The sequence below is a fragment of the Paroedura picta genome, chromosome 2 (genome assembly GCF_049243985.1).
Source record: "Paroedura picta isolate Pp20150507F chromosome 2, Ppicta_v3.0, whole genome shotgun sequence".
NCBI classification, from domain to species: domain Eukaryota; kingdom Metazoa; phylum Chordata; class Lepidosauria; order Squamata; family Gekkonidae; genus Paroedura; species Paroedura picta.
This window is the reverse complement of record NC_135370.1, coordinates 186,238,380-186,309,279: the sequence shown is the minus strand read 5'-3', so window position 1 is coordinate 186,309,279 and position 70,900 is coordinate 186,238,380. Positions and strand designations below refer to the sequence as shown.

Below are 70,900 nucleotides of genomic sequence, written 5' to 3'. Positions count from 1 at the left end.
CGGCCAGTGAGGGGGAGCTCCCCACCACCTTAGGCAGCCCCTTCCCCTGCTGAACTAGACTCCTAGAATCCTAGAGTGGGAAGGGGCCATGCAGGCCATCTAGTCCCACCCCCTGCTCAGGGCAGGATCAGCCTCAGGCATCCAGGAGAAGGATCTGTCCAGCTGCTGACAGAGGCATGCAAGTGAGGGGCAGCTCACCATCTCCTTAGAAATTAAATTATTCGTCTTTCCCTCCTACTGGCCTCTCCCCTTGTCCCTGCTTTCGTCTTTTCTTCCCATTCCCCAAAGAACATTTCTTTTATATGCTGTATATAAATCTAGTCTTCCGCTGTATTTATTACTTATTTACACCTCTTTTCTCCCTAATGAGGATACAAAGCAGCTGATATCCTTCTCCTCTCCTCTATTTATTGTTACAACAGCCCTCGGAGGTAGATTGGATTGCCAGAGCAGCCAGCTCAAGGTCACCTGGCATGACTTGGTGGCAGAAAGAATTTTTGAACCTGTCCCAGCCTGAGTCTGCAACTAGAAGACCACACTGGCTATCGGGGTGCCCTCCGTCCCACCCATCATAGCCTCTCCCTGAGGCCATCGGTCCAAACTGTGATCATATCTCTCCGTGTGGCCGTGGCCCCTGTCAGGTCTTGCACATTTGCACAGCTGGCTTGTCTGCTGCTGCTGCTGCTGGGCCCAGGCAAGTTGTGTGGTGTTCATTCGTAGGCATCAACACCAGCAGAGGAGTTGTACAAATGGCCAGGGGAACATTGTCTGGTGGTGGCTGCTGGCCCTGATGAGCCCTGTCTAAAGAGCAGGAGGGAACAGAATCATAGAATCACAGAATCATGGAGTTGGAAGGGGCCATACAGGCCATCTAGTCCAACCCCCTGCTCTATGCAGGCTCAGCCCTAAGCATCCTAAAACATCCAAGAAAAGTGTACATCCAGCCTTTGCTTGAAGACTGCCAGTGAGGGGGAGCTCACCACCTCATGAGGCAGCCTATTCCACTGCTGAACTACTCTGACTGTGAAACATTTTTTCCTGATATCTAGCCTATGTCGTTGTACTTGAAGTTTAAACCCATTACTGCGTGTCCTCTCCTCTGCAGCCAGCAGAAACAGCATCCTGCCCTCCTCCAAGTGACAACCTTTCAAATGCTTAAAGAGGGCTATCATGTCCCCTCTCAACCTCCTTTTCTCCAGGCTGAACATTCCCAAGTCCCTCAACCTATCTTCATAGGGCTTGGTCCCTTGGCCCCAGATCATCCTCGTCGCTCTCCTCTGTACCCTTTCAATTTTATCTACGTCCTTCTTGAAGTGAGGCCTCCAGAACTCCACACAGTACTCCAGGTGTGGTCTGACCAGTGCCGTATACAATGGGACTTACTTCTTTATGAACACTGAATATATTGATGATTTCATCTTTCTTGGGTCTATGATCACTCCAAGTGGTGGATACAGCCGTGAAATCAAATGGCAAATAACACTGTGCCGGAACACAATGTTAAGCATGAACTGAATATGGAAAAATAAAGATATCAGCCTTAACACAAAATGCCGGCTAGTCAACACCATTGTCTTCCCCGTAACAAGCTATGGATGTGAAAGCTGGACCCTGAAGAAAGAACGCAGGAGGAAAATAGATGCTTTCGAATACCATGGACAGCCAAAGTTACCAACAAGACAGTTTTAGAGAGGAGCAAACCAACTATGTCATTAGAAGGCAAGATATTATGGCTAAAGCTCAGTTGCTTTGACACATCATGCAATCAAACTTACTAGAAAAATCCTTAATGCTTGGCATGGACAGCGTCAAAAGGAAACGTGGTCGCCAAAGGATGCACTGGCTCGACACGATCAAAGCCGACACAGAAATGACCATGAACCAACTAAAAGAAGCGGTCATTGACAAAGACGCGTTGTGGAGACTTTCCTATAGAATCACTGAGGGTTAGACACCACTGTCTAGATGACATCATCATCAGAATGTGTCAGCTTCCCAGGGACAAGGAGATTCAAGGCCATGGGTATGTAGGTAGCTTTGGCTGGAGGAACCCAAAAGGTTCCTCACAGAGACCTCCACCAGAGAGTTGCACCTTCGAGAGAGGGGTCTGGGAATGCATAGCTAGATTGTATCTCTTCCCTTTGTAGAGAAAGGGACAGAGCAACCCACAAAGGGAAGGTCAGACAAGAGATCACAAAAACCCTTGGGCGTGGAGGTGAAGCCCTCTTCTCTTGAGACCTGTCGTACTCTTGTGCTCTGATGATTTCTCATGAAGGATTAGGGCCCGTGTGCCACTTGATGCTCCTGTGGCTGAGCAGAGGGGAGGGACCGAGGTAAAGAAGGGCTTTCAGAACAGTGCAGCTTCAAGAAGAAGCAGCCAATTCTTAGTGGACCCATCTCATTAGGGGTGGGAGCACAAAAGCTGGGGAAAGGGATTCGCATGTATGTTGCTTTTCATCTTGATCCGTGCTCAGTTTGCTTAGTGAATATGGCATGTGTCTGCCATATTTATTACTGTATTATTTACTTTATAGTCCACCTTTCTCTCCAGGGCTCAAGGCAGATTACACATATTGAGTCATTACAATCAACACAATAGGACATTTAATACGAGTTTGAGTAGTCGGAAACTAGAAAGAACTGAAGCAGAGCACAAGTATTCACATGATACATTAAGCAGTATGGGATCCTCCTTGCAACAAGCTATACACAACACTATAGGTCACAATCTCAATCATATATGATTCTATGATATATCTAAGTAAATTTGAGAACCCTTTTGTGCAGTGAAACCCTATTACCTGTGCAGAAAAGTGCCACTGAATGTCATTAGCATGATCTCTGGGCCCATAACCACACCTGATTCAGTCATCATCTAGGAGAAGAATGGGGACAGCTCGCCATAGAACTCTTTGGCCTTGGGCTGTACCAGTGGGTATATGGGTCCTCCCAATAGCTGGTGAGAAATGCTAAGAGAACAGATGAAGAAGAGAGAGAAGAGCTCGTTTTTATATCTCAATTTTTACTATCCAAAGGAGTCTCAAAACAGCTTACAATTGCCTTCCCTTCCTCTCCCCACAGCAAATATCCTGTGGGTAGGTGAGGCTGACAACTTTGAGAGAACTGGGATTGGACCAAGGTCAACCAGCTGGCTGCACATGGAGGAGGAGTGAGGAATGAAACCAGGTCCTCCAGATTAGAGTCCACTCTCTGTTGGTTGTCCTGTGGCAAAGAGGTGGAGCCTTTAAGCTACAATCATAGAATCATAGAATAATGGAGCTGGAAGGGACCTCCTGAGTCATCTAGTCCAACCCCCTGCACTGTGCAGGACACTCACATCCCTCTCACTCATCCACTGTCACCTGCCACCCCTTGAACCTTCACAGAATCAGCCTCTCCGTCAAATGGCTCTCCAGCCTCTGCTTAAAAATCTCCAAAGATGGAGAACCCACCTCCTCCCGAGAAAGCCTGATCCACTGAGAAACTGCTCTAGCTGTCAGGAACTTCTTCCGGATGTTTAGATTGAATTTCTTTTCAATTAATTCCATCCCATTGGTTCTGATCCATCATTCTAGGGTAAGAGAGAACAACTTTGCTCCATCCTCAATATGGCAGCCTTTTAAATGTGGTCAAAAGAAATGAAAGTGCTATTATTTCAGCAGGAAATACTTTTAAAGAATAAATGACGGAGACAGTAATACCTGGAGAAAAGTGGTAACGCAGGAGTAAGGGAAACAGATCTTCCCAAACTCCCACAGGGACAGAAGTACAACTTGTAAGCTACAGATTCCCTAACAAGCCAACTGTCCTGATCCGTATTTTTTTTAAAAAAATCTTCTGCTCTCAGCTTTCAAAAATAAATTGCTATAGAAACTGACTTTTTTGAAGGAGACTCTGCACTCTGAGACTATTTTCATTCAAGAGTGACTTTCAGATCTTAGCAAAATGAAGCCATATTCCAAGAAAAGCCACCAAAGATGTCTTGAGCCCAGGGTCTTTGAGGGAGTAGAGATGGCCGTAACTTTGCCACCTCTTCCCACCGCATCTGCCCTTGGGGGTGTGGAGAAAGGTCCCCCCTCTCCTTGGAGGATTTTAAAATGACCACTTATCCCCTCTTCCCTCCCAATGTGGAACTGAACCCACAAGCCCTTCATTCAAATAAGAGGGAGGTGAGGCTGAGAGGGCCCTGATATCACTGCTCGGTCAGAACAGCTTTATCACTGTTGTGGCGAGCCCAAGGCCACCCAGCTGGCTGCATGTGGAGGAGGAGCAGGGAATCAAACCCAGCTCACCAGATTAGCAGTCCGTGCTCCTGACCTCTACACCAAACTGGCTCTCTTCAAGCGTAAGAAGCTCCCTTTCACGTGGCTCATCCTAGCAGCAGGACCTTGGACTTGGACTCTGGGGTTTGGCAGCCAACTTCAGGCATGCAGCTGCCCAGGAGAGCTGCCAGAGCCCTGAAGGTGAAAGACATGCAAGAGAACCTTGTAAGGGGCTGCAGGCTTGTTTCGTCATATTTGGTGTCAGAGGAGGGATGACAGAAGAAAGAGGCAAGAAGTGCAGAGAAAATTCATCAAGCTGGGCTTGATGGCCTAAAAGCCTAGAGTTGGCAGGGACCTTCAGGGTCATCTAGTCCAACCCCCTGCACAACGCAGGACATTCACAACTCCCTGCCCACCCACAGAGACCACAATTCCATGCCCGAGGAATCCCCCACCCTCCTCAAAAATCTCCAGAATCCAGCCTGGCCTGGAGGAAATTCACCTACCATCCCACAGTGGTGACCAGCAATTCCCTGGGTCTGCAAGGAAGGGCCACAAGAGGCCAACACTGGCACAGCCCTTCCTGCCCACCCTCCCAGCTCTGTGACTCTAAGTCAGCTTCATGTGTGACCATCCTGGTGGTCACTATGTAGAACAGGATGCTGGACTAGATGGACCTTTGGCAGGATCCAGCAGGGCTCTTGTGTACATCTATTTAACACGTGGATTGGACCTTCCTCTTTTTTGCCCAACAACCGGCATCAACAAAACATCATCCTCATTGCCACATGTCCCAGGGACAGACTCCGGCTAAAAGCAAAACACAAAGAAACCCAAATGAATTCACAGAGCTAAACAAACTGGCACAGGTAAGGAGGGCTGGCACCTTTCCAGTGTTGTCTTTTGAATTGATGCAAGTTCACTTGTCATTCCTCTCCCACAGGTAAAAAGGTAAAGGTATCCCCTGTGCAAGCACCGAGTCATGTCTGACCCTTGGGGAGATGCCCTCCAGCGTTTTCATGGCAGATTCAATACGGGGTGGTTTGCCTTCCCCAGGCATTACCGTTTGCCCCCAGCAAGCAAGCTGGGTCCTCATTTTACCGACCTCAGAAGGATGGAAGGCTGAGTCAACCTTGAGCCGGCTGCTGGGATTGAACTCCCAGCCTCATGGGCAAAGCTTTCAGATGGCTGCCTTACCAGTCTGCGCCACAAGAGGCTTCTTGACTCCCACAGGTAGAAGCTCACAAATCAGGTGTTATTACAAGACTAGTGGTTAGGAACGCGGACTTCTAATTGGGCAAGCAGGGTTTGATTCCGTGCTCCCCCCCCCCCCCCCGTGCAGCCAGCTGGGTGACCTTGGGCTGCAGTCCCTGGACAAGTAGAGAGCTGACGTTTGCCCACCCCCTGGAGAAAGGAAGGCTTTTTGCCCCACTCAAGGTCTGCGCTTGAGTTGTTTCCCTTAGCTAATTTTTACGCCTCTAGATCAGAGGCAGCATGCATTACCAGTGCTTTAATCTTCTTCTCTACTTAAAAAAAAACACACATTTATTTTGAATACATTAATCAACTGTAAACTCGCCTGGGATAAGGAAGGTTAAATGACTTACCAAGTATGGGATGAAAGGGAAATTGTGAAGGCCAGGCGATCGGGTGGCATTCGGCTACGATCGATCTTTATTATGGGCCATGTGCAGACACCAATAAGAATTTATATATATATATATTTTCACTCCTGCAGAAACATACCGGCTTGAGCTGGCATCTCTCTCCCATTTTTTCCTGATAAAAGGAGTCTTTTGTGGTTCATTTGACTGCAAATAAAAAGTATTGATCGGCCCCTTCTGCTTTGGAGGAAAGACGGGAAGTTCCGCTTTTCAAAAGGAGATTGATCCGAAATCACATCAAGGCTTGTTAAATTTGGGAGGAGAATCTTTGGCAGTTTCGCTGGTCCTTAACCATCTTTTTTTCCACACGTCTCTGAAGCGTATTGGCGAAATGATCTTCTTCTTAATGATTAGCTGGAGGGAGCCCAGAAGCTGTCATCTTTCTTGCAAGTAATGAGGGGAAGTTGCCAGCTGCACAGAAGGACGTCCCGGCCGCTGTTTCTAGGCCTTCAAGGCTACAGGGTCCCTTCCCCTTCAGTCTGATGCCTTCCCTTCTTGGCAGAAACCTGAGTTGGGTGAATCTCCCACACCAGCATTCTCTCGCTGGACTCCGAAAGCTGCCTCCCCCTGAATTCAGCCCTTCCGAATCATTATTGCCCACTCAGAGGCAGAGGTCTTTCACATCCCCATCTGCCTGCTCCTTTCTACTGGGACATGCTGGAGGATTAGAACTGTATGCCCAGCAGAGGCTCTGCCACTGATCCCTGCTGGAAGAGAAGGACAGTGGCGGGAAGATGGCGCAGAATTATGAATATGCTCCCATTCAAATGCTGGCCAGAGATATCACAAGATCAGTTGTGTCCCGCAGCCTGCCGTGCAACGGACGTCCTTTGTAATGCCATGCAGAGGAGCCAGGACATTCCCTCGACAGCCCTCACAAAGAGCTGGGCATGCCGAAGATGTCTTGTGGGAGTCCCAGATGCAGGTGAACTGCTCACCCAGCCTGTTGGGCCCCTAGTCAACGACTGCAACCGAAAGGGACTCTGCTGGTCCCCACCTGGCAGGGAGAACTCGGGAGGGAGGGACAGAACAGAACGAATGGGATGAAATTAATTCAAAAGAAATTCCATCTAAACATCCAGAAATAGTTCCTGACAGTCAGAGCGCTTTCTCAGTGGAACAGGCTTCCTCGGGAGGTGGTGAGTTCTCCATCTTTGGAGGTTTTTAAACAGAGGCTGGAGAACCATCTGACAGAGAGGCCGATTATGTGAAGGCTCAAGGGGGTGGCAGGTGACAGTGGATGAGCGAGAGGGTTGGGTGTGTCCTGTATAGTGCAGCGGGTTGGACTAGATGACCCAGGAGGTCCCTTCCAAATCTGTGATTCTATGATTCTATTCTTTGGCCCTTGTTGGCAGAGTGCTCTATTGGTGGCTCATCTCCAGCTAGGGCCAATCATGTAGTGGGGAAGTAGTCCGTGTCAATGTTATGAGGTTTGCTGATAAGCTTTCCTGAGCATGTGCATGCAATCAACAGACAATGTGACAGGCATTTGGCTTTCAGGTACTGGAAAAACCATCCAGTGGTAAAGCACAGGACAGGCATTAACAGAAAACTTTACAGCAAAGCAAAATTCTGCTTACAGCAACAAAGACCACTAACCCACTCCCCCACCTCAAGTTTCTTTCTGGACCACATTATTAGAGTGGCCAAAGTCCACTTGGATCCTTCTGCTTTGTGCAGTTTGCAGAAGCCAGCAGGGGGGAGCCTTCCTGACCTCCACAAGGCGAGAGAGAAGGCCCAGGGCAGTCCGCTGTTGAGGCCCCCCTAGCAGGCCCTGGACAGTTCTGTTGACCTCTCCTGCCTACGAATACTCTCATTTATAGCCACTGGTTTTCTGTATTGTTCCTGTTCTGCCAAGTTCTATGTAAGCTGCCCTTAACCACAGGGGAGGGTGGTATATAAATGCAAAACAATTTTTAAAATAAAATAAAAAGTCTCCCCCACACCCCATCCAGTGTAGGGGAGAGCCAGGAGTCTCATGGGAATGACGGAGTTCGGATTTGCCTGGTTGTCGGCTGATCATTTTGGGTATTGTCATCTCCCTGTGGCCTGGGAAAGCAGATGAGGATGTCGGCCGTTCAGTTGAGTCCGCGTCCTGCTGATCCTCCGGCTCCCCGGCCACCACGCTCTCCGATCTGCCACCGCTTCTTTGAGTTGGGCAGTGTCCTGGCCGTGTCCATTTTGATTGTGTCTAACCACCGCATTCTTTGCCTGCCTGGTTTCCTTTGACCACTGACCAGCCTCAGCCTAATTGTTCTCTCCACTGAGTTGGATTCCTTGATGTGGCCAAAGTAATTGAGGTGGAGTTTCATGATTTTGCCTGCCTAAGATATATCGGGCGTTATGCGCTCTACTGTTTCCTTGTTCCTGGGAAAGTTAACTGATTCTGTTTTTAATTGCTTTGTATCACTCATTCCTTTGTGTAGTAGTCCAGTTGCTAATTTCTTCTTGGGGGGGTGGGACTGTGGGAGAGGGGAGCCTGAATGGTATTGGTGAGGCTGGTCTTTAGTCCACCTTACAAGAAAAATATAATGTGCACCAGGATACAGGAGTGGTTTACGGATCTGCAGGGCCCCAGCAGAGCACAATTGCGGCAGAAGCAGCCAGACTGGAGGTGGGGGGTCCGCACACAGTGGAAGGGGGTATCACTCCAAGGGTCCTTAAAGAGGGGAAAGGGGGAGGACACAGGTGATGGCCCTGATCCACAGGGGGAAGGTAGCATGTGCTCCATGGCTAAACCACCCTGCCTTCGTAGAGGACTAGTTTTTGTGCTTGTTTTTTTTCCAGAACCTGGAGGTTTGGGGGGCTGTCTTTGCTTGAGAACAGAGGGACCCCTCCTTTGGGATGAAGTTTCGGGGATTCTGTTGATCAGTGTATTGCCTATCAAATCAGTTTCAGCCAGAATAATCATGGCCATCACACTGGTACCTCAATAAGCTGCTTCTGCTGCTAATGCCCAGGGTGTTCATTGAGAAAGCCAACGGGGACCTGATGAGGGCAGGATGGCACCCTGGGCGATGTAATTAGGAGTGGGGAAATCTTTGGGGTCTGGGGAAGACCCGTGGGGCTAGAGGAGGCCCCCACCATTCAGGCAGCAGGGCGCCTGGGTCCCTCCTCTCTCCTCGTCCTCCCGGCTGTCTCGTTCGTCCACCTTCCCCAGGAGTGATGTCCTGGCCGCTGTCAGGAAGATTAAGGGGTGACTTTTTATTGGGTCAGGGCAGAAAACGGCCTTTAATCTAAATTGAAATCTGCTGTGTGAAGAAATGGGGACCAAAGAGGGAAGAGATTGGGGGGGGGGGGGAGACAAGTGTGCAAAACCCTCGACTTCGGGTTGTCACAGAAAAGGAAACAATTTGTCCACACCTGAAATAAAAATGACTCCCTCCCCTAATAATTGCTAAGCCCTTTTTGGATGCACTGATAGATCCTTCCGCCTGTTCTGGGGTGTCAAAGGGAGCTGGAGGGAGCCGGGGGGGGATGGGGGGGCGTAAGAAGGAAGGAACCAAATGTCCCCCAGAGCACTGGGACTCATCGTGGGACCTGTGGGTGGATTTAGAAGAGGAGTTGTTTTTTCCCCCCTGTCCTCGGCCCCTCCCTGACTGCTGGGGTTGCAGGACAAGAGGAGAAAGGGGGATTATGCAGCCCCTCTGAAGAGAGAACTGGCATGAGAGGGGACAGGGGGCTTCTGCCACCCACCCCCTGCCCCAAATTAAGACTTGCAGCTGCAGAGGAGCCATTGTGTCTGTTCCGGGGAGAGATCAACAGCCCAAAGGAACCGCTTCCCTGGCCTCCATCAGAAACTGTCCGGACTGCAGAGAACACAAGAGGTCTGCTTCCTTTCTCTGCAACCCAAGTGGGCAAATTGGGGCAGAGGAGAGAAGAAGAGCGAGGAGGATGATCTGGGGCCAAGGGACCAAGCCCTATGAAGATAGGTTGAGGGACTTGGGAATGTTCAGCCTGGAGAAGAGGAGGTTGAGAGGGGACATGATAGCCCTCTTTAAGCATTTGAATCAATCATCAGAAAGGCCAAAGCTGAGAGTGAGCTCAGCTCATTCCCTCCTCACTCAACCAGCCTCTTGCACACTTTTCTCAGTTGCCTCCGAGGAGGAGAAATCCGGCCTCCCTCTCCTTGTCAGCAGCAGTTCAGCTTCCGTAAGAACCTGCAGCGGCTGGGAGGTCATTCTGCTGGGCTGGTGATTTTAAATGGGGGCTCCAGTTCATCACGCAAGGAGGATGAGGAGATTCCCCTTCCACTGCGCAGGCATATCCAGGCACCCCTGTCCAGAAAGCAGAGCAGTGGAAACCAAACAAACAGCGAAAAATCAGCTGAATCATAGATACTATCATTAAGTTAGAAGGGATTTCCAGGGTCATCTAGTCCAACCGCCTGCACAATGCGGGCACTCACAACTACCTGCCCACCCACAGTGAGGCCAACTCCATGCCCCAGTGACCCCTCCAACGAAAATCTCCAGAATCCAGCCTGGCCTGGAGGAAATGCACCTCCCACCGTGGTGACCAGCAATGCCCTGGGAAAGCAAGGAAGGGCCACAAGAGACAAACCCTGGCACATCCCTTCCTGCCCACCCACTCACCGTCTGCCTAAAATCATAAAATCAGCATTTCTGCCAGATGACTGTCTAGCCACTGGTTAAAAGTTTTCCAAAGAAGGAGAACCCACCGCTGTGTCAGGAATTATTTCCAGATGCTTAGCCGAAAATTCTTTTGGATTAATTTAATCCCATTGGTTCTGGTCTGACCCTCTGGGGCAACAGAAAACAATTCTGCTCCATCAACTTTATGACAGCCATTCAAGTATTTGAAAATGGTTATCATATCACCTCTTAGTCGTCTTCTCTCCAGGGTAAGCAGACCAAGCCCCCCAACCTTTCTTCATACGTCTTGGTCTCCAAGGCCCCCAGCATCTTCGTAGCCCTCCTCTGGACATGCTCCAGTTTCTCTACATCCTTCTTCAAAACTGAACCCAGTCCCCCAGGTGAGATCTAACCAGAGTGGAGTAAAGTGGTAAGGTCGCCTTGCATGATCTGGGCACTATAATTCCTGCACTGATCCGTGGGCTGGACGAGAAGACCCTGGAAGTCCCTTCCGGCACTATGATTTTATGATTCTTATAATACAGTTCAAAATCCCACCTGCCTTTTAAGCTACCAAATCATACTGCTAACCTCTGTTGCATGTCTGGATTACTAAGACCTCCAGATCCTTTTTATACATACTACTGCCAAGACAAGTATCTTCAAGTATTTAAAAGGGTGCCATATGGAGGATGGAGCAGAATTGCTCTCGCTTGCCCCAGAGGGATGGACCAGATTCAATGGGATGAAATTAATTCAAAAGAAATTCTGTCTAAACATCTGGAAGAAGTTCCTGACAGTCAGAGCGGTTTCTCAGGGGAACAGGCTTCCTCGGGAGGGGGTGGGTTAGAATCATAGAATCCTAGAGTTGGACGGCCATGGGTGGGAGTCCTGCCAGTAGCCCCAGGCCCTGTATGAGAACGCCACTTCCCTGAGCACACCCCTGGCCTGCCCGAAGGTGAACTCTCTACTTACAGCTGGGAGGGAGCATCTTTCATGGGGACAGTGACTTGCAAATGTGGGAAGGTCAGCCCCCCCCCTCCTGAGCAGTTAACAAAGGGAAGCTAGAGGCCCGGGAGCGAAGGGCAGGGAGGGGATGGTGGCCAATGGTGTGTGTGTGGGGGGGGGGAGGCATTCAGTTTCTGGCTCCTTCCCTCTAGGGCTCATCAAGCTGCCCCCTTTTGGGGAGGGGGCTCCAGTTGCAGCTGGTTAAGGGCCACCTGGGTGGGTTTTTCAAGCCAAGAGGGGCTGAGAGATGGTTTGCCCTTTCCTGCCTCTGCATCATGACCCTGGTGTTCCACGGAGATCTCCCATCCAAATGTTCAGCCTGGAGAAAAGGAGGTTGAGAGGGGACATGATAGCCCTCTTTAAGTATTTGAAAGGTTGTCACTTGGAGGAGGGCAGGATGCTGTTTCTGCTGGCTGCAGAGGAGAGGACACGCAGTAATGGGTTTAAACTTCAAGTACAACGATATAGGCTAGAGATCAGGAAAAAGTTTTTCACAGTCAGAGTAGTTCAGCAGTGGAATAGGCTGCCTAAGGAGGTGGTGAGCTCCCCCTCACTGGCAGTCTTCAAGCAAAGGTTGGATACACACTTTTCTTGGATGCTTTAGTATGCTTAGGGCTGATCCTGCATTGAGTAGGGGGTTGGACTAGATGGCCTGTATGGCCCCTTCCAACTCTATGATTCTGTGATTCTATGATTCTAAATCTGAGCCAGGACCGACCCTGCTTAGCTTCTGAGATCTGACAAGGTCCGGCTAGGCTGGCCCATCCAGAACACGGTGAGCGTGCCTCTAAGTCAAGCTGATCTACTTGATGATATCGCTGCTTAAAACCTCAGAGCTCCTCAGCCACTAGAGCTGCCGCGTTCCTCTCCTAATAGGTGGCTTCATTTCATAGAATCATAGAATAATAGAGTTGGAAGGGACCTCAGGGGTCATCTAGTCCAACCCCCTGCACTATTGGAGGCTCCTTTGGGTAGGGAAAAGCGGCATATAAGAACCAACTCTTCTTCTTCTGCTTCTTCTTTTGAACCCCATTGCAGAGATCTGTAATAGTAATAAATTGAGTTGGGGGTGGTACAGTTGGGGGGGGACTGCGATGTACATCAGTGCTTTTACCACGGAGTCAGGTGACCAGAAGGCAGGCCTGCCCAGGGCTGAGTGAGGTGAGGAGAAACACCAGCAGCCTTCAGAATCGCCAGGCCCCTTGCTCTTGAGGAGCAGGTAAAGTGGTGGAGAGAGTGTTCTTCTTTATTATGATGCTGTAAAAATGCAGAGCTGTTCAGGGAGGCGAGAAGCAGACTCTTGAAGCTCCCCAGCAGAACTCCAGCTGCAGCCGTCTTTGAGCTGGGATAATCAATTATTTCTTCTTTCATTTCTGGGAGATGATGGCAAAATGAACCAATTAAAGAGCCTGCTCTCAAGGCCCTTTCCCCACACAGCAGCCAGGAAAGCTCCACTGAATTATCCCAAATGAATGATGGGGAGGGGAGCTATTAAATGGGGCGTGTCAGAGAACGCGGATCCTGGAGATCAAGTGGAGTCACTTGATGAGGAAAGCAGAAGAAAGAAAATACTCCCAGACGTGGCCAGGCAGCCCGGGGACATGTCTGCTGGATTGATTGGTGGGGCTCAGGCGGGGAACAAGCAGGAAACTTTTAATGGACTGATTTAGCAACAGTACTCAGAGGCTGTTTAAAGGGAAGGTATTGATGGAATCTCAAGGGCTGTTTCCAGAAGATTCGTCACCAGGTGGGCAAGAGGGCCCCCTCCTCTCCCTATGCTGCTTCACCATCCTTGTGGCTTTTGCATCCGGAAATGAGGGGAGGGGGGCAGCAACCACCACCCCCATTCCTTTTGACCTATAGAGCCTCCTCTCTTGAGCTGCTGTGGAAGGGCTGCTGTGATGAAATCGGGGGGGGGGGTGCCTAGGTGTGCGTAGAGCACATGCCCATGGAAGGAGAGTGCCATCCTAATCTGACGGCCTTGCCCCCTGGCTGTCCTGTCCTGTGACTTGTGCCCATGGTGCCATCTGCCTCGCCTCTCCATGAGAAAGGCAAAGGATCACAGAATCACAGAATCATAGAGTTGGAAGGGGCCTGAAAGAGCTGGGGAAGAGCAGGGCAAGGGGCAATCGGGTAGTTCTCTTTCATGACATGAAAATGGGGACAACTTCTTCACTGCAGCTCTAGAGACAAGGACTAGGAGCCATGGGTCCAAATTACAGGAAAGAAGGTTCCACTTAAATATTAGAAAGTGTTTTCTGATGGGGAGGGATTTTCATGGGTGGAGTGTGCAGACCTGAAGGTTGGTGGAGTCTTCTTCCTTGGAGGTTTTGCGGAGGAGGCTGGATGAGCTCTTGTCAGGAGGGTGTCATATTGAAGCCCCCCCCCAAAGGGCTGGGGCTGGACTGGATGGCCCTCTTGCGTCTCTTCCGGCTCGGTATGATTGTGATTCTGCTCGGCCCTGGTTGGTCACTGTGTGAGGCAGGAGGCTGGACTAGGTGGACTGCTGCTGATCTGATCCAGCAGGGTTGTTCTGGGGTACTTACATTTTTATGACTTTCCTTTAAAACAAAGGGAGATCAGAACCCATGAACCAGAGTAAATCAGAGTGCAGTGTGGAAATTCTAAGTCCCTCGAGTAATTTCAGTTTCCAGACCGGGAAGAACAAAAACAAAAATGTGTATTTCATCTGAGTTCAAAATGAAAACGATATATTTGTCTCCTGCAAATCCCTCCATCCCCTCGTCCAGACCACTGATCAAAATGTTGAAAAGTACAAACCCTTGACAACCACCCTTCAGATTTCTTGCCAGTTCCCTATCAACCATCCAAAAATCCAATCTGCAGTCCTCCAGTTTACCCATCAGCAAGTTTATGCCAATAAAGGCATTCTGATTCCATCAGCACATCATGGGAACCTTGTCAAAAGTCTTACTGAAATCCTGGTGAACAACATCTCCTGAGTTTCCTCTCCTCCAGATGGACCTTTGTGGTTCAGAAGGGAAGCTGCCCCTCCTCTCTTCTCCTCCTTCACGGCCTCTTGGGTCCTGCAGCGGCAGCATCAGGGGCCACAAGGCAGGAGGTTGAGTGGCAAACCCAGCCATGGCCTTTGGCTGACACCCTAATTTGGAAAGGCCTTTGCGGAGCCCCAAGGAGCTTATGGGGTGGGAAGGAGGGGCGCATGAGCAGATAGAGATGGACCCTGATCCTCTGCCAGGGAGTCGGTCAGTGTGTTGGCTCAGAGGACGAGAAACCTTTGAAGATGGAGATAACGTCGTCGTCCTGGAAAGTGTTCAGCTATTCACCAGAAAGGGATTATCAACAGCAAAGGGAATTTAGCAAAGCGGGTCTTTGGAGAAGGAAGAAAGGTGGGATTCAGTTGCCCGTCTCCCCTCCAACAAAATGTTTTGCAGAGATTATAACTACAATGCAAACACAAAACAGAGGGAGAAAAACAGGCTATTGGGCCTTCCTGAGTTAATATATAGATTGCCCGTCCTCAAATACTGAAGGCAGCAAGCAGGCTAATCCAGCTAATATGGCGGGGGGAGGGAGAGAGAATCCTCTCTGTGGGAGGCAATTTCCATAATTCATGTATCTCATCACTTTCTAAGCCAGCCCTAAAAGGCTCTCTGCTCCCCTTGATGTGCGGGAGTGGGATTTGCCACGCGAGGCACGTTCTGACTGGGAGGCACTTCTCTGCAGGGGCACGTTCAGCTAGACCTGTGAGATCGGCCGGCGGCAGCGTCTTCAGCTCCTCAAACGCTCCGTTTTGACGTTTACGGGGACTCAAAGCTTCACAAGGTTTTCGAGTGGCCTGCAGAGGAGAGCCCGTAACAGTCCTCATTTCAGCGCCTCGGCCTTTGAATCCGGCTAGCCTCAGCCCGCCCTCGAAAGAGGAGCAAGCACCAGAAGCTGATTGCAGGAAGTTGGCATTTCTCCAAGCGGTCCTCTTCCCCTCTGTGATGGGCCCTCCTCAGGGTGGGCCAAATGGCCAGGCATGCTTTCCGTGGGGGCCATTCTCTACTTTCCATTGGCAGATGTGGCCCAGGAGCTGCTCATTCCCTAGGCAAGAGCCGAGTGTCCCACCCACCCCCGTGCAGAGGAGAGCATGGCTGGGAGAGAAATACTTCAAGCACAAGTCTAAAGGTTGCCAACTCCGGGTTGGGAGATTCCTGGAGATGTGGGGGGTGGAGCCTGGGGGAGGGGAGGGGAGGGAGAGGTTTCAGCAGGGGGTGATTCCTTAGAGACCAATGTCCATAGCTGGCTTTCTCTCCTGGGGAGCTGATCTCTGTCGGCAGGAGATCAGATGCCGGTCCAGGAGGTCTTCAGCTGCTACCTGGAGGCTGGCAACCCGAACGGGCAGAAGTGCATCCAAAAAGGGGGAGAAAAGCACAGCTGTGCATGGGAAAGGAAACCCAAAAGGCTGAGAGAAAGGAAAATAAACAAGAACATCGCTACAAATGTGTTGTGAGTGTACAATATATACTTAATTCAATTATGTATTCAAAATAGCTAAAATATCATTTAAAGCCCACAATCTTTTGGATTTACATAGAGGTTCTTACTCCTAATATAAATGCAGGGTAAAAACTTATTGAGTGCTCAGGTAGGCTTTTAGCTGAAATGCGCTTGGTTTTGGTTCTCGCATATAGAAATAATTTGTACAGTTTAACAGCCCTGAGTTGCCTAGGCAATCCAAAATGGCAGGGAGGATGATGGGGGGGGGGTCAGGAAGGAAAGCTGGAATTGGGGGAAGACGATTGATGCAGAGCAGGGCTGGGCTGCCCCCCCAGGGCACTTGCCGGAGGCCCCGGAGCCCAAGACAGGGGCAGGGGCAGGGGCAGGGGCAGGGGCAGGGGCAGGGGCAGGGGCAGGGGCAGGGGCAGGGGCAGGGGCAGGGGCAGGGGCAGGGGCAGGGGCAGGGGCAGGGGCAGGGGCAGGGGCAGGGGCAGGGGCAGGGGCAGGGGCAGGGGCAGGGGAGGAAGGACGCGGGGAAAGGGAGGGAGAGTTGAGGGGGGGAGTGGGGAGAACAAGAGAGGGAGGGGAAGGGAGATGAGGCTCCCCTCCCAGAGTCCTTGCAGGTCCTCTCCCTTCCCCAGGCAATGTGGGGTGGGTGTTTAATTAACTGTGAAAAATCAGCTGTGTTTTCTTCCTCCTCAGCTTTTAGTCCCTGGGGAGAGGGACTGTAAGCATGGGAATAGCAGAGAGGAAAAGGGTTACTCACATACAACACACACACACACACACATACTGCTGCTTTCAAAGTCTCCTCAAGACTTCAGGAGATCTCGAATTCCCAGGATGTGCATCTGGGTTTTGCATGGCTTGGTCCCAAGGAGTCTCTAGACTCAGACAATCCCAGCCTTTGCCTCTGGGCCCTCCCAGCTCTCTTGACCTCCGACCCCTGCCCGTTACCCCCCTCCTTGCCCCCAGGCCCCCAAAGTTACCTCCCCCAGCCCTGCCCAGGCACTTCCTGCAGCCTCCTGGCAGCCCTCCGGCCACTCCCCTTGGGGCCGAACCTCTGGTCACTGGGAACCCTCCTTCCGTCTTCTTTTTTGTAGTTAAGTTTTTATTTAACATTTGATGATATAGAAAAACATTACTATATATAAGAAGATAGAAAAGCATGAAGGAAGAAAGCGAGCAAAGAACAGACGTGGCAAATTCATCACAATACATTTTTCGGTTTCCAGCTGACCAAGTCATAAACGATTACCCAATAACAATTTAAAACAAGATAACTTACTTAAATTACGATTAAAATGATTTCAAAAACTATTTTCTTTAGTCCCTGAAACCGCACCTAATCAGCTCATTTGTTCCCCTCTTTCCTGCAAGAAGCCTGTAAGGGGTCTCCAGTTAATCATGGCAAAGAAGTGGTTGCGTTTTTTCCCTGATCAGTGATGTAAGTCGAGCCATCTCTGCAGATTCTGTCTTTCTTCTGGCGTTGAGCACCACAGGCATCCGTGACTCTGCCCTTGGGGGCCTTCTTGTCTCCTCCGACCACCAGGCAGGCGAGGTCTCCTGCAGCACCTCCCACCCAGCCCTTTCAGCAGGAGGCATCAGGCCGGGAGGGGCTAGAAGAGGCAAACACACACACACACACACACACACCCCACCACATTCTTAAGAAGTGCTCTGGCCTCAGTGAGCCTGAGAGGGGTCCCACCATAAGTGATGGGTGGTGGTTGGGGAGGGCCTGGGCTAAGTGGGAGAACAGCAGGACCCAGGTTCAATCCTTGGCATCTCCAGTGGAAGGACCGAGTAGCTGATGATGAGGCCTCTGCCTGGGATCCTTGAGGGCTGTTGCCAGTTGACCAGACAAGACTGACCTCAATGAAACTGTGCTTGGAGGGGGTTTGGTTGCCCCTCCAATTCAGGACACTCTGTGGCTTCCAAAAGAAGACCCCTGTACTCTGAGGGCCTTCAGGAAGGTTGTTTTGCTCCCTCTGCATTTGCATTTCAAGTTGTGTCTTTGGCACGTCCCCCTGCACATGGGGAGGACCGACCAGCATGCAGTACCAAAGTCATGTGAACCTCTGAGTCAATGGGAGGTGGGTGAGGCTGAGATTGGCTGTGAGTGCCAGATGTCTGCTGTACGACAGACAACCGGGCCTTGGCTAGTCTGTCTCTTGCTCAACTTCATGCCACTTTGCTGGACTTTCACAAAAGGGAAGCTGCTTGGGAAGGCCTTGACGGCAGGTGGGTGGCTGGAAACATGGAGTGAGTAGGTGGAGTCATTCCAGAGACGCCCTCTTGCATGGGGGGGGGGGGAGATCTTCAACCAGAGAAAGGCTTTTCAGTTAGAGAATGATCCACAGGACAAACATCCTTCTTCACCTGATACGTTGATTGGGTCTGTTTGTCTGTATTTTGACTGTATTTTTCAGTTCTCCATTTTTTACTGTTCCTTGGAATCATGTACAAATTACAGAGTTTTTAATGGGCAATTTATGTCATAGCTACACATATAAGGGGCATCAGTTATATGTGTAACATGCATGTGGCATATAATACTGATTTATCAGTCTGTAAATAAGCTCTATTGGTGCATATCAAACATGGAAAAATATTGGGTGAAAGATAACAGACAATAGTGAGGGAGCAAAAATACGGAGGTTGATTTGCAAAAGACAGACGCAAACTTGAAAGGAGGATGTTGGCCTCAAAAGGGCAGTTGGGATAAAATAGAGCCCCCCCCCCTTTCGGGCATTGATCTCCTCCTAGTCGTAATCTCTCTGCTCCAAAGAGGGTCCTCCCGGTCATGTCCAGCCCTCCGTGCCCAAGGTCACAGCAGCCTCCCCTGTGCTTGGTCTTCCTCAAAAAGTTTAGAAGACCATCCCAGCTGTGCCCAGCTGTGCCCTAATGTGACCTTCAGGGAGTCTGCGGAGTTGCAGAGTTAAACCCTATCGACTAAATGGGCATTCTGGGCTATTAATGTCTGGGGAGCAGTGGGGCAGGAAGTTGCCAGGTGGCAGATGAAGACCTCCCACTATTACAATGGATCTCCAAGGGACAGAGATCAGCTCCCCTGAAGATTGATTGGTTGGTTCATCATGTGGCCAGGAGATCCGAGGACTGGATGGCAGCCAGGAAAGGGACGTGGGGAGGTGGTTGGCCATTTCCTGCCTCTGCATCATGATGGCCCCTGGTGTTACTTGGAGGAACTCCCACCTAAATACTCTGAGGCCTCCCATGCAAATGCTAGCCAGGTTGCCCCTGTTTAGCTCGCGAGACCTGATGGGAGGGAAAAGGGCTACTTTGGAAGGTGGACTCCAGGACATCAAACCACATGGAAACCCATCCCCTGCCCAAACCCCGCCCTCTTTGGGCTTCACCACCAAGAATGCCAGTTGGTTCCCAAACTGGTTCTGCCTATTCAGCATTGGGCAGGGGGTGGGACTGAATGGCCTGCATGGCCGATTCCCACTCTGGGATTCTGTGAGTCTCGTTCAGCAGTGGAAGGGGCTGCCTAAGGAGGTGGGGAGCTCCCCCTCACTGGCCGTCTTCAAGCAGCGGCTGGACAGATCCTTCTCCTGGATGCCTGAGGCTGATCCTGCACTGAGCAGGGGGTGGGACTAGATGGCCTGCATGGCCCCTTCCCACTCTGGGATTCTGTGAGTCTCGTTCAGCAGTGGAAGGGGCTGCCTAAGGAGGTGGGGAGCTCCCCCTCACTGGCCGTCTTCAAGCAGCGGCTGGACAGATCCTTCTCCTGAATGCCTGAGGCTGATCCTGCACTGAGCAGGGGGTGGGACTAGATGGCCTGCATGGCCCCTTCCCACTCTAGGATTCTAGGAGTCTAGTTCAGCAGTGGAAGGGGCTGCCTAAGGAGGTGGGGAGCTCCCCCTCACTGGCCTGTCTTCAAGCAGCGGCTGGACAGATCCTTCTCCTGAATGCTTGAGGCTGATCCTGCACTGAGCAGGGGGTGGGACTAGATGGCCTGCATGGCCCCTTCCCACTCTAGGATTCTAGGACTCTAGTTCCGCAGGGGAAGGGGCTGCCTAAGGAGGTGGGGAGCTCCCCCTCACTGGCCGTCTTCAAGCAGCGGCTGGACAGATCCTTCTCCTGAATGCTGGAGGCTGACCCTGCACTGAGCAGGGGGTGGGACTGGATGGCCTGCTTGGCCCCTTCCCACTCTAGGATTCCAGGAGTCTAGTTCAGCAGAGGAAGGGGCTGCCTCAGGAGGTGGGGAGCTCCCCCTCACTGGCCACCTTCAAGCAGCGGCTGGACAGATCCTTCTCCTGGATGCTGGAGGCTGATCCTGCACTGAGCAGGGGGTGGGACTAGATGGCCTGCATGGCCCCTTCCCACTCTAGGATTCCAGGAGTCTAGTTCAGCAGAGGAAGGGGCTGCCTCAGGAGGTGGGGAGCTCCCCCTCACTGGCCACCTTCAAGCAGCGGCTGGACAGATCCTTCTCCTGGATGCTGGAGGCTGATCCTGCACTGAGCAGGGGGTGGGACTGGATGGCCTGCATGGCCCCTTCCCACTCTAAGATTCTAGGAGTCTAGTTCAGCAGTGGAAGGGGCTGCCTAAGGAGGTGGGGAGCTCCCCCTCACTGGCCGTCTTCAAGCAGCGGCTGGACAGATCCTTCTCCTGGATGCTGGAGGCTGATCCTGCACTGAGCAGGGGGTGGGACTAGATGGCCTGCATGGCCCCTCCCCACTCTAGGATTCTAGGAGTCTAGTTCAGCAGTGGAAGGGGCTGCCTAAGGAGGTGGGGAGCTCCCCCTCACTGGCCGTCTTCAAGCAGCGGCTGGACAGATCCTTCTCCTGGATGCTGGAGGCTGATCCTGCCCTGAGCAGGGGGTGGACTAGATGGCTTGCATGGCCCCTTCTCACTCTAGGATTCTAGGAGTCTAGTTCAGCAGGGAAAGGGGCTGCCTAAGGAGGTGGGGAGCTCCCCCTCACTGGCCACCTTCAAGCAGCGGCTGGACAGATCCTTCTCCTGGATGCTGGAGGCTGATCCTGCACTGAGCAGGGGGTGGGACTAGATGGCCTGCATGGCCCCTTCCCACTCTAGGATTCCAGGAGTCTAGTTCAGCAGAGGAAGGGGCTGCCTCAGGAGGTGGGGAGCTCCCCCTCACTGGCCACCTTCAAGCAGCGGCTGGACAGATCCTTCTCCTGGATGCTGGAGGCTGATCCTGCACTGAGCAGGGGGTGGGACTGGATGGCCTGCATGGCCCCTTCCCACTCTAAGATTCTAGGAGTCTAGTTCAGCAGGGAAAGGGGCTGCCTAAGGAGGTGGGGAGCTCCCCCTCACTGGCCATCTTCAAGCAGCGGCTGGACAGATCCTTCTCCTGGATGCTGGAGGCTGATCCTGCACTGAGCAGGGGGTGGGACTAGATGGCCTGCATGGCCCCTTCCCACTCTAGGATTCTAGGAGTCTAGTTCAGCAGTGGAAGGGGCTGCCTAAGGAGGTGGGGAGCTCCCCCTCACTGGCGGTCTTCAAGCAGTATACAGGTGTAGTGTTTAGGAGTGCGGACTTTTAATATTGCATTCTGGGTTCAATTCTGCACTCCCCCACATGCAGCCAGCTGGGCAACCTTGGGCTAGTCACAGCACTGATAAAGCTGTTCTGACCGAGCAGGAATCTCAGGGCTGTCTCAGCCTCACCCACCCCACAGGGTGTCTACAGGACCCCCCCCCCACCACCACATAGTCCTCTTCCCCGTCACAGTCTCCTCCCCCTCTCTGCCCTCCACAGAAGAGGAGGCCACCTTTCCTCGGGACCCTCTGCAGATCTGGAATGCTCTCGAGGGAAGGGAAGGGGGGAGGGAGCCCAAAGCTCTGTGGGAAAGAAGCCGGTTTCTCTTGTGCTCCAGCTGTTGGGTCTTTAATGGGGTCCTGCTGGCAGGTCTTTGATGCCGACACTCCTGCATTTTGCTAATTGTCTAAACACCACTTGCTGGTGGCTGCCTGCTGCTTCCGCACAAAGAACGTGGCAGAGCTGAAGGGAAGGAAGCAAAAGAAAACGCAGAGGGAGGGGGGAGGAAGGACGGGGGGGATTGTCAGTGCCTCCGAGCAGAATGGAGAAAGCCCGGCCACCTGGGCTGCCCCCTCCCCTTGCTCTGCCCCTGGGCCCCGTCCGGATGTGGAGGAAGGGGGAAGCGTCAGGTGGACCCAGGGCTCCGGCTCCACCAGAGGAGAGGCAGATTCATCTCACAGGCAAAGGAAACCCAGGTCTGGAGCTTCAAATGTTGGTCTGAAGTAGCACAATAGAGTCCAGGAGCACCTTGAAGACCAACAAAGGTCTATTCAGGTCTGGAGAGGCATTGCTGTGGACCAAATCCTGACCCCTCTCTCCAGCTTGCTTTTTCAGCCCCTCAGCCCTCTACCAACCGCTGACCCTCGCTATGGGGCCGGTGTATGGCTGGACAACAGGGGAATGGGAAGAGACCTCCTGCTGCTCCTTCTCTCCAGCTAAGCACCCACAGAGAGAGGGGACTGGGGGAGCAGCCCCCTGGAGCCCCCACCGGGAGCCTGGCACAGCACATGGGGTGTCCCATTGCCAGGGTGGGGTTTGTTTCCACTCACCACAGCACTCACGGTCCCAAGGGCAGCAAAGGGAGGCATTAACATTCGTAGGTTCAGAGCGATAGGAGGAGATGTTGTCTTCCCTCTGACTGTGCCATAGAGCCTCAGAAGAGCCTTGCTGGATAAGACCAACAAGGCCATCAAGTCCAGCATCCTGTCTCATATGGGGACCAGGCAATTCCTTTGAACAGCCAGCAACGGGACACAGAGGCCAAGTCCTTGCCCTGATCAGAAGGAGTCTTTCTGGGTCCAACCAGGGAGGGTCCATCCAGCCCAGCCTCCCACCGGGCCCTCTGGAGAGCCAACGACAGGGCTGAGAGGCTAAGGCCTTCTCTTGAGGTGGCCTCCTAGCTCTGGGACTCGGGGTCTCAGTGCCTCTGACTGTGGAGGTTCCCCTCAGTGACCAGGGCTCGTAGCCACAGAGAGACCTCCATGAATCCATCCAATCCACTTGGAAAGCTCTCTGTCCTGTGGCCATCCTCAGGGGGTGCCTTCCTCCTTTCCATCCCTCTCTGTTTCCTTTGGTCCATCCTGGCCTTGCTGCCCACCTTGTGATCAGACCCAGGGGGCTGACTGGCGTGAGCGTAAAGCATATTCAGGGGAGAGGGGGGACCAGTCCACCTGCCTCTTCCCTTGAAAGCCCCTTGGGGTCTCCATTAATTGGCTGGGATCTGACAGCGGAAAACCAAACTCTCTTCCCTGTTTGTTTGACGCAGCCATTAAAAGCCCTCATTAATAAAACGGCCGAAATCCCCAAATTCTTCAAAATAGCTGAGTGGACTGCAGTGATACGGATGTACAGAAGGCGACACGTCTCTCGTCCTGTTCCTGTTCCTGTTCCTCAAATCCAGGTCAGCGCCACAAGCCGAGACGGACTCCGGAAGATGCTCTATTTTTGGCTGCATCGCATCGCCCAGGAGAGGGACGGCACAGCTGTGGGCAGCCCCCGAAAACACCTCCGAGCAGGAGGGCTTTCTTCCGGACCATTTCTCCCTCCTTGACTTGCAGCAACCCCCCTCCCACAGTCTCTCTGTCTCTCTCTGTCTCTCTGTCCCGGTCTCTGTCCCGGTCTCTGTCTCTCGCGCACGCCAAGGCCCCTGCTCGTAGTCGGAAGGAGAGCCATCTTGCCTGGGTCAAGTGTTTGACACCCTGGTACAAGTCCTGAGTTGCCAAGAAACCATTTCTGGCATGCGAAGCGCTGAACATTTTTTTTTGTGATAATTTAAGAGTACTTTAATCTCAACTTGTACTGATTCATTATGTCTTTGAGAAATCTATACAAGAAATCCTCTTAAAGCCAGCTGTAATTAGAAAGGGGATGTGTCAGTGGAGTCTGAAAAAGGTCAGATGTAATCAATTATGGGACATGAGACGCCCCCCCCCCCACAGTGTTCTGCCGTTCAGGGCACAATCTGTGAGTGGGGGGGGGGGGCTTTGGCTAATGGTTCCTCTTTATTGTTTGTCCATTTAATAGACTACCCCTCCCCACAAGCAGGCTTGGGATGGTCTACATCAGGGGTAGTCAAACTGCGGCCCTCCAGATGTCCATAGACTACAATTCCCAGGAGCCCCCTGCCAGCATTCGCTGGCAGGGGGCTCCTGGGAATTGTAGTCCATGGACGTTTGGTTGAGGCCAGGGCAGGAAGACCCAGGGTCCCTCCCTTCGATGTCTCTAGAAATCAGACGTCCTCTGTATTCTCTGGCCATCTACCTTGAGGCAGGGGGCCAAGTGGGGGCTGGGGCTCATCGAGCTGAGCTTGGAATTCTGTTGTCAAGAAATTGCTAGATTCCCACCACTTTTATTGTAAGTATAAATTGGATATTTACTGCAATTTTATGGTTTAACTAGTAATTAAGCCCCCTGTAAAAAAAATACAGTGGGCGCTAGCCATTCCCAACTACCCTGGCAGCGCTTCCTGGGCAGCTGGGAAGGGTTGCCCCCCCGAACTCCCCCCCCCCCAGGCCTAGCTGGATTCCCACCTACTTTAGTGGACAACACCAAGATCAGAAGTGAGGCGGCAAGGCTGAAGATCAAAAGGCCACGTATGTCTCCGATGGGCCACGGGCGAAGGTGTTGCCACAGGCATGACCACTGACAAGAATTAAATCGCAGAGCAGAGCTACACAATGTAAACGGCATGGCAAAGGTGTAAAAGCATATCACAAGTTCCACACAACAATCACGTAAAAGGATTTCAACATGGCCAAAGTATATCAGAGGTAGAAGACGACAAGAGTAGAGCATGATTTTGGCACCTCCGGCAGGGCCCCGCCTACTAGTCAAATAGCAGACTGTGACAAAGAAGCCAGCCGCTCTGGAGAAGGGCATCGAAAAGGGTCTTGGGCCCTCAAAGAGATGGAATTGAAGAAGGGCCAGAGGGGCTTAACAGGCTGTGAAGAGACGAAGGGGCACGAGGGGTCCAGACAGACAGACAAAAGTGAGCCCCAAAAGATACCAGCCTCCTTCAACATCACTTTCGATACTCATTCAGGGACGGATAAATGCGGCTTTTGGGAGGAAACTTCTTTTGAAGAATCCAGCCGAAGGACTACGACAAACTTTCACTGATAAACGGGCATCTCTGGATAAGAGTAAAGAAAACACTTGCAGGGATGTCATTTAAGGAGTCCCAGGGGGACTTAAAAGACTGAGAGCAGCCTCAACAGCAGACCCACAGAAGCCCAAGGGGCTGCAGGCAAAAAAACCCTCCCCCCCCCCGAAACGACCTGCTTGATTCTGCTAGCTGTGGATCCTCAATACGGGAAGAGTCAAGCGTGTTGTGTTCCCCGATCACCTGGGTAGCCCATTCCTCCCTCCGTAGCTCCTCGTGCCATAGGAATGAATGGTCCTCTGCTCCCTGCTTCTGGGCTGTGTTGTTTTTTGAGAGATGCCCCACCAGGGGTTCTTGTCACTGTTTTCGGAGTTCCTGGATGTTTTAGGCAGCCGAACTGCAGAACACCTGTTCTCCGCGGCACAAGACAGCCACAGTCACATTGTGTCTTTGTGTGTGTGTGTGGGGGGGGGGGAGAGTCAGATCTTTAGCACATAAGCCAGCCACGATATGGTAGAGGTAATTAAATTCGAGCTCTCATTCAACTTCAGCAAAACTAAGTGTGCAATAATCTCTTGTAAAAGCTGCTCATTATGAAGCATTAGTTTGGCGGCTTTCTTTGCGGTGGTGCCGTTAAAGGTCTAGCTGTAGGCCCATTAACCAGATCCCCATTCACTGCATAATAACTCCTTAACACGTACTATTATTATTAGGATAGTTTCCTTAACGAAGCCCCGAAGAGAGTCCGGGCCACAGCCCTGGAAGGGTCTGGTGAGGGGCCTGTCTCTGCCCACGGAGCCCCTGGAAGTCACAACGCAGCCTGTTAGCACAAAGTGTGAGTCCAGGGGCACCCTGGAGACCAACAAGGTTTCACTCCAGGCATGAACTCCGGTGCGCACTCACGTCCCGCTGCTTCAGACCCACCATCATCATCATCATCATCCCTTAGCAACCTTTTCCCCTTGCAGGAATCAAGGCAGGTTACAATAGAAATGAAACAGTCCGATATCAATTAAAGAACAGCTGCACATCCACATATAAAAAGTCGCCACTACAAAGCCATGCCCGTGGTAAGGACTGCCAGGAAGTGAAAACCCTGTCCTGAAGGACGTGGCTTCCTGATGATGGACCCTGAGTCGCTCCTCCGTGGGGAGGTTGTCCCATAACTCTGGTTTAAAAGGCTTCCCCCATTTAGAACAAGCAGAACAGGAACCAGTTCCCGAGAGGTGAGAGAAGACCAGTGAATGAAGAGTGATGAGCAGGCTGAAGGAGAGGAGGAGGAAGAAGAGCTGTTTGTTTGTTCCCCGCCTCTCGCTGCCCGAAGGAGTCTGAAGGCTGCTTGCAATCACGGTTCTGTAGGACGGATCCCCTCCTCCCTGGACTGGCACACAGTGCCCAGTGACCCACGGCCTCCACTACCAGTCTGGGCTTGTGCCAAAGCCAGGCCCCAGGGTCTCCGGTCAGCCAGGACTCAGGCCTGGCCAGGCTCCACCTGCAGCTGGACCTCCCAGCTGTGACCCTCCTGGGCTGCATTCCTCTCCCCCCCCCCTCCCCAGGTTCATTGCACTGCTAATCCAGTGGCCAGCAGAGCCTGTTGCACCTGAGGGCCCAACCTCTTTCTCTCCACACCTGTGACTCAGCCCGAGCCACTCTGCCAGGGGGAATTTCCCTCCACCCAGCTAGCTGGTCTCTTGCGGCCCCAGGAACCTTCCCATTGTGCTATGAGGGTTTCCTTTCTTCAAGAGCTATCAAGCCCCACCTGCACCCATCTCCTGAGCTATTAGCACCCATTTCACCCATGGTCTCAACCCCAAGACGTGCAATCTCTAGCACACACCACCCTTCAACAGGGTGATGGGAATCCCGTCTTGGCAAGCCAAAATGCCTCTCTGGACCCTTGGACTCGTCCAGGTTGCTCATCCTACTGCCGGTCAGTTGTGCCCTCCTGTCTGTCCCCTGCTGCCTTCAAGACTGACTGACCTCCCAGACCTCAAGCTGGGAGCTAGGTGGGAGCTCTGAGAGAACTGGGACTGTCCCAGGGTCACCAAGCCAGCTGCATGTGGAGGAAGAGTGAGGAATCAGACCTGCTTCTGCAGATTGGTGTAGTGGTTAAAAGCAAATTCATCCTGATGCTAAGTCACAGGGACTGTGCAAACCCAAGTAGAGTGACACTTTTCTCAAGCCATTGACTCCAAAGAGTTTAGAAGGGTGTAATTCTGCTCTGGATGGACCATCTCTCTGAATTCTACCCACTGCACAGAACGGGGTGTCAAAGGCCTTCAAGGCAGAACTGCAAAGGGCAGAGGGGTGCAGCCTCACAGCCCCACCTGTCCCCTGAACTAATCTACCCACCAGAGAGCGAGGGACTATGTCTCCAGCCTGACGGACGCTAAGATCAATAAATCAGTTTTGCAAGGTAGGACCATTGCAAGCGGAGTTCCAAAACAGTTCTTGTGGTAGCTGCAGCCAGTAAGGACCAAATTCAGACTGGATTCATTCTGAGGCCCAAGAATACCACCAAGTAGGAGTAACAAGATTTATTACAAGAACGTGCAGGAATATGTACTGTGCATGTGCTGTAGAACCAGATGTCACCTGACAGGACTGGGATTCGAGTACAACCACCCACATTGGATGGAGCCATTGGATGGAGTTGACCAATCAAAAGTATGGCTGCTGATGTAGCTTGGCCAATCAGCTATGTTGCTAAGTGGATGGATTGTTGCCATGAGACCACATGTTCTGCAGCTGTACACAGCCGAGCAAACATTTTTCTGCACACGCACTCCTGCCTGGGTCCCTGCATTAATGGGATGGGATGCGTAGGCCACCCCCCTCCCTGATTCTTTGGCCTGCAGCCACTAGACCTAACTAGGGATGGGCACGGACCAGGAAAGGGTGGTTCAGTTCATGGTTAGCGCATGAACCCAACTGGTTTGTGATCCCACCGTCCCTGGGTTTGCAGGACTCGGGATTGGAGCACAGCTGCACAGTCCCTGCTGTTCCGGCTGGTTCAGGCTGCCTTGTGTGCCTTTAAGCCCACGTTGTTCTGCCGTCCATCCATCTCAGCTGCCCCCTCCCCCATCAGCCACAGCCAGATCTGATGCCACCTCCCTGTCAGGAGAGCAGAATTTGCAGACCCTGTGTTGGTCACTAACTGGGTAATAAACGGGAGATATATTAAAATGTCTTGTAAACCAATTTGCAGCAGGTGACTGATTGCCCTGCTTGAGAGGCTTCTGTTTTCCTCTTTCCCCTCTCAAAGCACAGCCTTATTAAAATGCAGGGTATTAAACAGCAAAGGTTTACCATGTCTTGAGACAATTTTAGAATCTTTTAAGGGGCTCATAAAAGCTTTATGGTGAATGCTTCTGAATAAATAGGGGATGCCTCGGAAATGCGGGCAGCTGGTGCTCGAGGAGGCCGAGGTTTGTGGGGAGGAAGGGGGGGGGTCTGTGACGGCTCGCTTGCCCATCCGCCGGGAACTCATCCGGCCCTCGGCCCCCTGCAGCGAGCGGCAGATGTGGAAGGAGGCTGCCCATTTAGCGCCAGGATGCTCCCCGCGGCAAGGCTCCGTCAGCGACGGTGGACAGAGGCTTGCCCACCTTCGGAGAGCTGAGCTGCCGCGTTTCTCTCTCTCTTGAAACGAGGCCTCATTCCCGGGCCTTGATTGCACAGAGTGCTCCATGCAGCCTCTCTGTCTTATTGCTGAAATGAGGACAGCTCCCTTCAAGGCCAGGAGCACCTTGGAGACCAGCAAGATTTCCCAGGTAGACGTTTCCAAGAGTCAAATGGGTCAGAATTGCTGAAATCGGGGGAGCTTGTCAGCACTCACCTGGGGTTTACTTACACAGGTATTTAGTTCTTTCAACCTGCAGTGTACAAGACTTAAAACGCAATGCAATAAGACAACAGAGAGGAGACATCCACTGAACAGGTCAGCTGGACAACAATTGAAAAAGGGAAGACAATGCAGACCCCCACCCCACCCCTCAATAAGTACTGACTCAATAAGTACTGACACCCAGGCTCTCTCAGGTATGTGGGACATGTGCCTGCTCTTGATCTCTGTAATCCACCCCCCTCCCTCTCTCACAAACACACACAAAAACACACATGCAAACCCCTTCCCTCCCCAGTTCACACTCCTCTCTCTCTTCTTCCTTCTCCAACGTACTCTCCAGACACACAAACACAACATGCACACAAAGAGTCCTCCTCCCTCCCTCCTTTCCTCTTCTCCTAGGAGTCACCCCGGCCCCCAGAAGCCTCCCCACCACCCAGACTCCCTGTCCCCCCCCCCTGACCTTCATGAAGGAGCTGGCCCACCTGGCCTCCACACGGCCTTGTGGTGTCCCCTGGCCTTGAATGGGTTGGTGCTGGCCTGCCCAGCCACTGCATTGCCCCACAACTACCCAGGCCTCCTCGGGCAGCACTGTGGTGGCCCGATGTCCTATGACAATGGACGAAACTGCCCCAGCTGGCCACCTGCCCTGGCACCACGCAGCTGCCCCAACCTCTTCTGGCATGATCCCTTGGGTGGGGCTACAGCCGTCATGTCCCTACCCATCTCTGTTCTATGGGCCATGCCAGAAGATACGTCCCATATCAAAACCAGTCTAAGCCCCCCCCTTGCATGCATGCACACTGTGCCCCAGCCTCCCTTCACGAAAGCATCCCCCTGAGCCACTGCGTGATCTTGCAACCCTGTTACCATAGAGAACGGACCTGCTGTGCAGTTCCCTTTTGCCCATTCTGAAGGGCCGTGCACTCACAGGGGGCAGAACGGAGGTAACGTGCAGATTCATTCAAGGTCCTGATGCAGAATGGGAGGCTGGCCTTGCTGTTCCTCCAGTGTCCCCTGGGCCAGGCCCATAATGTGGAAATGCCCCTCCACATTTCGACACAAAGCAATTAGTTGGGGGACGGGTAAGAGGGGAGGATTTGATGGCATATGCTCAGATCCATGTTTAGCGCAAGAAACTCTTGAGATGATGCGGGGGGGGGCAAAGGGGGCTAGGCAAAAGCACCAGGCAGGAAGTGGCTCAGATGGCACCGCAGCCCTTGGATAGGTGACTGCTCAGTAAATCATTCACACCTGCACAACAGGGTGTCTTTAAGCTGCATTCCCACTTGAAATTACTACTGGGACAAATTTTATTTTTTTTATATTTAGTTATTTCTTTTCAGATGTATAGGCTGCCCCATCGGACCTGCCATCTTCAGGTGGTGTAGGCTGAGCATTTAATAGATACTTTGAGATTAAAATCCTTAAAACCATTAAAACTGCTTAAAGCCCGCCCACAATTGGTGACGTCTCTGCTGCCGTTCTGCTCATTAGGAGGCGGACAGGACAGGCAGAGCCATCTGACATCCGCACTGCTTGTCCAAGGTGGCCGCAGCCACAAGCCTGTTCCTCCCGGCAGAGAAGGGGGAGGAGGGAGAGGTTGCCAGCCCCCCCTCCCAAGTGTCTCTAAGGCCTCAGGGGACAAATGGGGACAAGCAAGGAGGAGATTCCTGAGGCTCTCAGAAGAGCAGCTGGACAGAGGGCAGGATGGCCCCAAGCTGGAGAGCTCAGGGATGGGAAGTGGGTCTCCAAGACATGGGGGGTGAAATCTACGGGCTAAAGGGGAACGGGGAACGCAGCCATGTGGCTGAGTCATGAATTCTTCAGCAGCCTCTCTGAGCCTAAAAGGATCCACTCAGGCTGTCCTAGGCAGAGATGACGGAGTAAACGCGTGGGTAGCCCGTCACAAACGGAGTGTGTGGGTGGGTCTGTGAAGGCAGGGTGGGGGGCTTCCTCTGATTTAGTGTATCTGCTTTTCTACAGACAAGATTCCTTAATCCTGTACCTGAGAGCACATCCACTGCAGTCTACACTCCAAGATCCCCTTTATCTGGACCCTGCAGAGCGTGGAGAGGTTTCGATGGGTAGAGAATGACACAGCAGTCCTGGATAACCAGCCAAACATTTATTTAGTGGATAAAGCCACCTGCAATCCCTCCCCACTCAACCTGACACACTTGCCCGAGCTGGGAGGCACGTCATGCTTAGCAGTTGCAATGTTTGTTCTTTCAGCATTTCAGACCCAAAGTAAATCAATAGATGGCTTTAATAATTCACTGTATTTATTGAGGGGCGACATCTAAGCCTTGTCTGTCTGGGGGGGGGGGAACCATTTGGGGATGGAATTGGGTTCACTGTGGTTGGGCAGTTAGTTGTGAATTTCCTGTATTCTGCAGGAGGTGTACTAGATGACCAATCATTATGCAATTTGGACAGGACTCAGAGAAGAGCCTCCTGGAGCTATCCTGAAAGTTTAGAGGCTCTACCTGAAACACCTCCCCAGGCCCTGGGAAAGGTGGGAATGCCGAAATTCCCACTATAGTGTATGGCACCATAGATTTTCATGGGCACCGAAGCCCAGGAGTCTGGATCAGGCCCTTAGTGATTCGAGTCCTTTGATTGGCGGGGGGGGGGGAGGAGGGGAAAGAATCATTCCTGATTAGGGGGTGAGAAAAATTTAAAGAGGCATGCTTTGTGTGACAACTTGGGAAATAATTATTTTTTACTTTGCCTGCATGCTTGAACACCTATTTGTTGCTCCAGGCGGTTTGATTTAAAAAACAAAAAACTGTCCCCAGGAAAAGAGAGAGGGAGGCGGGTGCGAGGACAGGGAACTGGAGGCAGAGATGGTGCTACTTCAGCTCCACACATTCCCTTAGCATGTGGCCTGCTGGTTGCTATCCTGTAGCTCACAATACATAGGTTGGGAAATTCAACCTTTATACGATTCCCCAGCCAGTGCTTTAAAATGGAGGATGGAGCTAGCGATTTGCTCCTTGGACACTGGATGTTGCAAAATGCCAAAAATGTAGCGTCTTCACCAAGATGTCATAGTCCCATTGTATACAGCACTGGTCAGATCACACCTGGAGTACTGTGTGCAGTTCTGGAGGCCTCACTTCAAGGATGTAGATAAAACACTTTTCTTGGATGCTTTAGGATGCTTTGGGCTGATCCTGCATTGAGCAGGGGGTGGGACTAGATGGCCTGTATGGCCCCTTCCAACTCTATGATTCTATGATTCTAGGTAAGCATTTCATATGTATGGCCCTAAATGAGGCCTCGCCTAGTTTATAAGCATCACAATATTGTTTACGGAAAAGGAGGTTGCCTCTTCCACGGAACGAGCCACCTCCAATCTCAGCAGCCTAGACTTAAATGGAGATCATAGAATCACAGAATCACAGAATAACAGAGTTGGGAGGGGCCTCATGGGTCATCTAGTCCAACCCCCTGCACTATGCAGGACACTCACATCCCAATTGCTCACCCACTGTCACCTGCCACCCCCTTGAACCTTCACAGAATCAGCCTCTCCGTCAGATGGCTCTCCAGCCTCTGTTTATAAATTTTCAAAGATAGAGAACCCACCACCTCTCGAGGAAGCCTGTTCCACTGAGAAACCGCTCTAACTGTGAGGAACTTCTGGATGTTTAGATGGAATTTCTTTTCAATTGATTTCATCCTATTCTTTCTGGTCTGTCCCTCCGGGGCAAGAGAGAACAACTCTGCTCCATCATCCATATGGCAGCCTTTTAAATACTTGAAGACGGTTATCAGATCCCCTCTCAGTCATCCCCTCTCCAGGCTAAACAGACCGAGCTCCCCCAACCTTTCTTCCTACGTCTTGGTCTCCTAACCCCTCACCATCTTTGTTGCCCTCCTCTGGACACGCTCCACTTTGTCAACATCCCTCTTCAACTGGGGTGCCCAAATTGTTCCAGTGGACATCCCCTGATGTTTGCCAGCTATGATCTTCATGGCCCTATTGTTGACCACTCCCCTCCCCCAGTTTAGAGAGTTCCTGCTGCTTCAATTTTTCACAGTCTACCTTGGTTTTCACTATCCCAAATATGTTGTTATCATCCAAAAATATCGCCCCTGCACCGATCGCCCTCAGTTCCAGCGCAAATAGGGCTAGGGTGACCTTCCCACCCCAAAAGAGAGCAGAGTTTGAGTCCAGGGAGACCTTTAAGACCATCCAGGCTCCCTTCGAAACATGAGCCTTCATCTGCAAGCACACACCTTCAGAGGCACTGCGATGTCTGCCGCTCGCCCTCCCAGCTTTTCTTCTGCAGTCCTGCCAGCCCACATCCCAACCTGAGCGCACCATGGGGACGCAGCACGCGGAGCGCCTGCGGGGACTCTTGCTTCAACATGCACGGAGCCTGGTCTTTTGCATCTTCCTGGGTGATCCAGTTTGACTTCCGCGCGCAAAATGTCCTGGCAGGCAGCCGCTTTCGCCCGGGCGCAGCCCAACTCCCTCGCCTCCCGTCGGAAGGAAGTGAGGACCAGAGTTTCCGTGCGAGAGAGGCGCCCGCGGGGAGCTGCTGTCGCGCCTGATTCATGCCGCTTAGCTGGGCCGTTGGCAGGGACCTCTCTGCTCCGCGCTTGGAGCCTCTGCCGCCCTTCCTCCCCCGAAGGCTTGATGCTCACCCACTTAGATGCCCACCGCTGAGGCTGAAGAATAGGCAGGCCTTGGGAAAGGACCTCTGGCGGGGGGGGGGGGAGAAAGAGGCTCGCTGCTCTCTTCCTGATGGGCTCTCATCGGTTTGGTTTCGCGGGGAGGACAGGAGGACGAGCTCTGGTTGGGGCGATCGATCGCCTTTTACTCTCCCCTGGAGACCGGGAATCATAAAACCTGAATGTCTCCTCTGCCCATGGAGGTGGCTTGTTTTGCATTTTTGGCGGCTGCCTTCAGCAGGCAGCGGATGCTCGGGGAATAATTTGGTTCCCGTCCCAGAGTCGTTATTGTTAGTTCAGACAGTTTACTCCCCCGTCATGGTGATTGTAATGAGAAGAACATGTGATTAGGCCCGCATAATAAAGCTCCATTTCCCAGGCCTTCATTTGAATGGCGGGGCAGTTTCGGCACTTTCTCTGTCTCCTTTGCCCTCAGGCCACGGAAGGTGCCCGGAGATGGACACAGAGGTCCATCTCAGCCTCCCCTCCCTCACAGGGTGTCTGTCGTGGGGAGAGGAAAGGAAGGCGATTGGAAGCCGCTTTGAGATTCCTTCAGGTAGAGAAAAGCGGCATATAAGAACCAACTCTTCTTCTTCTTCAGTAATCTCAGGGCTCTCTCAGCCTCCCCTCCCTCACAGGGTGTCTGTTGTGGGGAGAGGAAAGGGAAGGCGACTGGAAGCCCCTTTGAGCCTCCTTCGGGTAGGGAAAAGCGGCATATAAGAACCGACTCTTCTTCTTCTTCAGTAATATCAGGGCTCTCTCAGCCACACCCACCTCACAGGGTGTCTGTTGTGGGGAGAGGAAAGGGAAGGCGACTTTGAGCCTCCTTCGGGTAGAGAAAAGCAGCATATACCAACCAGCTCATGTCCTTGCTCTTTTTATTGTCGTTGTCGTTGTTGTTGTTGTTCTTCTAGACTCAGCCCATAGCTCCATCCGCCTTGTGAATGGCGGTTTTTATTATAAAACCTCCTCAGCAGCTGCAGCCATCAAGAGGGCCCCAATCCCCTCTGCACTTTCTCCTGCAGCTCTGCGCATTTTCACAAGATCAGGGACCACGGGGTAGCCGTGTTGTTTGTCAGATTGCCTCTCCATTTCCCGCTGAATATCAAAATATCTTTTCCTGGACAGAGGCCGGGAGGGGCATTGTGCTAATGAGGAGGCGATCATGTCAGCCCCAGTTCATGACCGTCACGTTGGTGTGAAATGGGGAGGGAGGAGTGACAGGTGGGCTGCGGGACTCATCTGACCCGCCAAGCATTTCCATCTGACCCGCCGGAGATTGGCAGGCCAGTGCCGCAAGACGGGGCCTGCGACAATCACTTCCCCGCTCTGCTGTTGACATGTTTCCCAATATAGCTTGGTTTATTTCCAACCTCAGTGGCATGGCTCTCTCTCTGCCTTCTGTGCACGAGCACACACACACACACACAGAGTGAGAATATGAAAATGGAATAGACTGATGCCCATTATCCACCTTGCCCCACATGCACTGACTTTGGGACAAGGCCATGGTCCCTGAGGGTGCAGAATTTGCCATTGTGAATTCGAGGTGTCGCTGCCTCGTTCCCAGAGCAGAGGCCAAGCTGGGGCCTGACTGACCGTTTGAATCCTGTGGCCCAGAGTCTATAGTCTCATCTGCCTCTCATTTGTTCTCCGCACATCTGCCACCAGCCTAAATAACTGCAGGAGGCCAGAAGCCTTTTCGGAGACAGCCATGTAACGAACCCTGTTTCAGACCAAGGTTTGTGCACACCAAGGCCAGGGTGTTGCAATCACAAATAGGATGCAAAAAAGTCATCCTGGCAGCACTTCAATCAGACACGGCCCAGGGCAATCATCGGGGGAAGACGCTTCTCGTATCATCGAAGGTGGAGACTGGCTGTTGCCCCTCTCCCTCCCCAACCCTGAACGGCTCCGTTGGATGCAAGAGATCAACCAGGCAGCACTCCAGGAAGGCCGAGCGAGAGGCCAAAGGCTGTGGCCGGGGTGGGGGAGGGAGGCACGTGGCCCCCTGGCCGCTTCTTGACCCCTGGGTGCTTTGTGGGAGACGAGGCCGCTCCAAGCACGGCGTGGCTGGGAAAGGGGCTCCTGTTGGGAACCAGCTGCCTGAGAACCGGGTGGAGCATCTTTTGAGGCCGGTGGGAACAAGGCGGGAAGGGGGAGGGCGCCTGTGTCAAAGTGGGCCAGGATCAATATGAGAATTGGCAACCTGGTTCCTGATCTACCTTTGGGCATGTCGCTGAGGGGACTGGAAAGGAGCGTACAGTGCCTGCAAAGGGAGTGCTCCAAACTCATCCCGAATTAGCCCTCACAGACTCTTATTCAGAAGAGCAAAACCTGAGTCCAGTCATAGAATCCTAGAGTGGGAAGGGACCTCCGGGGTCATCTAGTCCCATCTCCTGCACAAGGCAGGACACTCACAGCTACCTGCCCACTCACAGTGACCCCAATTTCATGCCCAAGTGATCACTTCCCATGAAAAACCTCTGGAATCCAGCCTGGCCTGGGGGAAATTCACCTCCCATCCCACAGTGGCCATCAGCCATTTCCTGGGTATGCAGGAAGGGCCACAAGAGACAAACCCAGGAACATCCCTTCCTGCCCTCCCACTCACCACCTGCCTAAGCTCATACATTTTAGCCCAGCTTACCAGGCTGTCAAGATCATCCTGTATCCTGATTCTGCCGCCCCCCTCAGTTTAGTATCATCAGGCACCTTGATGACCAACAACGCTCCTTGCTGGGTGTGAACTTCCTTGTGGCGCCTGCTGCGTCAGCTCTTACCGAAGTTCGCTTAGATGGTGGGAAGGGCCTGTTGGAGTCGAGATGCATCAGGATCTGAGCCATAAAGACAGTGAAGACTGGATGAAGGATATGGGCAAGACCTGCGAAGAGCAGCAAAGGGGTCTCCTGGGTAATGAAGCAATTTACAAACTTATGCATCGTGGCCTCCTGTCAACTCTCCCCCCCCCCTCCCCAGGCACAATTCATAGAATCCTAGAGTGGGAAGGGGCCACAGAGGCCATCTAGTCCAACCCCCTGCTCAACGAAGGATCAGCCCTAAGCATCCTAAAGCATTTTTATGAGACTGTTTTATGAGCCTGTTTCACATCCAGCAATTTTATGAGCCCGTTTCACACCCAGGCTCTTCTGCCTTCCCCCATCTTGGTTGCCCTCCTCTGGCCTTTCCCCAATCTCCTTCTCCTTTCCATCCAGCCATGGTGGGCTGGGGCTGGGGCTGGGGCTGGGAGCTGGGGCCGGGGGCGGGGCTGGGGCTGGGGCTGGGACTGGGGCTGGGGCTGGGGCTGGGGCTGGGGCTGGGGCTGGGGCTGGGGCTGGGGCTGGTTCTTGGCAGATTTGTCCCAGGGCCAGGGGTGGGGTCTGGTGCCTCTTCTTACCTGGGCCAACAACAACTGTCTGTGACTCTCCCACCTAACCATCCATTCCTAGAACAGACTCAGCAAGGTCACCTGGTCCATCCAGCGCAGTCAAAAAACACTTCCAATGATATTGCATCTTGTCTCCTCTTGAAGACTCAAGAGGAGAGTATGAGTCCCTCGAAGGGACTGGGTGAGAGTTATCTGAAATCTCTTCCTCTGAGATGAGGCAACTTTTCTCTCCCCATTAAGTCACCTGGAAAGATTTGCCTCCTCTGGTGGCTTTGCATTTCAGGAACAAGGAAGAGGTTTTGAGTTACGAAACAAAACAAACCCACCTTCCCTCTCCTTGTGCAAGAGATGCCAGTGTCCTCTTCTGAACCCAAGTCCGGAGGGCGGGAGGGAGGGAGGGAGCGCTTGCAGTGCTAGTCAGGTCTCCGTGTGTGTGATGAGCAGCCCAGCAGGAACTCACCTTTATGGGGGAATGTGGTGGCCTTCTGCTTCCTCCATCCAGGGTGCCCTTCCCACTTGAACTAGGGTGCTGACAGCCACCAACCTGCCGGAGGGCGTTCTCAGATCACATGACACAGAATACCCGGCAGGTCTCATAAAACGGGGCGTAATAAGCCAATGACTCTGTGAAGCCAGGGGAGGTTCCGGAACAGGCGTCCACAGCCCTTTTGAGCCTGGGGGTGCCTTTGGAATTGCAAGAGGCAGAGCCAGAAACAAAATGGCTGTCCAAATTGACCTTTAGTCCAACAGAGACAATCCTTGTGCATTGGTGATCGTCATGGATGGGGAAAGGGTTAGGGGAGCAGGAAGCATTGTCTATATAAAGCCATTATATCCCTAAAATGTTTAAAATAAGCCAGCAATTCCAGTTCATGCCAGGAAAGGCCAGGCTCGTCCATCCAGGGGGGAGGGGGTTGAGTGCAGCTACCTGCCCTCATTCATTGGCATGGGGCCGGTCAGGCAGAGGCCTGAGATTCCCTCACCTGTAGACGATCCTCTTTTTCGCAGGGCAACAGACAACCCTCTGGAACGAGGTGACTTCGCTGCTCAGCCTTCCAGTTTGCCAGTTTGCCGTGCTTAGCCCCCGTAACACTGCCCATCTGCAGTAGTAAATTGAGATAATAAAGCTCTGATGGTCTTTTTAAAAAATCATTTTCGTTTTTATGGCCACCTCATAATTCCACCACGAGGCTTTCTGGTCTTCTCCCTCAATTCTATGGAACTGCATGAAATTGCTGCTCATAAACAGAAAATTGGCAGGATGTGAGATCTCGGAATGCACTGAGGGATCCACAAGAGAATGGATCTGTCCACCTGGCCCAGCTGCCAGTGGGAATCCTTTAGACCAGGGATGGGCAACCTGGCCCTCCAGATGTTCATGCACTACAATTCCCAGCAAATGCTGGCAGGGACTCATGGGAATTGTAGTCCATGAACATCTGGAGGGCCACAGTTTGCCCACCACCAGAGAAGGAGTGGGGGGAGTGGATGGTGCTCATCTTGGGCTGGGAAGGAGAGGGAGCCTGGAGAGGAGGCTGGATTTATTTCTCGGTCTAGCAGCAGACACCAGGGCGGCCCAGATGCCTAATTGCTGGACTGAACTCCAGTTCCCAAGATGCCTTTGAAACCCTACATGAAGGGAAACAGACTCTGGCTTGGGAGTCAGCAGCAAGTCTCAGGCAACCCAGGGAAGCATCGTTTCCGGAGATTGGGCATGTGATTTGTTGATTTTCTTGCCATTGGGTTGGCCAGGAGGAGGACCTGAAAGCTGCACGAGCTGTAACACCTTGGCCACCCCATGGGGAATAATTCCTGGCACCTGCGGGGGGGGGGGCGGGATCTCAGCTGGTTGTGGGGTGTGTTGCTTGTTCCCCAACTGCATTCTTTGAAAAAGGGAATATGTCTCATGTCTCCCCTTGTTGAGCCCAAAAATTGAAATTGTGGGGACACAAGAGGTATTTCCCTAGAATTGCCCCTACCCCCCCCCCGGTCAAGCTTCCCCACATCCCCCCCCCCAGCTCAGCAGGATCCGTTTTGCAACCCTCTGTGTTTCCTTTGAGGCCATATCCTGCAGAACTAAATAAAGGTAATTAAATGATTCATCATCTTGCATTTGCAGCAACTGGAGAAATGAGATCTGTTGACTCCCTTTCAACTTGGGCATTATTTTAATTCCTGGGTCCTCCCCCGCCCTGCCCCTTTGAAGTGGGTTGGCTCAGCCAGGCCCAGAGAAGAGGTGGGGAGCCGCAGGGGCGGGGGGGGGGACTCCTGTGGCCTGAGACTCTCCTCAGAGGCTGGAGCCTTGCAGATCTCGGTGCTGGAAAGAGGCGCAGACCTTTTCAGCCCTGCCAAAGGAACAGCCTCACTGGGGTGTTCCCCAGAAGAAACCGCTGAGGCAACCCTGGCCGGGGCTCCTTCTGCAGGAGTCTGCAAGACTGGCCACTGTTGGCCCATTCAAACACGGGGGGGGGGGGATTCTTTAGGGGAGAGAGAGGGGGGGCAGGATTTGATGACTCTTTTTACACTACCCGGAGGAGTCTCAAGGCAGCTGGCAACTGCCTTCCCTCCCTCTGCCCACAAGAGATCCCCAGTGAGGAGGCAGGTGTGGCTGAGAGAGCTCTGGGAGAACTGGGACTGACCCAGGGGCACCCAGCCGGTCTGGGGGAATCAAACGCTGCTTTCCAGATGGGAGGCTGCCGCTCTCCCCGAGAGGCCGCGCTCGAACGTCCGGGGATGGCGTCGCTCTGATGGAGAACTGAGTGGAGCTCCTCCCAAGAAGTCATGGGTCGGCCTCCCCCAAGTCCAAAACATTCAGCCAAACACATTTACAGCATGTAACCAACACTCCCAAAGTTGTGTGGAAATGATGATCGTGCCCTTTCTGAAATGACAAAATAAGATAGAAATGAGAAGCACGGAAGGGCCGATGCCTGAGGGGCAGCCAGGCCTCTGTGAGCGCAGCCCACCCACCCACCCCCCACCTCACCCTGGCTGATCTGTTGGCCTCCCTGGTGGGGGGCTGGGGCTCAGGGCCCGGGGAAGAGGCTCTCTTGGCCCTGCTTGCCTGGGGCAATGCCTCCTTCATTGCTCTGCTTCCCCCCCCCCCCCGCGTGACAGACGAGGCTCAAGGGCCGGCAGAAGGTCTCCGGCTGAATCGCTGGCAGCCTCTCCAGTGAAAAGGCCCAGGCAGGAGATGATGGGGAAGACCTTTCTCTGCCTGAGATCTTGGAGAACCACCACCAGTCTCAGCAGAGAGGACTGATTAGTTGTGAGTCCCTGCACAGAGATGGGGGTTAGACTAGATGACCCTGGATACCCCTCCAAGTCCGTGATTCTATGACTGACCTTGAAGTCTGATGCAACATGTGAATGATGGCTTGGTGGAAAACCAGCCTGCCAATGCTGCTTCACTGCAACAGCAAAATGGAGCATCCATGTGCAGGGGCAGCATGCCTCTGATCTCCAGGCACTGGGAAAGGAGCCTCAGGGGAGAAGAGCATTCCCATCAGGTTTGCTTGGCAGGGTCCCAAAAACACCCAGTCAAGGATATGTTATGCATACGATATCCAGGCTTGCCAACCCTCAGGCGGAGCCTGGAGATTTCCCAGTCTTGCAGCCCATCTCCTGGCAACAGAGCTCCATTGCCCTGGGGAAAGTGGCCGGTTGGCTCTGAATCCAAACAGGGCCCCTCTGCCTCACCCCCCCCCCCTGAGCTCCACTCCCAGACCTCCAGGAATTTCCAGCCTAGAATTGGCATCCCTAGCTGCTGCCTGGGCTTCAAAATCAGGAGCAAGTTGGTTTGAATTGCCCAACAAGTTCTGTGTGTTTGTGTGTGTGTGTGTGGGGGGGGGGTGTCGTCTTTCCAGCGAGAGCTGCCGGCTACTCTCTTCCTGATTACTGGGTCACCCCCACCAAATAGACGCCATTCATTAACACTTTGCCACGGCACAAAATACAAGGCAGATAATTTTAACAGCACAGATGCCGTGGGAGAACACAAGCTATAATCAGCGCAGGGTTCATTCCTCCCCCTCCCCCTCCCCCCCCCCGCCCTCTAATGAACAAGGTGGTTCAGGATTCCCTTCCCTGACACTTTTGGATATTAATTAGTTTAAGGTGTCAGCGCAAAGACTCACGGAGCGGGGAGGAGACGGGGGAGGTGAGTGGGTGGGTGGGTGGGAGCAGCGTTTCTGCCCCAGCATCTGCCGGAGCCTCGGCTGAGGAAGAGGCCCAGGAGGGGTGGCCAGGCAAGGACATCGGTGGCCACAAGAGCCACGAGCTTGACCTGGACCGGCCAGTGAAGGGGCAGGACTGCAGAGGGGCATCCAGGGCAGGCATGGCAACTGGGCCCAGGGCTCTGCACCAACCGGGGTCTGGGACCCGACTGGCAAAGCCGGGCCCTGGGGAGCACACTACAAGGCTGGTTTTTTTCATTTGTATGCCGCTGAGGCATTTGTATGCCCCCAGGAGACTCAGGGCGGCTCTCAACAGTTTATCAGCCGTATTAAATCAGACAAACCACAAATCCTAATGTTATTAGCATTCAAGTAGGTCTCACACTTTCAGACAAGCCTCCTCTTGCTCTATGGAGGGGGGGGCACATAGAGTGCATCCATTCTCCTTGGGGGTGGGCACTAGGTGCTTGAGGGGGGGGGGAGGCCAGAACGTTGAAGCTCTTTCTTGGCCTCATTCGTAGGTCTGGTGGGACAGCTGTGTCATTAAGCCCTGGGAACTCTCCAAGGTCCTGCCGGGCCCTGCTCTCATTAGGTCAGTGGTCCCCAACCTTTTTATCACCGGGGACCACTCAACGCCGGGGACCACTCACCAGGGACCACTCACCGCCTTTTACTGAGGCCCGGTGGGGGGGGTAGTTTACTCCTCTACTCTCAACCACTGCCCTAACACTCTCTGATTGCTATGGTAATGTTTAAACATCCCTTCAAAATAAGATACAGACACGCCACAACAATGAAGTGTGTTGTAAAGGGCTGGGGGGGATGAAGTAAAGGGCCGGGGGGGGGGGAGAAGGCGTCCTTCGGGGCCCACCTCCAATTAGTCAAAGGACCACATGTGGTCCGCGGCCCACAGGTTGGGGATTGCTGCATTAGGTGGAGCGTTCCACCGAGACGGGGCCACGGCTGAGGCCAGTCTGAGCTCGGTTTTAGTGTAGCACGGAACCTCGTGGCCAAATCATTCATGCCAAGGTCAAGAGTGATCTTCTATGCTGAATGAACTTGGAAAACAGTGTTTTAGGCAGCTGCATTAACTAAGTTCTCCAGTAATGCTGCATCCAATAGAATCATGGGGTTGGAAAGTTCCTCAAATGTCATCTAGCCCAACCCCCTGCACAATGCAGGAACTCACAACTACCTGCCCACGTGCAGTGGCCCCAATTTCATGCCCAAGTGATCCCCCCACAAAAATTGCCAGAATCCAGGCTGGCCTGGAGGAAATTCAGCTATCATCCCAGAGTAAAAGGTAAAGGTAAAGGTAAAGGTATCCCCTGTGCAAGCACCGAGTCATGTCTGACCCTTGGGGTGACGCCCTCCAGCGTTTTCATGGCAGACTCAATACGGGGTGGTTTGCCAGTGCCTTCCCCAGTCATGACCGTTTACCCCCCAGCAGCAAGCTGGGTACTCATTTTACCGACCTCAGAAGGATGGAAGGCTGAGTCAACCTTGAGCCGGCTGCTGGGATTGAACTCCCAGCCTCATGGGCAGAGCTTTCAGACTGCATTTCTGCTGCCTTACCACTCTGCGCCACAAGATGCTCTTCATCCCAGAGTGGAGATTAGCAATTCCCTGGGGATGCCAGGAAGGGCCAAAACAGACAAACCTTGGCACATCCCTTCCTGCCCACCCACTCACCATCTGCCTCAATTCACAGAATCTGCATTCCTGGCAGAGGACTATCCAGCCTCTGCTTAAAACCTTCCAAAAAAAGGAAAATGCAACACCTCCCAAGGAAGCCTGTTCCACTGAGGAACCGCTCTCACTGTTAGGAACTGATTCTGGGTGTTTAGCCGAAAATTCTTTTGAATTAACATCAACCCATTGGTTCTGGTCTGACAGAAAACAATAGAAATCCCTATGGGTTTAAGTGAGTCAGCACGTGTCAGGTGAGCCCAAGAGAAGTTGGGAAGTGTGGTGTCCTTTGAGGCCTCAGCCTCCCCAACCATCATCACCTCCACCTTGTCAGGAATACCTTTCACCTGGGCAGTCTTTCCACTAAACAACAGCAGTCCAGCAATGGCCCCGGGGGACCTCCTCCACATCTCCCAGAGGACCTAGAGCTGGGTGTCATCAGCAAATGGATGACTCCCCGTTCCAGAATTAAGAATGATTTCTCCTCAGAGCTTCCCATAGAGATGGAATCGCATGGGGGAAAGGACTGTACTCTGGGGAACACCACAGGACAAATCCCCCACCCACAAAGAAAATTGTTTCCTGGCAGCCTTGGGGTCCTGCCCAGAGGGAATGACAGGCATAAGATGCAGCCTCAATTAAGAGCCGACTCCTATGTAGGGCTATGTCTACCCCGGGAGCCCCCCTCCTCCCCTTCACGGCTCCTCCCTCCTTGCCGTAAGGTTGAATAAGCCCCCCTCCCCGCGGAGCTCCACTTCTTGCCTTGCTCGCGGACTCTCCTCGCTTGCCTGTTTTCTGAATCCAGCCCCCCCTCCCTGGCCTGCTCCCCCCCCCACGTTGCTCTGCCTCAAGGCTGACGTGGCCTTTTCCACGTTTCCTCCCCCTCCCCCCAGCCCCCCTCCCCCCTCTGCACGGGGAAGAGAAGCCCGGCTTAGCGTCCGCTCCCGGTTTCTCTGGGCAAGGGCTCCAGTCTGTTTTACGCTTTTCCCCTCCCCCAGCATCTTTATTTGCTTTCTTGATGGCAGCTGAGTTGCAGCCGAAAGCTCCCAAACACGCCTAGGGCTGCCGTTTGTTCGCAGACTAATTGGTACACATTTCCAAAGAGCAGGCCCGTGTCGGGGAGCCAAGGTCAGTTTGCTAACAGTTGGGAGATCCGCACTTATTTCCATTTGCTCTCGCCTGTGATCACCGAGCAGAGATGTCGGGCAGATGCCAGCCCTCGAGCGCAAATGCCCGGCCCATGAAATGCACGGGGCGGGCAAGATGGGCGGCTGCGAAGGAGCGGAGAAAGTGCGGCTGCAAGGCGGGCGGTGAGTGGCGGGCAAAGTTCGCCAGCCGGTGGCTGAGGAGTGGAGCAGAGCTGGGCCGAGGGCTTCCCTGGCAGCCGGTCCCTGCCGGGCCTTTCTCTCCTGGGGATTCAGATATTCCGCACAGGAGTCACAGAGCAGCTGCCCTGGCCACAGCGCCACAATGGAACAGAGCGGCAAATGCTGCTGGCTGGTTGGGTTGGGAGACTCCCTGCAAGGCCCAGCCTGCCTTGGACGCCTGGAGGTTCTCCCCTCATGGGCAGGCTCCCCAGGGCTGTTTGTGTGTGTGTGTGTGTGTGAGAGAGAGAGAGAGAGATCATAGAATCATAGAGTTCCCCACTTCCTTAGGCAGCCCCTTCCCCTGCTGAACTAGACTCCTAGAATCCTAGAGTGGGAAGGGTCCATGCAGGCCATCTAGTCCACCCCTGCTCAGTGCAGGATCAGCCTCAGGTATCCAGGAGAAGGATCTGTCCAGCCGCTGCTTGAAGACGGCCAGTGAGGGGGAGCTCCCCACCTCCTTAGGCAGCCCCTTCCAGTGCTGAACTAGACTCCTAGAATCCTAGATTGGGAAGGATCCACAAAGGCCATCTAGTCCCCCCCCCCTCTGCTCAGTGCAGGATCAGCCTCAACCATCCAGGAGAAGGATCTGTCCATCCGCTGCTTGAAGACGGCCAGTGAGGGGGAGCTCCCCACCTCCTTAGGCAGCCCCTTCCAGTGCTGAACTAGACTCCTAGAATCCTAGAGTGGGAAGGGGCCATGCAGGCCATCTAGTCCACCCCCTGCTCAACGCAGGATCAGCCCTAAGCATCCTAAAGCATCCAAGAAAAGTGTGTATCCAACCTTTGCTTGAAGACTGCCAGTGAGGGGAGCTCACCACCTCCTTAGGCAGCCTATTCCACTGCTGAACTAGAATCATAGAATCATAGAGTTGGAAGGGGCCATACAGGCCATCTAGTCCAACCCCCTGCTCAACGCAGGATCAGCCCTAAGCATCCTAAAGCATCCAAGAAAAGTGTGTATCCAGCCTTTGCTTGAAGACTGCCAGTGAGGGGGAGCTCACCACCTCCTTAGGCAGCCCTTCCCCTGATGAACTACTCTGACTGTGGACATTTTGCCTGATATGTAGCCAGTACCATTCCTCACATAGTTTAAACCTGTGACTGCAGGTCGTCTCCTGTGCTGCCAACTGTTACCTGAAACGCACTTGCACACGAGGTGTCCCGTGACACGTGTATACTCAGCAGTGGGGAGTAAGATTAGTGAGAGGTTGGGAACGTAGCGAAACGGATTGTTTGCCAGGGTTTTAAGAGGTGATTACTCCCCGGAGAACTCAAGGCAGACAACAGGAGTTTAGTAAAAAATTATAGCAATCTTTATTAGAAGGAAAATAATAAAAATTTATCTAGCACGCTAGCAAGCAGTCATATAGGGAAAATAGAGTGGAAAAGAAGTTTCAGTATAACAACCAGTTTTGAAGAGTGGGTAGGCAGAGAGCTGCAACATGAACCAGCCTGAAGGGAGCTTCCAGTGGGTCCCGTGCCAGAAAGAACCCGGCAGCCTGGTGCAGCCACTGCTTATATATGCTTTTTGGGAGGGGGCTACGTGATGTGGCCGAGGGGAGCACATGATGGAATTTTCCATGGGGCAGGATGTTGGGCAAAGGAGTGAATGGGTCTAAGGAAAGGAGCCCTCCTGTCTCAATGGGTCTAGCTGCTGAGGCTGGGGCAGAGGGGCCAAGGTGAATCCTTTTTGCAAGTCCAAGAGGTTTGCCTTTGGGCAAACAGGATGGAGCCAAGCCACTGAATCAGCAATGCAATGGGGTGGGGGAGAAGGGGGACGAGAACAATGCCTGTGTCAGGCAGAGGCTGCCCTTCTGAACCTGGGGCTAAGAGATGGGGTCTGGCCTGGCTTGGCAGACTTTCACAGTGTCTGGCTTTGGCCCAAGCCTAGACTATTGAGGGGTGCCATTGGTTGTGGAAGACAGAATGCCAGTCTGAGAGGCCGGGCTCCTGCCATACTTAACACAACAGGAACCTTTTGCTGCCCTCCTCCAAGTGACAGTCTTTCAGCTACTTAAAGAGAGCCATCCCATCCCCTCTCAGCTTCCTCTTCTGCAGGCTGAACCTCCCCAAGTCGCTAGCCTTTCCTCTAGCCTAGGGATTGAACCCCAGCCCCCCTCCCTCCGAATCCTCCTCGTTGCTCCCTCTCAAGTATATGCAGCAAACTGTGTCCTATTTTCAGTCCAACCTTTGCATCAATCCCACTTTGCCATTCTGCATATTGACCCCAGAATTGTATGGAAGACTCATGACATACATAAATTCCAAGCATAGATACATGATTATCAAAACCTGCGGATCGGATTAAATAAAGCAGTAAGGGCTGGTGGGGAGGAGTTAGGGCGGGCTCTGTCCGGGCCCAGCCGCCCGTCACCACTCACTCCCGCAGCTAGCGCCTGCTGTATTTGTCCCACAGCGGGCTAAATTTCTAGTTTCCTATAAATCAAAAACTTTGCACTGAATACGGTAATAATCCTGAATCATTTGAACCTCAATTCTTCAACATTTTCATTCCTTTGAAAGGATGCAAAATGCTTAATCACCAAATGAGCCTCCTATACTTTGGGCTTCTATATATCGCATGGCGGGAAATGAATTAGCCGCGGCGCGTCCAATATCCCACTGTTCTAGCTGCATGGGATGGCGGAAACAGAGCTGCAGTGGGAAGCCAAACTTTTGTCGTAATTGGATGGCTTTTAGAGAGGACTCTCCAGGTTCCGTGGCCGTCATCCCTGGGTGCCCCTGCTTCTCTTGGAGCACAGCATGTTCACATGGGTGCCTTGTTTCCAGGGCTATTTCCCTCAAAGGCACTCTGGCTCCAGGCCCTGAGAAGCAACCATGAAGCGGCCTCAGTTTGCAACAGCCCTTTGGTCCATCTAACTCTGGCCTGTCTATTCAGACTGGAAGTGACTTCCTGAAGCCCCTGAAAGAGGAGAGGTCTTTCACAGCACTTCTGGCCTGATCCTTGCCAAGCAGAGGCCCTGCCCCTGAGACGCCTCCCTTTGCCCCTCTCCTGCACGCCAGCGCTGTGACAGGGGTGCCTGCTTTGAACACACCAGTGCCCCTAGGCCCCTGGGGGGGGGGGGGTCAGCTGGTCCACCAGAATCCCCAGGAATGTAAATTTGCTTGAATAAGTTTCAAGGGTGAGACAGGTGCAGACACTCTTTCTAGCAAGAGGGGCAGGTGTTTTAATAGCATTGATTTTAATTTTTACAACAGCCTCCTATAATTAAGTCCTTAATTAGGCATTCCATAAAACTGTTCAGAGGACCTGGAACCATTCCATACGGCAGATCAACACCATTAAGAGAAGGGCTTTTTGCAATCTGCCGGTGGATCGATATCACAGTAAGGATCTGAGAAGGGTCAACTCAAAGACTGAACTCGGTAGAACTTATTTGAGCGCACAAATTTCATGCAAGTTAAAGATCCTCCCCCCTCCCCCACTTACCAAAGAAGAGCCTATTATACATTTCAAGCGTGATTATCCCTTTGATGGCCTTACGCTACCCGTGCTGAAGGAGAGCCGGGCAGGAGATCCTCTCGGCTTGTGGCGTAATCCTGAGAAGAGTTTTGAAGCTTTACGATCAGTCACAGGCCGCTTCCTTTTTCAGATCATACAAATGCAGGTCATGCTCACAACATCCTCTGGGATGATTCTCCAACCCAAGAGGCAGCTGCACATTTAGAGGACGTGCAGAAGGTGCCCCAGCCCCCTGAGATGACCCCAAATGGGGACTCAGAATTGGCATCACCAACCTTCCTTATCACACATACTTTCAATACAATTTATGGGGAAATAGATCATTTTTCCACCCGAATTCTAAAAAGTAACCCAGGAGGAACTGGGGGGGGGGGGAGCTCATAATATTACGAGAGATCCCTCCTCTGCACCCGACCCTTGCAGACCCTTGTACCATCTTGAAGGAGGAACTAACAACTGGAACAATGCTGGACTTATAAAGGAACACTTAGCATCTCTTCTAAATTTACATCCTGCCACAATCAATTAAAAATATTCTGGCAATCTGTTCAGTAACCTTCACTCAATACTTTTCTTTTATCCCCACCCCTGCCAAAATCTCAGATTTAATTTTCTCAAATTGGGAGTGGTTTCACAGTTGTGGCATCTTTCCCCGACGCCCTCTTCAAGCCACGGCTGTTAGCCCTCTTTCCGCCTCTCCGTTCCCCTGTAAACTGCCCTCAAAAGTATCCCACTTGTACCAAAATGATAATGGGAGGCAGGACCCCCAAGGACTGCTGTCCAGAATCAGGACCCCCAGACTCCAGAGATTCCATCGACTGACTTAACCGAATCATCAGCTCACCAGGAGGCCAGGGAAGTGCTTGAGCTGCAAAGGGTGAAGGGAAACGCAGGGCCATTCATCACAGGGGGGAAAGAGCCTTATGCCAGCACAATGAAATAACGCTAAAAAAACAAAAACAAAAAATATGCCTCCCGGAATTCCTCACCTGCTGGCTCCTCTGGTGGAAACATTCCTCTCTTCCGCCTGTCAATCAAGACAGGCAGAAAATCACCTTTCTCGTTCTTTTGAAGGGAATGTGATGTCCGCTAATTTTTTTAATCAGACTTATTTGTTTAAATGCATATACATTTATTCATGGATGCATAATGCTCCTTTCACTTGAATCCCTGTTGCAATCTGGAGCATTGAAGCTTTTAAAATATATATATTTTGGGTGATTTTTTTTTTGGGGGGGGGGGGTAGGGAAGAGGCATGCTTTATGGGCAAACTGGTGGGGAAAAGTTTATTTTGTGCTCTGCCTGGGCAATTGTGTGTCTATTTGTTGCTCCAGGTAGTTTCTTTTTTTAAAAGAAAGCCCCGTTCTGGGGAGAGAGGGAGGCAGGCTTGAGAGTGGGCACTGGAGCTGGAGATCTCGCTACTTCAGCCACTTTAGTAGTGCACGTGTCTTGTGTGAGTGCCTTGCTGGCTGCTTTCATCCGGCTAGCGCTACATGGCAGGAGGAATCTAGTTTTGTGGATTTCCTTGCAAGTGCTTTAAAATGGAGGATGTAGCTGCCAGTTTGCAGATGTCATGCTGGATGTGTATGACATCATGCAAGACGCCAAGAATATGGTGTTTGCAGATGGTATGACTCTCAGTTTTTTAATCGGGTGCGGAATGGCCCCCAAATTACGCTTTTGATGGGAAATGACCTGGATGCTATTGATGGAAGCCTCTTAAATTCTTTTGAAGCTTTACCTCCTGGAGAGTGAACCAATATTATCAAGAGGTTTGAACAATTAACTTGATTAAAGTCCAACGAACTCCAACAAAGGAACACAACTAAATCCACTAATTATAAGAATAACAAGAATAGAATCATAGAATCATAGAATCATAGAGTTGGAAGGGGCCATACAGGCCATCTAGTCCAACCCCCTGCTCAACGCAGGACTAGCCCTAAGCATCCTAAAGCATCCAAGAAAAGTGTGTATCCAACCTTTGCTTGAAGACTTCCAGTGAGGGGGAGCTCACCACCTCCTTAGGCAGCCTATTCCACTGCTGAACTACTCTGACTGTGAAAAACTTTTTCCTGATATCTAGCCTATATCGCTGTACTTGAAGTTTAAACCCATTACTGCGTGTCCTCTCCTCTGCAGCCAGCAAAAACAGCATCCTGCCCTCATCCAAGTGACAACCTTTCAAATACTTAAAGAGGGCTATCATGTCCCCTCTCAACCTCCTTTTCTCCAGGCTGAACATTCCCAAGTCCCTCAACCTATCTTCATAGGGCAAGAGTGCAGAGCCTGCTAAATTAAAATTATTCAGAAACTCTCAACCCAGATCAAAAGAGAAGGGACCATCCTCCTCCCTTGCCCCCGCCACTTACAAAGGCATGGGAGGGATTGTTCCCTTCCTTCTAAGGAAACTCTCTTGTGATGCACCACCATCTGACTCCTCCATTCCAGCCCATCTTGAACCCAAAGCTCAAATCTGTCCTCTTCTCTGTGACACCCCTTCATGTATTTGAAGATGGTTATCATATCACCTCTCAGTCATCTCATCTCCAGGCTAAACAGACCAAGCTCCGTCCGCCTTTCCTCATTTGACTTGGTCTCCATCCCCCTCACCATCTTTGTAGCCCTCCTATGGATATGCTCCAGTTTCTCTACATCTTTCTTCAGTTGTAGTGCCCAAAAGTGAACACAGAACTCCAAGTGAGGTCTTAACAGACTGGAGTAAAGTGGTAACATCATCTCGCATGAGCTGGACATTGTACTTCTTTTAATACAGCCACAAACCCCATTTGCCTTTTTAGCCACCGAGTCACACTGCTGATTCCTTTACTGGTCTACTAAGACCCTCAGATGCTTTTCACACACACTGCTGCCAAGACAAATCTCACCCATCCTATAGCGATGGATTTGGTTTTTTCCTACCTAAATGCTGAAGTTTAAATTTTTCACTATGAAAATTCATTTTATTCATTTTAGCCTAGTTTTCCAGGCTGTCAAGATCAGAGCGAAGTGCCACCTTCAAAATTGAAACGTTCAGCTCTGGCATTTACTCTCCCCCCCTCCCCAGCCCTTTAACAGAGCCTTCAAAATTTCAGACAGATGTCAGGTGATGGGGGGGGGGGGATTTGCTGGGCAAGCCTAGTGCCAGGTTGGTGGAGGGGCACCTGCCTGATCAACAGAAGGGAGGCAGGGAGGGGCAATGCCAGCAGTGACTGGGGCAGGGAGGGAGCATGAGAAGGCTGGTCCCCTTGGCTCCTCATTCCCTCTCCCTTCTGCTCGCACAATGCAGGCAATGGACTCCCTTCCCCACTTAGTGCTGTTCCTTGCCTGTCACCAGAATGCAACATCTCTCTCTCTCTCTCTCTCTCTCTCTCTCTGTCTCTGTCTCTCACAGCTTGTGATGTTGTTTGGACACTCTCTGCCTGTCCTCTTCCCTATCAAGTATATTAGTTCCTAAATAACACCTTATCTACATTTCACTCAGGTTGTGCATCTTTGCTGTGCTGATTACTGCTCACAATTATACCCTGGAGAGGTCCCTTCCTCCCTCATTCTCCAGCCCCAAAGTACTAGGAATCCCCCCACCCAGAGCTGGTAAACCCAACTGTAGCCCAAGGATCTTTAATACACAACAAAAGAGTAGATTGCACAAACCACAGTGGGAAGGACCAGTCTGCTTTTCCCCTGTACTGTGAAGCCCGCCTCCCCCCACCCCACACAGACACGCATGCTAAACGACGAAGGGACCAGCCAGGCCCTGCTTGGGTCCCTGGCCTGTCCCCTGACAATGTCAGAAAAGGATGGGCATGCAGTGGGTTTTGCACTTTGCAGCACGAAATAGGAACAGCCATTTTAGGTGAAAAGGGCTGTGCCAGCCAAGCTGCGGGAAGGCCTGCACCTCAGGAGCGGGAGCACAGAGGGGAGCAACAGAAGATCGGCCACCCCCTCCCCTCCCCCAATGGGCTTCAAAATGAAGGCCTCACCTTGCTGCCTAGCGGACGGTCAAGAGACGCAGCCTGTCAGCGCAAGAGCGAGGGACGCCTGATTGGCTGATCTCCCCGTTAGGAGGAGTGCTCATCTCCCTGTCGTTTGCAGAAGAGCCTTCTCCGCCACTGGGGCTGCCTGCCCGGCCACTGCAAGGCTGGATCGTGCCCCAGAAGCCCCCACCTTGCCCAGCAGCCCGCCCAGGCCCTACCGGCAGCCACCCAGAAGCAGCTGGTGGAGAAATGTCGCCGCATGCTCCTCCCTGGCAGCTGCCGGGCAGAGAGACGCCAGCTCAGACTGGGAAGCCCGCCCAGCAGATGGCCCAGGATGGACCTCATTCCGTCCCGCTTAGAAGCCTGCAGGGCTTGTGGCCTCCGCCGCAGATTGGGGCAACGAATCCAATCAGCTCATTTTCTGTGGCACGAAGAAATGTGTTCGTTTTGTTCGCTGCCCTGAAACCACGGCCAGCCGGCTCCACTGGACAAACAGCACAAGTTTCGGGAGGGAGAGAAAGGAGCTTCCGTGAATATGCTCCTCTCTCAGGTCACAGGACACTCGACAGGCCTTGGCTGCCCAGGGACCTGCATCTATGCACACCTTATGACCTTAGCTACCTATTTATTAGAGCCTCTTGTGGCGCAGAGTGGTAAGGCAGCCAACATGCTGTCTGAAGCTCTGACCACGAGGCTGAAAGTTCGATCCCAGCAGCCGGCTCCAGGTTGACTCAGCCTTCCCAGGTCGGTAAAATGAGTACCCAGCTTGCTGGGGGGTAAACGGTAATGACTGGGGAAGGCATTGGCAAACCACCCTGTATTGAGTCTGCCATGAAAACGCTAGAGGATGTTACCCCATGGGTCAGACATGACTCGGTGCTTGCACAGGGGATACCTTTACCTTTACCTATTTATTGATTTCAAATATGCGCACGCTTCCCTTTCTCCCAGACATTCGGGGCTAATCACTGTAATCCCATGGAGAGTGGCACCTTCCTAAATTGGTTTAAGTCCATGGGTTTGCTTAGCAGAGTGTAACCAAGCAAATAACAAGACAAAATTAAAGCAAGGAAAACACAACTAAGATTTTCACCAGACGTTGACCATCTAAAATCCTCTGCTCCTTCAAATGCTCTTCTAAAACATTCTGTTTATGGCCTCTTTTGGAGCCTATCAAGGTGTTTAATAATAATAATAATATGAAGAAGAAGAAGAAGATGAGGAATAAGAGGAAGAAGAAGAAGAGTTGGTTCTTATATGCCGCTTTTCTCTACCTGAAGGAGGCTCAAAGCGGCTTACAGTCACTTTCCCTTTCCTCTCCCCACAACAGAGACCCTGTAGGGTGGGTGAGGCTGAGAGAGCCCTGATATCACTGCTCGGTCAGAACAGCTTTCTCAGTGCCGTGGCGATCCCAAGGTTACCCAACTGGCTGCATGTGGGGGAGCGGGGAATCAAACCCGGCTTGCCAGATTAGAAGTCCACACTCCTAACTGCTGCACCAAGTTGGCTCTCCAGGATTCCTGTAAGGTTGGGGAGGCTGAGAGAGCCCTGATATTGCTGCTCAGCCAGAACAGTTTTAGCTTTCAAGGTCACCCATCATGCTGCATATGGAGGAGCAACGTGCCTAAATTCACAGAATCAGCATTTCTGTCAGATGATTATTTATTTATTTTTATTTATTTATCTATCATACTTCTATACCGCCCTCCCCGGAGGCTCAGGGCGGTTTACATTATAACAGAGAACCATACATAAAACAGTCTGTAGAACATGTACATCGATAACCAACAATTGCAACCAAACACAACACAGTATAACAGTAAACAATCGTAATACAAACAGGTCCAGGGCTTCTTGATGGGATTCTGAGGGGGGTGGGGGGGGGGAGCAGGGGCCCTTGGTCGCTGTAGATTATGTCTGGTATCGGCCAAATGCCTGGTGGAGGAGCTCCTTTTTGCAGGCCCTGCGGAAATGTTTAAGCTCCGTCAGGGCCCTGATCTCCTCTGGGAGCTCGTTCCACCAGGTAGGAGCCAGAACAGAGAATGGTCTGGCCCTGGTCGAGACCAGGCGGACTTCTTTAGGGCCAGGGATCCTTAGCTGATTGGAGGCAGTAGAGCGCAGAGCTCTTTGGGGGGCATAGGCGGGGAGGCGGTCCCTCAGGTACACTGGGCCCTGACCGCGTATGGCCTTGAAGGTAATTACCAGAACCTTTAGTCTGATCCGGAATTCAACTGGTAACCATTGCAGCTGATGGAGAATAGGCCGGATATGGGACCTCCACGGTGTTGCCGTGAGGATCCTGGCTGCTGCATTTTGAACTAGTTGTAGTTTTCGGGTCAGGGCTAAGGGCAGGCCTGCGTAGAGCGAGTTACAAAAGTCCAGTCTAGAGGTGACCGTCGCATGGATCACTGTGGCTAGGTGTTCTGGGGCCAGGTAGGGTGCTAGTAGTTTGGCTTGGCGGAGGTGGTAGAATGCCAGCCTCGCTACCTTTGTAATCTGGGCCTCCATTGTGAGGGAGGCATCCAAAATCAATAATTATTGAGCCTCTGCTTAAAAACTTCCAAAGATGGAGAACCCACCACCTCCCGAGGAATCCAGTTCCACTGAGAAACTTTCAGGAACTTCTTCCGGATGTTTAGACGGAATTTCTGTTGAATTAATTTCATCCCGTTGGTTCTGATCTGTCCCTCTGGGGCAAAAGAGAGCAACTCTACTCCATCCCCTACATGGCGGCCTTTTAAATACTTGAAGATGGTGATCAGATCCCCTCTCAGTCGTCTCCTCTCCAGGCTAAACAGACCAAGCTCCCCCAACCTTTCCTCCTACGTCTTGGTCTCCAAAACCCTCACCCTCTTTGTTGCCTTCCTCTGGACACGCTCCAGTTTGTCTACATCCCTCTTCGACTGGGGTGCCCAAAACCGAACACAGGACTCCAAGAATCCTAAAGTTGGAAGGTGCCTCCAGAATAATCTAGTCCAACCCCTGCACAATGCAGTACCATCCCCCCCCCCCGCGCATTCTGGATGCTGCACGTCTTTTGTATCCATGAAGTGGGCTCTGCTTTGCCAAGAGGGATTATGCCGGGACCTCAGTTGGGAATCTCTTTCCATTTGCCCTGGCAGGGTCAGGGCAGGGTCAAAAGGGCCTGACCGCTGGTGACCCCACAGGGCTTCCAAGGCAGGAGGCTGTGGAGGTGGATTGTCTGTCATGGGCGGCCTTCTGGCCACGACTCTGACACTCCTTGGAGGTCTGCCAGGGCTGAGATTGCGTCGTCTGGCGTCTGAGATTGGATGAGGCCGAGCCCCCCTGGGCGCCCTAGGTCAGGGCCAGGGAGGGCTGCAGAAGGCAAAGTGCTGGGGTCACCGGGACAGATCCGGCTGGCATCCCTACAAAGGTCACTGCAAGGAGGGGCTCGAGGCCGGCAGCCGCACCGGGGCCTCCGTCAGGGAGTGCCAGGATCACGATCACAAAAGCAAGAGCAGCTCCCTGCCTCAACAATGGCCACGAAAGGAGCGCGAAGGGAGGGGAATGGGGGGAAGAAGCGCCGGATTCCATCTTGCCTCCAAAAGCACAGAGGCAGCCAGACAGTCCGCCCCCCCCTTGCGTGCGGGACCAGGAGCCCAACCCACGGGGGTCCTCGCAGGGTGGGGGCCAGTGGAGTGCAGCCTGGTGCAGACCTCCTGCCCTGCTGGGAAAAGGTCATTGTCATCATCCCCCCCCCCACACACACACACACACCACACACATTCTGCCCCTCCAGCAGGAGCAGCACGGCCAGCTCAGCCGGCCAGAGGAAGGGCTGCCCCCACTGGGGGAGGCTGGAGAGTTCTCCACCACCCATCCTTCTGCTGTACCAGCCAGCAAGGCCTCCAGGAAGGCGTCCCACGGTCCTGGCTGTCCCACAGGGGTCCAGACAGGGGCTGCCTTCACATCGATGTATCACTGGGCCTCCTGACCTCGCAGAGGACCTCCAGCCCCAAAGTAAACAATGACCTTTGGCCAATATGTGACCGGCATCGACAGTCAGCAGGACCCTGCAGAGGTCTCCAAGCAGCAGGCAGAGGACTCAGGCCGCTCAGCCTCCCCCAAGGCCCTCCCAATGCCCCCGCAGCCAGAGGTCCCGGCAGAGCCGCAGGGATAGAATCATAGAATCATAGAGTTGGAAGGGGCCATAGAGGCCATCTAGTCCAACCCCCTGCTCAACGCAGGATCAGCCCTAAGCATCCTAAAGCATCCAAGAAAAGTGTGTATCCAACCTTTGCTTGAAGACTGCCAGTGAGGGGGAGCTCACCACCTCCTTAGGCAGCCTATTCCACTGCTGAACTACTCTGACTGAGAAAAACTTTTTCCTGATATCTAGCCTATATCGTTGTACTTGAAGTTTAAACCCATTACTGCGTGTCCTCTCCTCTGCAGCCAGCAGAAACAGCATCCTGCCCTCCTCCAAGTGACAACCTTTCAAATACTTAAAGAGGGCTATCATGCCTAACTGCTCCTCACTCACAAAGGGGGACCATCCATCACAGCCACCCAAGCTGTCTCAGCTCCAAAAGCAAGCCGGGGGCAAGACTGAAGAGAGTCAAGGACAGATGTTTGCAGCCAGAAACCCCGGAGTTGTTCACTCACTCTCCCCCCCCCCCCCCCGCCCATCGACTCACATTCCCCAAGAGTCCTGAATCAGACCCCAACCTACAACGGCCCAAATTCTGGGTCTGGAAGGAGCATTTGGGGGACGAAGGAGTAATCCGTGCAATTAGGGATCGGTCGCAGTCTGGAAAGTGGCCATGGGAGAAGGATCCGAGGGTGCTCGAGGCACCCTCATCCCACAGGAGAAACTGCGGAATTAGGAGTGAAATCAGAGTTAGGCTCTCGGTGAGGGGCAGACCCCTTATTCTGGGGTGGGCTGGCTTGCCAGGAATGCCCCCTCCCCCCCCCCCCCAGGGCCGGTCGGCTGTTAAAGTCCCGCAGGCTCTTGGAAGCGGCTCTCAGACCAGCGTAGGGAGGTGGCCCTCCGGGAAGGACGGCCAGTGGCTCCTCCTCTGCTCCAACTTGCCCACCCTCAGCCCAGCATCCCACGCGGAGGCCAACAACCCAGACAGCCTAAACTGAAGTTTATTTAATGATGACTAAGATAAAGACCTAATTGGCAGCCAGTAAGTAGAACAATGGGGAGCAGATGGCTGCAGATAAAGGAGGAAAATTAAGCCCATTCAAGAGTGTTTACTTATTGCATTAGGGAGAAGAAGAATCTTGTTAATATTCCCTCTCCAGATGGTCACCCTGGGCCATGTGTCTGATCAGCAGCTCGAAGCTGGGTTGGAAGCTCCTGTCCATGGAGGGTCTGCTGCAGAAGGGACCCGGTGCTTCCTCCAGAGGCTAGCCTGGACTACTCAGTGAAGCCCCCATGCGTGGCCATCCCCTGAAGAGCAACTGCAGCCCCTGCTCTCTGCCTGCCCCTGGCATGGCCTGTCCCGGGAATCTGTGGAGAGCCCGTGTGGAGCGCAGGAAGCAGGTCCCAAATGCGAATTGATACACGACGCCACTTCATGCCACGGGGCACAAGACTCCTTCCCATTTGAGACCCAGTGTGTCCTAGCAGGTGGAGCATTGGGTTCAAATCCTCCTTCTGCCATGAAGCTTGCCCGGCAGTAGACATAACATTTCTCCCCGTGGAGTTTTTGGCAGATGCGGTTGTCACTGGTGGTGTGATGATTTCACTTCTGGCTCATGCATGGAGTGCAATTCCCCCTCCCCCATCACAATCAGGAGGTCTCTGCCTCCCCCTTCCCCCACCAGAGGCAAGGCCTGAGACCCCTACCGGTGACCTTAGGAGAGTCCCTCCCTGCCAGACACACCTGCTCTGTGGGGTTATTGTGAGAGTCACGTGGGGAGAGGAGGAGCACCACCTTTGCTGCCCTGAGCCCCTGGGAGAGCGGGCCCGTTAAAATGGCAGCCTCTTCCCACAACCTGTCCAGCAAGCCCTTGCCGGCCCCCCAGGAGCACGTTCCACTCGGACTCCCTCTCGCTAAAGGCCTCCGCTCCGGAGGAGGGGGAGAAAAGCCGGCCTGTCCACAGATTGCTCGGCTGTCTTGCCTCAGAAAGTTGTCGTGGTTCGGTCCTTGGTGGCTTGGGAACCGGACCGAACCCCGCCATCAGAGGCGCCCGCGATCACGGAGGTAGGGCATGGTGATCATAGGCAAGCCGGCAGCTGGGCGCCCCACCCGATCGTTGAGGTGGCAATGGCCGCTAAAGAACCTCAATGTCCCCCTCCACCTTTTGACAAGGGCCCGGAGATGGCCCTTTGTTCCAGGAAAATGGGCCATCAGGAACCCCGGAAAACCTCGCATATGTGCATGAGTCATGATTGTATCAGCATGTTCCCTCCGCAAGTACTGGGTGGGGCAATACAGCCTAAGGAGGTGGGTTTTGTATAAAAGGGAGCTTCCACCTGGAGTTCGGTGGAAGCTCTTACTCCATACCAGCGGACTCCACGTTGCTGAAATAAAGCTTGTTCCTGTTGTATCGTTCACCAGGCCTGGCGTGACGTTTTCTTCAAAGGGGCACCCTGTTTTTTCAGTTAGCAAGCGGATCCCCGACATCGTAAGAGCTTCCCACCGAACTCCAGGGTTGGCATCGCATCCGAGCGCTTATCGGGACGGATCCAGAGATGGCGTTTTCAAGCAACGGGGCGGTCTCGACCCCCACGAACCCCGGGAACATGAGTTTAATGTCCCCGGGAGATTTCCTCCGAAAAACGGGGGGCCAGGAGCAGCTGTCCGGGACCCCGAGACCCTCGGCAGCGGCGGCCAAGGGAAGGCGCCGGGCCATGGGGTTCCCAAGCACGGCGGGGAGCGCGCCGAGGTCTGGGGGGTTGGCCCCAACCTGGGACACCCAGCTGAGGCAGGCGCTTCGCCCGGTAAGACCTGAGGAATCCCTAGAGGACCTGCGGCGGGCCATGGCGGACTTGGCCAGGCGCTTGCAGGCAGCTGAAGCCCGTGAGCAAGCTCGGGCCGGGCCCGGAGGGACTGGTAATACAACGGCGGAGGGGATCGCGTCGAGTGAGGACGTCTCCAGCGACGAGGACGAGCCCGGCACTGGTGAGCGGGCCCCGGACCCCGACCCGGAGCAGTTTTCAGTCCCGAGTAGGCGAGACGGCCAGCGGAGAGGCGAGACAGCAGAGGATCTCGGGGGAGCGGGTGAGCCGACGGGGCGGCGAGAGCCGGACCAACGCAGGAGCGACGTGCAAGGCAGGGAGCGGCACGGCGTCGTTGGGCAAGTTGGTAGCCGGTGGAGCGGAGCAGGACGAGACGGCGGACGCCGAGAATCCCGGATCCGGAGGGGGTCGGACTACTCTCCAAAACGTTCCCCCCCAGAGCTTAAGGCGCGTTTCGACGGGACGCCGGACGACCTCCCGCAGTTCCTCCTCCACGCGCTGACGCATGCCCGGAGGTATGGAGACCGGTATGAGGACTCCGAGGACTTGGTCTGGGGGGTGGCCTCGTGTCTCCAGGGCAAGGCGGGTCAGTGGTACCTAGGGTTGGCCGAGCGCGGCGACCCGGCAACTCGGGACCTGCAGGACTTCGTGGTCGCGCTCCGCCGACGATTCCAGGACCCCCAGGCTGAGGACAAGGCAAAGAGTCGGATCAAGGGACTTCGACAGGGTACTAGGGGGGTTATGGACTATATAGACATTTTCCGGAGGGAAGCAGGCAAGGTGTTCTCCTGGAACGAGGAGACCCAAATCGAGTACTTCCGGGAGGGCCTTAACCCGAAGCTCAGGGAATGGGCCGTGATCAAGGGGACGGAAGAAGATCTGTCTACACTGGAGGGGTGGTGTTTTGTGGTCGCCAAGCTGGAAGCCAGCCTGGGTTGGGCCGCCGCACCCCCCCGGGAGGCCAAAGGCGGGTCAGCCGAGGCGCCGAGACCGGGCCCCGACAACTCTCGCCCCAAACGACCCCCGAACCCCGAGCGGGAAAGGAGACGCCGGGAAGGTCTGTGCCTGAAATGCGGGGGGTCAGGACATTTCGCAGCAGCGTGCCAACGGCAAGGGGGGGAGGACCGCGGGCTCTCCCAGGGGGGAGGTGCGACACGCCCCCAGCAGGCACGCCGGGCGGAGGACCTCCGCAACGAACCGGGAAGCGCCCAGGCGACGGGAAACGGCCAGGACCTGCTGTAGACGGCGCCGGGCAGCAGGTCCCGCGGTGCGAGGGAAAACCCCTACAGCATGAGGCGCGACCTCCGAACGTGGTAATCTTAGAGCTCCGGAACCCGGAGAACGGACTAAGTTGGGTGGGGGAGGCTCTTTTGGACTCTGGATGCGACCACAGCATGGTCCACCCCCAGATAGCCCGGGCTTTGGGGCTACCGAAGCGCATTCGGAAGGTTCCCCTGGTTTTCGTCCAGATGGACGGCAGCCCGATTCAGGGGGGACCTTTCGGGGAGGAGGTGGGTCCTATCGCCATCCACATAGGGGACCACCAAGAGCTGCGGTGGCTGATCCAGGTCCCCGTAGCGGGATATCGGGCGGTGTTGGGCCTGGATTGGCTGAAGGAACACAACCCCGTGGTGGACTGGCGGGCGGGGACCCTGAAGTTTGACTTGACGGTGGGTGCACGGCATCGGGTCCCCCACGAGAATTCCAGCCACAAGAGGACGGCGGCGCGTCCCAGGGGAGCGGCGGCGGCGCAGCAGGAGAAACCAGAGCCCGAGGTCCCGCCAGAGTACCGAGACCTCGCAGCCGTTTTCAGCGAGCGGGAAGCGGACGAGCTACCCCCACACCGCCGCACGGACTGCGCTATCAACATCCCAGAGGGGGCGGTACTACCCAAAGGGCGCATCTACAAGATGAGTGAGGGTGAGCTCAAGGACCTCCGGGAGTTTTTGGGTAAAAATCTGGCCCGAGGTTTCATCCGGCCCGCTTCCAGTCCCATGGGAGCTCCAGTCTTGTTCGTCCGGAAAAAGGATGGGTCCCGACGGCTGTGCCAGGACTACCGGGGCCTCAACGCCATCGCAGCGGGGAACGCTTACCCCCTCCCGCTGATCCCGGATTTGCTGGCCCGGCTGGGCAAAGGGACTCTGTTCACTAAGCTGGACCTAAGGGAGGCGTACTACCGGGTACGCATCCGGGAGGGGGATGAGTGGAAAACAGCGTTTAACTGTCAATTGGGACAATTCGAATTTAAAGTGATGCCGTTCGGTTTAAGCGGGGCACCTGGGGTTTTCATGAGTCTAATTAATGAGGTGTTGCAGGACCTTCTGTTTCAGGGGGTGGTTGTTTATTTGGATGACGTCCTGATCTACAGCCAAGATCCCCAAGAGCACGTGACCCTGGTGAGGGAGGTGTTAAAGCGCCTGCTGGCAAACCACCTATACGTGAAGCTGGCTAAGTGCGAATTCCACCGTCCCTCCCTGGACTATTTGGGCTACCGCATCTCAGCCCAGGGCATAGCTATGGACCCCGAGAAGGTGCAGGCGGTGCTGGCCTGGGAAAGGCCCCGCACCCGGAAACAGCTACAAAGCTTCCTGGGGTTTGCTAACTTTTTTAGAGGCTTCATCCCCAGATACTCCTCCGTAGTGGCTCCCCTCACGGACTTGCTAGGTACCAAGGGGAGAGGTCCTCGCGCCACGCGGCCCAGCGCAGCGCTCGGCTGGAATGAGAAATCGGAGGCAGCGTTCCTGGCCCTCAAGCAAGCTTTCGCGTCTGAGCCCACGCTACTGCACGTCGACCCAACCCAGCCGATGGTGGTACAAGTCGACGCCAGCGACGCAGCAGCCGGGGCGGTTCTCCTGCAGCGAGACAAGGCGGGACAGCTGAGGCCGGCGGCCTACCTCTCACGAAAATTCGCCGAAACGGAGCGGAACTGGTCTACCTGGGAGAAGGAGGCGTTTGCGATTAAGTTCGCCCTCACCGAATGGCGGCATTGGCTGGAGGAAACAGAGGAGCCGTTCGAGGTCTGGATAGATCACAAGAATCTGGAGGCGCTCCGGCAACCGCGATCCCTGAACGCCAAGCAGATGAGGTGGGCGGAGTTCTTTTCGCGGTACAATTTCAAGCTTGGTCACATCCCCGGCAAAGAAAATTTCCTCGCGGACGCCCTCTCCCGTCTGCCGCATTATGGGGAGGGGTACGCTCCCTGCACCAGGTCCGTGTTTGGTGAGGAGCAGCTGGGACGGGGGGTCGTCACTAGGCGTCGGGCCAGGGAGGAATGGGAGCCCGACCCGGCGACCGCCCCGCTCCGAGACCGCCTAGTGGCAGCCTACGGGACAGACGAGGAGCTGGCTGAGCTCCGGGACTCTTTGATTTTGGACTCCGGTCTCTGGCGGAGGGGGGAGGCTGTTTACGTCCCGGAAGGGCTACGACGGGAAGCCCTCAGCCTCTGCCACGATGCTAAGACCGCCGGGCACTTCGGTTTCGTAAAATCCTGGAAGTTGGCCCGGCGGCGGTTTTGGTGGCCCAGTCTGCGGCGGGACACAAAAGCTTACGTCAGTGGTTGTCCTGTCTGCCTGACCTGCAAGCCGGGGGTTGGCAAGCCGAAAGGTCTGCTGCACCCGCTCGAGGTCCCGACCCGGCCGTGGTCAGTGATCTCCATGGACTTTATAACAGACTTGCCTCCCAGCAAGGGGAAAACGGTGATCTGGGTGGTGGTAGATCTATTTTCCAAACAGGCCCATTTCATTCCTTGCGCCAGTGTCCCCAGTGCTTCACAGTTGGCTCGGATGTTCCTGGATCACGTGTTCCGACTGCACGGGCTGCCGGACAAGGTGATTTCCGATCGGGGCTCACAATTCGTGTCCCGGTTTTGGCAAGCTTTCCTGCGCCTGTTAGACATCGAGCAAGGGCTGAGCTCCGCTTACCACCCCCAGACGGACGGGCAGACCGAGCGGGTTAATCAAGTACTGGAGCAGTATTTGCGGTGTTTCGGTTCCTATCATCAAGACACCTGGGTGCCCCTGCTCCCCCTGGCCGAGTTCGCGTACAACAACGCAGACCACAGCAGCACGGAGATGTCGCCTTTTGCCGTCGTCTACGGGACAGACCTGAGACACTTCCCGGAGCTTGGAGAGGTCCCCGCCCGGGAATCGGCCGACCTTCGCGAGTGGGGGAAGCGTGCCGGGAGCTGCTGGAAGTCGCTGCAGGAGCAGCTCCACAAAGTCAAGGCAGCGCAGAAAGAGGACGCCGACCGGAAGAGACGACCAGCTGAGGAGATCCGACCGGGGGATCGAGTTTACCTTTCCACCCGGAACCTACGGTTGAATTTGCCCAGCAAGAAGCTAGGCCCTCGGTTTTTGGGGCCTTTCGAGGTCTTGGCCCCGATCAACGAAGTTTCGGTCAAGCTCAAGCTCCCCAAGAACCTCCGGCACATCCATCCCGTCTTTCACGTGAGCCTTCTAAAAAAAACTCCGGACGGTGACGTTTGGCACCCCGTGTTTTCCCCGCCAGCGCCCGAGGTCCTGCCGGGGGGGGAGCACCACGAGGTGGCGGATATCCTGGACTCTAGACTCCACAGGGGGAAGTTGCAGTACCTCGTGGAATGGAAGGACTTCGCTTTGGGGGACCGGGAATGGGTCTGGGCAGCGGACGTCCTTGCGCCCCGACTCACTGAACGTTTCCACAAGCGGTATCCTGGCCGTCCCGGGGGGTTGGAGAATGGACCTTTGGGGGGGCAGAATGTCGTGGTTCGGTCCTTGGTGGCTTGGGAACCGGACCGAACCCCGCCATCAGAGGCGCCCGCGATCACGGAGGTAGGGCATGGTGATCATAGGCAAGCCGGCAGCTGGGCGCCCCACCCGATCGTTGAGGTGGCAATGGCCGCTAAAGAACCTCAATGTCCCCCTCCACCTTTTGACAAGGGCCCGGAGATGGCCCTTTGTTCCAGGAAAATGGGCCATCAGGAACCCCGGAAAACCTCGCATATGTGCATGAGTCATGATTGTATCAGCATGTTCCCTCCGCAAGTACTGGGTGGGGCAATACAGCCTAAGGAGGTGGGTTTTGTATAAAAGGGAGCTTCCACCTGGAGTTCGGTGGAAGCTCTTACTCCATACCAGCGGACTCCACGTTGCTGAAATAAAGCTTGTTCCTGTTGTATCGTTCACCAGGCCTGGCGTGACGTTTTCTTCAAAGGGGCACCCTGTTTTTTCAGTTAGCAAGCGGATCCCCGACAAAAGTCTCCAGACCCCAGTTTCCGCCTCCATTGTCCCTGCCCTGGATGGATGGATCGAGCCCTGTCGAAAGTCCCACCCAGCCCAGCCCAGCCCAGACCACTGAGTCTGCAGCCACACCTGGTGCCAAAGAACCACGACTAGGCCACAGTGAGAGGTCTGCAGAGATGGGCCCTGAGTGACCCACGTCCAGTGACCCCCATGATTCCCCCCAAAACCTCATATTTGGGCACAGTGCATGGTGGTGGGTTAAGCCTTCTCCCCCACACTATTGGGCTTCCCCACTCAAATCCCCCCCCACCCCCTGGAGCTGCAACCTGCTCTATGCGGCTCCATTTAAATGTGGCCCAAATCCCCCCTCTTCCCTCATGGCCATCAGTGGCAGAGGGCCAGCTGCTGCAGAGAATCTGCTGGGGATGCAGAAGACTCCACACACATACACACACACACACACACAACACACACACTGCCTGCTTGCCTTGGAGAGGGGGGATGGGCTGGCCGAGGGGGCAGGCCTGGCTGGTTTGCAGGCCAAGGGCAGCCCCAGTGCAGCAGTGGGGGCACCCGATGGTTGCCTGTCCCAGGACAGCTGGCATAGTCCCTGCAGAGGTGGTTAAGCCCTTCTTCCTACCAGTTTCCCCCACTAAGCCCAGGGAAGAAGGCTAAAGCCTGCAGGAAAGGGGGGAGGGGGAGGTGGCATCCTCAGAGTCTCTCATAGATTCTTTTGCAACAAAACCCAGCTTAGTCCAGCTTGGCCCCTGCTGTGTCGGTTCATCTTTACTGAGCATCCCTTGACTAGGAGGTTTAAGGGACAAACTAGGCCTGTAAGAATCCAGAATGTCCCCGCAGGAGCCGGAATCCGTCACACCCCGACTCAGTTGTGCCCCCCGTGGAATGTGGCGAACTCCACAAGGCCATTTGGCCAGTGGGTTTGATCATCTTTGCACACCAAGAACAGCTGCCCGGCACAGAACCCGGAGCAATCTGGCTTGGAGAGTTCAGTGAGAACTTAATTGGATCAACCAAACCATCCTCATTTCTGATCTGTTCAGCAGCAGGAACATCTGGACAGCCCCTTCCAGTTTGGGGGCCTGGAGCTCATTCGGGCCAAGTTGGAAGAGGCCGATGTCAGTCCCGTGAGAAAAGGCAGCCTCCCACCCGCTCCGAAAGGGACAGGCTGAGTCACCGGCAGGCCAAGGGGGGAAGGAGGGGCTGCCGAGGCTCAGAGCAGAGAGGGACCTCCCGGCCTTCGAAACCAGGCAGATGAAGCTGCGGTGTCAAAGGAAAGGGGGCGCCTCCCATCTTTATTTTATTAGATATGTTAAATTCATGCTATTACGTTTACATGCTGCACACTGCCCTGAGCTGGTCCTCTGGGAGGGAAGCATAGAAATCAAACAAAGAATACGAACAACTGAGGAGGGCCAACCCTTCAGCAGTGGCACGGTGGGAAGACCCCCCACGGAAGAGCTCTGCAGACATCTGGGGGTTCCTTTCACCTCCGCGCCGCTCCAGGCCAAGCAGAGTGCCCTGCGTTAGAGACCAGCCACAGAAGCCTGTGCCCCCCCAAGGGCAGAACTCAGAGCCCCCTTGCTTGTGCCCAGGGGCAGCCCCCAGTGCCCCACCGTGGCCCATGACAGCTCCGCGAGACACAGCCCCTCATGGAAGCCGAATCTGGGCCGGCATGGGGGGAGGGAAACACAATGACACACACACACACACAGGTGTGTACTTGTTAGAATCACACAACCCACACTCCCACGCTCACCTGCCATCCTGAAGACTCTCCAGGGAGGCCGGCAGGAAAGGTCCCTCTGAAGGTGCCTGGCCTCTCTTCTGCCCCCGCCATGGAGCACCTCGCCTGCTCACCCTTTCTCCCCAAATGCTTCTGGGCTGCAGCTCTTCAAGAGGCCAGGCAGGAGGGAGCCTTTCAGACTTTTTTGGGCGGGAGGGACAGAGAGGCATCATCTGGCCCCAGACCCCCTGGGTGGGCAGACATGGCTGCAGCCCATCACGTGTGAAGCCAGAGCAGGGGCCAGTGGGACCAAGAATGCCCCCAAGACCCCACCGGGAAAAGGTTAGAGGCAGGGGGCTCTCCTCCCACCCTAGCCCTGGGCACTGAGTGTGGGGGGGGGGGTGTCAAGAAAAAAGGGGATTCTAGTGCTGGATCTGGCCTTTGGAAGGGGATCGTGTCCGGGGCATTGCCCGCTTGAGCCTCAAATCCAGGCCACGTTCCCATGTTCTAGATTCTTGGGACCATTCCCTGTGCGCACACGACAGGGACTGCTCTGTTCAATGCACAGCATCCAGAGCACATCACACCACAAAAATGGCATGATTCTCCCCTTCCTCTCCAGACCCCACCAGTCCCCACCACTTAAACAAAGGAAGAACTGTTTTGCCAGAACACCCCCCCCCCCAAGGAGCTCATTTCTACCCAAGTGCCCTGCAGCCCTCAATGCACGGCCCCTTGGTGGGTCTCCCATGCAGCAGCTGGGGCACATAAGGCCACCAAAAGCATAAGGGCCTCAGTCCCCCTCTTCTATGGACTCTCCGAATTCACAGAATCACAGGGCTGTCTGAGGGATCACAGGGCTCTCTCTCTCTCTCTCTCCTCTGCTCCAAATCCTCCACCTCCCGAGGAAGCCTCTTCCACTGAGGAAGCTCCTTACGTGTCAGGAAGCTCTTCTTCACTTGCAGCCAAAACTCTTTTGATTTCATTTCCATCCGTGGGTCTTGCTCTGCCCTTCGGGGGCCACGCAAAAGAGCTCCACCCCACTCCACCCTGAGCGCGAGAGCCCTCCGAAGGCCTGCAGATGCGGCAGAGAGAGGAGGAGGCCTGCCTGTGAATGAAGACCTGGAAGAGAAAAGCTTTCATAACCGTGATAAACTCAAGGAATCATCTTTTTATTTGGGGAGGAAATGAAAACATGATTTCTCTCGGTCGCATCGAGTCATTCATTCACAGGCAGCTTCCCGGGGTAATTTGTCTCTTAAGATGTTTATTGCCCACACAAATGCATTTTTTATACAGCCCAATGTTTTTAATCTTTGAACAGCGGCAAGCTTCCCAGGAAACACCTGACACTGGGCTCATTTCCTCTGGAGAATACAAATGGGCCGTGTCATGCCAAGAGGCCCCGGGGGGGGGGGAGTCCCTCTTGTCTCCCCGGAGGGGGGGAGGAAGCCACAGAGGTGCTGCTGTTTCACCTGCTGCCTCTCCCCCCCCCCCGGCCGATTTAGGAGCTGCTCTTTTGCTTTCCCAGAAGCCTCCATCCCCCACCCCGTGAGTGAAGTGAACCCCTCGGGCCTTTACCTGGAGGCCACTTTCCATTTCCTTGTGCTGATTATCTCCCACTAAAATTAACGTTATTTATGAACTGGTGGGGAGATGAGGATGGAGACGTCACAACGATGTCATGGAACACACAAACACTCTGGAGCCCCAAGTGAGGAAAGTGTTCCACACAAAAAGGATCACAACAGCGTCTGGCAAAAGGCTCATCCTGGCCAGTCTCTGATTTATTTCAGTCTTTCAGAAAGTCGATGTGCCTTTCCACGGTGCCATCTTTAATGCTGCTGTCATTCTACGTCACTGGCTTCTTTTAGAAGAATGCTCTGAACTTAAGATGCTGAGAAGCTCAGATCCGAAGGAACACCCAAGCCCCCCAACCCCCATCCAAGCCCCCCAACCCCCACCCAAGCCCCCCAACCCCCACCCAAGCCCCCCAACTCCCACCCAAGCCCCCAAACTGCCACTGAGGCAAAAGGCTGATTGCAAAGTTTTTATTTATTTTTAAAGGTTCAATTTGACAACCTAAGAGATCCAATATGCAACATGGTAGGACTCAAACAACAGCACCGAAAAGCAAGCCACAAAGCAAACAACGTGCAGCTAAGACAGATGAGTCATCACCCCCCCCCCTGCGTCCAGCCAGTGGGTTCCCAAGGGAGGAGGAGGGGGGAGGAGGAGGGCGGCGCATGCAAGACGTCTGCCATTGACCGCCCTCATGCCCAGCCCTGGCCAAGGAGAAACCTTCATTTCTGGGCGTGGACTGGAGTCCTGGTCACTCAGTGCTCTGTGGGGGTGGCATGCAGGGCCTGGGGTGAGGTGGCGGGGTGGGCTTTCCGTGTAAATTCAAATGATTTACAACTGTGTAATAAACATGCATGTCATTGATTAAACATGCATGTCATTGAGAGCCAGTTTGGTGTAGTGGTTAGGAGTGCGGACTTCTAATCTGGCATGCCGGGTTCGATTCTGCACTCCCCCACATGCAGCCAGCTGGGTGACCTTGGACTCGCCATGGCACTGGTAAAACTGTTCTGACCGGGCAGTGATATCAGGGCTCTCTCAGCCTCACCCACCCCACAGGGTGTCTGTTGTGGGGAGAGGAATGGGAAGGCGACTGTAAGCCACTTTGAGCCTCCTTCAGGTAGGGAAAAGCGGCATATAAGAACCAACTCTTCTTCTTCTTCTAAATGCTACCTGCTTCATTCTATGGTGATACGTTAATGTATAGGGTTCAAATGGTTCTACAGCAGGGGTAGTCAACCTGTGGTCCTCCAGATGTCCATGGACTACAATTCCCATGAGCCCCTGCCAGGAAACGCTGGGAATTGTAGTCCATGAACATCTGGAGGACCACAGGCTGACTACCCCTGTTCTACAGGATTCAATATACAGAGGTCTGGTTAAAAAAAAACAAATTGTTCTTATCAAATCACATCATGTATTTTAAATTTTAAAGGTAAGAGCACCGTCCATAATCAACTTACCAACAAGTATTAACATCATAAAGTGTAAATGCCCTTCAGTAGTGACCCAAAGACATGAAGGGGATTTTGCTTTGTATAATGAAGGCCACTCCACCAATTAACTCAAACCGTGACGTCACATAGAGACCTGTTTAAATTATATACAGTTTCTTAAAATTACATACAGGATTCTTTTAGAATCACATGTAGTTTTTATTACAGGAAGCAAGTCAAATCCCTCATGCTCTTTAACCCATTCAGCTTTGTACTGATCGTTTCTGAATGTTTGATATTTCTCAACCCAGTTGTTGTATCTGTTCAATGCCATTAGATTTCCACGGATCCCAAGAGTGATTAAGATCCAGAAAATGCTGGGAAGTGCCGATTGCCATTTTAGGGCTGGGAGGCAAATCTCCTCCAGGTCCGACTGGACTGGGATTCGGGTGTTTTTTGGGGGAGGGGGGATCACCTAGGCATGGAACGGGGGTCATTCAGGGTGGGCAGATAGTTATGGATTTCCCGCATTGTGCAGGGGTTGGACTAGATGACTCTCTGGGTACCTTCCAACTCCAAAATGTGGTATGGATCCTATTATTGTTAGGTGGATCGAGAACTGGTTGGCAGATCACACCCAAAGGGTGCTTGAAAATGGTTCATCATCCTCTTGTAGAAGAGTGACAAGTGGAGTGCCCCAAGGATCTGTCCTGGGGCCTGTGTTGTTCAACATACTTATAAATTATTTGGATGAAGGAATAGACAGGGGTGCTTATTAAATTTGCCGAGGACACGAAACTGGGAGGGGTAGCAAACAGACCAGAAGTCAGAATCAGAATACAGGATGATCTTGACAGGCTAGAAAACTGGGCTAAAATCAATTTCAGTAGTGATAAATGTAATGTTCTTCATTTAGGTAGGGAAAATCACATTCATTACTAGAGGATGGGGGAGACTTCTCTTGGCAGTCGTATGTGTGAAAAGGATCTGGGGGTCTTAGTAGACGAGACACTGAACATGAGTCAACAGTGTGATTCAGTGGCTAAAAAGGCAAATGGGATTTTGGGCTGTATTAAATGAATTGGTGTCCATGCAAGATGCTAGATGGAGCTGTGTACCTGAGGTAGTCATGAGAAAGACAGGATTAGAGGAGTCACAAATTGGGATCAAGATTGCAGGGAGAAATATAAACAACCTCAGGTATGCAGATGACACCACTCTAATGGCAGAAAGTGAAGAGGTACTAAAGAGCCTGTTGATGCGGGTGAAGGAGGAAAGTGCAAAAGTTGGCTTGAAACTCAACATCAAGAAAACAAAGATCATGGCATCCGGCCCTCTCAATTCCTGGCAAATAGATGGGGAAGAAATTGAGAGGGTGACAGATTTTATTTTCCTGGGCTCCAAGATCACTGCAGATGGGGACTGCAGCACAGAAATTAAAAGACGCTTGCTCCTGGGGAGGAAAGCTATGGCAAATCTAGACAGCATCTTAAAAAGCAGAGACATCGCCCTGCCAACAAAAGTGTGTTTAGTCAAGGCTATGGTCTTCCCAGTTGCAATGTATGGCTGCGAAAGTTGGACCATAAGGAAGGCCGAGCGTCAAAGAATTGTGGCTTCTGTACTCTGGTGCTGGAGAAGACTCTTGCGAGTCCCTTGGACTGCAAGGCGAACAAACCGGTCAGTCCTAGAGGAGATCAACCCTGACTGCTCTTTAGAAGGCCAGATCCTGAAGATGAAACTCAAATACTTTGGCCACCTCAGGAGAAGGAAGGACTCCTTGGAGAAGTGCCTAATGCTGGGAGCGATCGAGGGCAAAAGAAGAAGGGGACGACAGAGAATGAGGTGGCTGGATGGAATGACTGAAGCAGTCGGTGCAAACTTAAATGGACTCTGGGGAATGGTAGAGGACAGGAAGGCCTGGAGGATCATTGTCCATGGGGTCGCGATGGGTCGGACACGACTTCTCACCTAACAACAACAATCTGAGGTAGGTTAGTCTAAGAGGAGATGACTGGGCCAAGGTCACCTAGTGAGCTTCCATTTTGCCTAAGGAGGTGGGGAGCTCCCCCTCGCTGGCCACCTTCAAGCACGGCTGGACAGATCCTTCTCCTGGATGCTGGAGGCTGATCCTGCACTGAGCAGGGGGTGGGACTCGATGGCCTGGATGGCCCCTTCCCACTCTAGGATTCTAGGAGTCTAGTTCAGCAGTGGAAGGGGCTGCCTAAGGAGGTGGAGAGCTCCCCCTCACTGGCCGCCTTCA

General features: G+C 53.4%; 1 long non-coding RNA gene across 1 annotated transcript; it reads right to left on the bottom strand.

Moving 5' to 3' along the window:
* Nucleotides 1-33,813: 33,813 nt before the first annotated feature.
* Nucleotides 33,814-51,872, bottom strand: LOC143828871 (uncharacterized). The gene is made up of 4 exons (XR_013227950.1): nt 51,733-51,872; nt 39,675-39,916; nt 38,019-38,135; nt 33,814-36,531 (listed from the first exon to the last, which is right to left on the bottom strand). It is a non-coding gene; the product is annotated as an uncharacterized LOC143828871 (long non-coding RNA).
* Between the last annotated feature and the right edge of the window lie 19,028 nt (nt 51,873-70,900).